Below are 72,089 nucleotides of genomic sequence, written 5' to 3' on the forward strand. Positions count from 1 at the left end.
TTTTAAAAAATTCATTTATGGGACATGGCTGTCACAGGCTGGCAAGCACTTATTGCCCATCCCTCGTTATCATTGAACTGAGTGGCTTGCAAGGCCGTTTCAGAGGGCAGGTGAGTGTCAACCACTTTGCTGAAGCTCTGGAGTCATATATAGGTCAGACCGGGTAAGGATGTCCATCCCTAAAGGACATGGGTGAACCAGATAGGTTTTTACAACAATCGATAATGGTTTCATGGTCATCAGTAGGTTCTTAATTCCAGATATTTTTTACTGAATTCAAATTCCGCCATCTGCTGTGACAGGATTTGAATGCAGGTCCCCAGAACTTTAGCTGAGTTTCTGAATTAATAGTCTAGCACTAATATCACTAGGCCATTGCCTCCCCTTTCATATGATTCACACAAAATGCTCACACAAGGATAAGGATGGAAGATTTCTCATCTATATGCTGGCCCTTGGTGACATCATCTGAAAACCTAGCTGACAGTACTCAATTCTACCTCACGACCACCTTTCTTGACTCCTTCATTCTTGCTGCATTATCAGTTTGCTTGCTGACATCCAGTGCTGGATGAGCAGAAATTTCCTCCAATTAAATCTTGGGAAGATGGAAGCAATTGTTTTCAGTCTCTGCTAAAAGCTCTGTTCTTCAGTTTCTAATTTCATCCCTCTCTTCGACAAATGTCTGGACCGAACCAAACTGTTCGCAAACTTGGTGTCATATTTGATCCTGAGGTGAGCTATTGAGAACATATCCATGCCATCACTAAGACTGGCTGGCTCCAGTCTCACTCCTGCTAATGTACTGCCAAACCCTTCATGCATTTATTTATTATTTCTAGACTTGATTATTCTAACACACTCTTGGATGGTTTCTAGCATTTTACCCTCAATAAACTTGTCATCCAAAGCTCTGTTGGCCGTGCCTGAACTTGCATCATCTCCCATTCAGCTTTCATTCCTGTGCTCACCAACTTCCATTTCTTCCCTGTCATACATCATCTTGATTTTAAGATTCTCATCTTTATTTTCAAATCTCTGAATGACCTCGCCTCTCCTAATCTCTGTAATTTCCTTTAGAACCTCAACCCTTCAATATATCTGTTAACTCCTCTAATTCTGGCCATTTGAGAATTCCCAATTTTAATTGCCCCACCATTGGTGGCTGTACCTTAGTTGACTAGGCTCTGGAATTCCTTCAGTAAAACTCTGTGCTTCTCTAAGTTTATTTCCTTATAAGAGAGAGACTAAAAAGTTCCAATGAGATTGATCAACCAGTGTTTGCTGATGACTGGGTAGATCGTTGAGAAATCCATGGAATCGATCTTGTTTGCACCTGCCATTTATTGTTCAGCATGGTGCATTCAACTAGTTTGCCTGTTAAGTCACATATTCTTCATTTTAACCCTTAATGTTAGAGTATGAGATAGATATTGTAAATTGTTTTATCTCTCTGGCCTTGTGTAGTAAAGATTATTTTTGCTTGGTATCATATGGTTTTATTCTCTTATCAAATGTCGTGAGTCTAAAAGTTTGTCCACTAAAGCAAAAAGTTATTTCTCCTGAACATAATAGTACCAAAGAGGTGGGGGTCTGGTCTTGGGTAATAACAATAGTCATATGTGGCTCAGTATCAAATTTTGTTTTATTATGTTCTAGTGAAGCACCTTAAGATTTTTTTAATATTAAAAGCACTATATAAATAAATTGGTTCTGATGGACATACGCCAGCTTCATGGTCATTTTTACTAATTCCAGCTTTTAAAAAGATTACCTGATGTTTATTTCCAGATTCAATTTCTCAAACTGCCTTTGTAGAACTCATTATCTGAGTATTAGTTCATGCCATGGAGTGAAACCGGTGGATGGAAGCCACCAGTTGAATTATACTCAGCAGCCAATCTGGCAAGGTGAGAAGGACAAGAGGAGAAAATCAGCAGGAGAATTAGAAGAGTAAAAAATAAATTTGGCTCCCAGAAGGATTCGTTACTTGTTTTCTGGAATTCTTTTCATAGAGATTTGAAATGCAGGAAAGACTGGATTAAATCAATCTCACTATCATTCTCAATGGTGAAAGGAATATTGGCACAAAATGGAAATTTCTCAATAAACAAAATAAGATCAATATTTTACTTAGACATAAGAGGGATCTTTTCTTAACATTGTCCGACTGTGAGGGGGCTTTGCGCATTAGAGCAGCTTTCTAATTAAGGGGAGGGGTCCTACTTTCAGAGCTGCCGGCCCAATCAGATTGTTCGCAGTTCTGCATCCTCCGCAGCAAAAACTATAGAGTTGGCTGCTATGAAGGTTGTAAGACAAAGTTGAGGCTTCCTTGAAGGGCAGATAAGATTTATTTTTTATTTTTAACATAAAGACCCTGGTCTATCAGAGGTGGCATTGAGATGTAAGAGTGGCCTTTGCTGTCAAGAGACCCATCCGTGGACCATGTAGTGATTACAAAGGGAAGGAACCCACACAGAATGGGCCCATCCTGATGCTGGTAAAATTTCAGTGGGGGACAAATGTGGCCTTGAACGGGCCAATTAATTGAAATAATTGGCCATCGCCTCCAATTGGCAGGCAGCCACACTGAAGCTGTTCCCTGATTTTAGCACATGTGCTGGCAGCAGGAAAATGTATGGCTCCCCACGCCCTCTGCTGCCATTTTACTATCCCTCCACCCAGACCACCTCCAGATTGCTTGTAAAGTCCCATAAATACTTGGATATGCTGCTAAAACTCCAAAATGTCAAGGCAGTGAAAGTGCCTGGCAGGAAGTTTGCAAACATTGTTGGCTGGAAGGGCACCATCTGGCTTATTGAGAAAGGAAGCAAAAAAAAGTCATAAAGTGTCAACCTCTGCGTTAGCACTTTCATCCTTTACACATACAAATTACCAGATTGAGGCCATCACTACGAAACTGGTTTGCCTTCAAGCAGATTTTCAGAAGGCGTTTGACAAAGTACCTCACAAGAGGTTATTGCAGAAGGTCGAGGGACATGGAGTTGGGGGTAGGGTGTTAGCGTGGATAGAGGATTGGTTGTCAAGTAGGAGGCAGAGAGTGGGGGTCAACGGGTGCTATTCGGATTGGCGGATGGTGACTAGTGGAGTGCCCCAGGGGTCGGTGCTGGGGCCTCAGCTTTTTACCATTTATATAGATGATCTGGAGGAGGGAACCGAGTGTAGGGTGTCGAAATTTGCTGATGACACCAAGATTGGGGGAACGGCAAATTGCGCGGAGGGTGTGGAGAGTCTGCAGAAGGATCTAGATAGGCTGGGCGAATGGGCCAGGAAATGGCAAATGGAATTTAATGTTGGCAAGTGTGAGGTGGTCCACTTTGGTAGGAATAATGGTAGGAAGGACTATTACTTACGTGGCGAAAAACTGCAGCAGGCGACGGTGCAGAGGGACCTCGGGGTCCTTGTGCATGAGTCGCAAAAACCCAGCTTGCAGGTGCAGCAGGTGGTCAGGAAGGCGAATGGGATGCTGGCCTTCATAGCGAGGGGGATTGAATATAAAAGTAGGGAGGTCTTGCTGCAGCTGTAAAGGGCATTGGTGAGGCTGCAGCTGGAGTACTGTGTGCAGTTTTGGGCGCCGCACCTGCACAAAGATATTTTGGCCTTGGAGGGAGTGCAGAGGAGGTTTACTAGGCTGATACCAGAGTTGAGGGGGTTGAGCTATGAGGAGAGGCTGAATAAACTAGGCTTGTACTCGTTAGAGTTTAGAAGAATGAGGGGAGATCTCATTGAGACGTATAAGATGATGAATGGGATGGATAGGATAGAGGTGGAGAGACTCTTCCCGCTCAAAAAAGACAGTAGGACTAGGGGGCACAGCCTCAAGATAAAGGGGGGGCAGTTTAGAACGGAGTTGAGGAGGAACTTCTTCACTCAAAGGGTGGTGAATATCTGGAATTCTCTGCCTGTTGAAGTGGTGGAGGCTGCCTCGCTAAATATTTTTAAGACGCGGGTTGATGGGTTTTTGATAAGAGAGGGGATTAAGGGTTATGGGGAGAGGGCGGGAAAGTGGAACTGAGCCACGACAGATCAGCCATGATCTTATTGAATGGCGGGGCAGGCTTGAAGGGCTAGATGGCCTACTCCTGCTCCTATTTCTTATGTTCTTATTATGTTCTTATGTTCTTATTAAAAAGCCGGGGAAGGAAAATCAGAGGCCAAGTGGGAAACAAAGTTCAAATTCTTAATGTGTGTGGTTGGGAGGTTCTCTCTGCCTCCTGCCAAGTTAACATTCTGTAGACTGATTTCAAAAACATGCAGCGCACAGTCTGACGATAATGCGTTATTTTTCCAAAGAACATGAAATATTAGATTCTTGGACCGGATAAAGATATTATTTTTTAAAAAGTCTCATAATGAACCTTAGCTTGTTCAGTAACATTTGCCAGTAAGGGCAGCATGATGTGAATGAGTGATCCTTCCATAATTTGTTTCTAACAGTGCTTTAATTTGCTTAACGTACAGAAATTGCTTGATGGTGAAAATTATCCAGTAGCTTCTTTGAACAGTGGATACTTCCATCTGGCTACACGTTTAGATAAGTTGAAGGATAGCCTGTAGTTCCATTCAATCCAATTAATATCCTTTCCCCTCCCAATCAGCCAGGAGAGACTCCCAAATGAAAGGCAAACTCACGGTCAATCTATAAGTCATTATAAATGCCCAATTATCTCTTTCAAAAACTGAATTATTATATGAAACAAGGGTCATTTTGTAAAATATTGAAAATATATTAACTAGACCAGTCATTTCTTCATGAATAAGTAACAAGAAGACAGATTTTTTTCACTGCCATGTAGCAAAATCATAAATTGATTCTTTATACATGAGTTTCTGATTTTGTTACAAGTTGCAAGCAGAAAATTGGTGCAACGACAATAATCTCTCCCTCAATGTCAGTAAAACAAAGGAGACAGTCATCAATTTCAGGAAGCGCAGTAGGGCACATGCCCCTGTCTATATGAACGAGGATGACGTGGAAATGGCTGAGAGCTTGGGTTTCTAGGTTTCCAGATCTCCAATAAACTGTTCTGGTCCCTCCATGCCAATGCTATAATTACGAAAACCCATCAACGTCTCTTCTTTCTCAAGGGGCTAAGGAAATTTGGCATGTCCACTATGACTCTCAGCAACTTTTACAGATGCGTCATAGAAAGCATCCTTTCTGGGTGTATCACAACTTGGTATGGCTCCTATTTTGTTCAAGACCACAAGAAACTACAAAGAATTGTGTACGCAGACCCGTCCATCGCGCAAACCAGCCTCCTGTCCATTATCTCCATCTACACTTCCTCCTACCTCGGGAAAGCAGCCAGCATAATTAAAAACCCTAGGCATACTCTCTTCCATCAGGAAAAAGATACAAAAGTCTGAGGTCATGTACCAATTGACTCAAGTTTCTTCCTTGTTGCTAGCAGAATTTTGAATGGACCTACCATATATTAAATTGACCTTTCTCTACACCCTAGCTATGACAGTAACATTACATTCTGCACATTTTTCTTTCCTTCTTCCCTATGTACTCTATGAACAGTATGCTTTGTCTGTATGGCGTGCAAGAAACAAAACTTTTCACTGTATACTAATACATGTGACAATAATAAATCAAATCAAATCAATAATCATTTCCCCTCAAGTTTGCTTAGTTTAAAATAACAGAAAACGGCCACAAAAGAATGCGAAGTATCAGCATCACTTATGGCAGGTATCATCCTCAGATGCCTCCAAACAAAATCCAGCTTTCTCTTTATCGGCAATTATCCCCAGCTAATGCCACCTTTGAAAATCATATAAAAAATCTTCAATCCAAATCAAATAATCAATGACAACACAGTGAAAAATATTGGTACCCTACTCCGGAGAGGTTTTCAGGGAGATAGTTTAGTTTATCCTACAGGGATAACAGAAGCAAATTTCCTTCTGACAGATGCTGACTTCTAGGTTTTTGGAAAATAGCATCAAATGTAATTCAGATGCCAGGAGACCCAACAGTTCTGAAATATCCACAGAGTAAAAATGTTACATTAGCAAAACAATGTAGAAAGCAATAAGATAAATCCTCATTTCGACAAACTTTATACATTGCTGGAACTTTTACTTGGACAGAAACAATATCACTTTTTGGATGATCCCAATGGAGTAACATGGAATAACAGAATGACATCAGTGTATAGGGAATCGATAAGACTGGGAGCTGCTTTGCCACCTGATTTAGTTGTGTTGGCAGCAGCTAAAGACTCCAAAAGATATAAAAAACAATAAAATGGGAACTGGGCGAACGTTGTGGTTTGATTCCTTTCAAAGCATGTGAAGAAGTACTGTGAAAACAGCACCACCTCGCTAACCATCAGAAAGCATTGTCCCCAAAGTCCAATTTTTCTCACATCTCAAAAGACAAGGTCACTCGTTGCTGTCAAGGGCACAGTTGGTATTGAGGAAGATGGTACCTGATGGACATCAATATCCTGAAACAAAATTTTAAAACTGCATTTCCAATCATCAGTATTATAATTACCCCTCATAAAGCTGAGCTGGTGACGATTGATCACGTTTGTACTCATTCAAGGCAATTCACTGAGCAAAACCCAATAACAGAATCTATCTCCAGAATCTTACTATTGTTCACGCACGTGGGATTTTCCCATGCCACTACAGTGAACACAAATTTGCCTGGCCATCAAATTTTCCTGGCCATCAAATTTTCCAACCTCGCTGCAGCAGAAGCGTGGCATGAATGGAGGTAAGATTGCACCCTGGTGGGGAGGGGGGGTGTTGGGGGGGTGGGGGGGGGGTGTTGTGTAATTCTCCCAGTCTGCTGCACTGTTCTAGTAGCACAATGAGCTGGGAGGAATCAGCGGCATGTGTTTTGGGGGATTCATGCTGGGCTTCACGGTCTCCTCACGTCTTCCAAGGTAAGTTTCTTGGCGTCATCAGCTCCTCGCCAGAAATCAAAAATTGACATTTCCATATGGTTAGCGGGCCCGGGATGGAACTCCCCAGGAGTGGTTCCCTTCAGTGGCATTTATGACTGTTCCCCACAAACAGGGAACTGGCATCTGACCACACCAGAGGGAACAGAGGTCATTGAGGCCCCCTGAGGAGATAAGGGGCAAGGGGGTTGCCTCTTGGGCAGGTCCAGCCTGGCAGTGCCAGTCTGGCACCCTGGCACTGCCCAAGAGGCAAACTGCCATTGTCTTAGGGGCTGCCCAGGGTGCTGGCCATCGGTGGGATGGGTAGGATGGAAATCGGAGCAACCAAGGTTGGCCATTGGGGGGGGTGCGGGTAGATATCAAGGCTGGTTATTGGATGGGGGGGGTGATCGTGACTGTCGGGGAGGAAGGGGAAATCCAGGAATGGCCATGAGTGAGGGGACATAGTGGCTGGCTAGGGTAAGGGGACATAGTGGCTGACCTAGAGAAGTCCAGGAGGCCAGCGATTGGGGGTTGGGGGTTTAGAAAGCCAGCGATGGGGCTTTGCAGGTTGGCCAGTAATTAGAAGGCCAGCAACCTCCGTGTTGACAGATTGGTGTATACGCAGTGACTCGCTCAACATTATGTTGCCAGCCTCTCGGCAGGGATATAGGCCCCACTACCTACTTACCAGAGTGAATCCTGCCGAGGCACTCTACAGTGCTCTGAATGTTGGAGATTCGCTCTGGGAAGTACACTAAAAAAACTGGTGGCATTTACTCCCATTTTTGCACACGTTGGGAACTTAGAATTTTTTGGGGAGAATCCCATTTTGGGGAGAATATCTTTTTATATAAACGGATCTTAATTACACCGCATATGATTGCCATCTTTTTGAGGATCACAGGAAGAAGGGCTGTACACAGTGAATGAAAAAAATTACCTTTTTTTTTAGCTTAATTAAATTGGTGTCAAACTAAATTAGAAGAATTACAATAAACACAGCTGAATTTTTTAAAAATTCTTTTGAAAGCCCATCATTACCTGACATCAAATTCATTACATCTTTTATTCTACACGTTTAAGTAAATTTGGCTTTGTCTCACTCAAGTGAATCAGGATATATTAAAGACTAAAGAACTATACAAATGCTACTTTTGCAAGAGCTCAATTAAGGACCCTCTGTTTGCTAAAAGAGCAGTAATTTGGTTATGATTGTTAATATCCGGAATTCAAGAAAGATTAATGAGTGAGAACCTTTCTTGTAAAAGAAATTAGCCTTTTGTCACATAGCTTTTCAGTGCATCCTAAAGAATCACCACCGAGAATTTCGGTGGCCATTAAATTCAAAATAAATCTTCATTTTACTTTTCCAGCCCTTTGATACACCCAGAATCCTGCACCAACCACCTATTTAGTCTCAGTAATTGTTATTTTGGGTGTAAGAATTCATTATATTTAATAATATAAGGATGTAACAATGGCTCTTTATTCTACTTGATAATAGATCTTGAAATAATTAATAAAAATGCGCTATTCGGGAGATAGAAACTGGTGCTGTTACTTCAATGGTGTGTTAATATGAAAATAAGGGTCAGCTTTCGTAACAAAGTATGTTAAAGCCCCATCACACGTTTGACCATCTCAAATGCTGTCCTGAGGAAATGTTGAAAAGGGATTCCCTGCAGAAGGCTGTGGAGTAACTATATGCCTGACAGCAATCTGCAGGACTGTAAATCCATCCAAACTCAGCGTATTTCACACCTGAATATTGTTTGACAATTTGTGCAGGCCGCTGTGAATAATCTCAGAAAGAATTAAATACTTCAGCTGATCTGTGAATTAAGTCTCCATGATTCTTGCAGCTGAGGAGAATCTGGAAGGTTGTGAGAAATAAGAGCAGGAATATGTCATCTAGCCCATCAAGCAAGCTCCAACGTCCAATGATACCATGGGGCATGGTGACACAGTGGTTAGCACTGTTGCTTCACAGCTCCAGGGACCTGGGTTCGATTCCCAGCTTGGGTCACTGTCAGTGTGGAATTTGTATATTCTCCTCACGTCTGTGTGGGTTTCCTCCGGGTGTTCCGGTTTCCTCCCACAGTCCACAGATGTGTGGTTGATTGGCCATGCTAAAATTGCCCCTTAGTGTCCGGAGATGCATAGGTTAGAGGGATTAGCGGGTAAATATGTGGGGCTGGGGCCTAGGTAGGGTTGTGATCAGTGCAGACTTGATGGGCCAAATGGCCTCTTTCTGCACTGTAGGGTTTCTATGATTCTATGATTGTAGTCATAACTGCACTTTCCTGCCTAATCCCCATTATCCTTGATTCCCTTGCAGATCAAAAATCTGTCTAACTTGGCCTTAAATATATTCAATGACCCAGCTTCCACAACTCCTTTGGAAAGTGACAAATGACCATCTAGGAGAAGAAATTCTTCCTCATTACCATTATAAATGGGAAATTACTTATTTTTGAAATTCCCCCTGAGGGGAAACATCAATTGGGATGTTTTTGGGCTCATAGAATCATAGAATTTGGCCCACCAAATCCCACGGTCCACGCCGACCACAATCCCATCCAGGCCCGATCCCCATAACCCCATACATTTATTCCAGCTAGTCCCCTGACACCAAGAGGCAATTTATCATGTCACTCCACGTAACCTGCACATCTTTATACTGAGGGAGGAAAAGAGATATCTGGAGAAATTCAAAATATTTAACGCTGATTTAGATTATTTTTTGTCTCTTAGGGAATTAAGGGATTTTGGGAGCAGGCAGGGAAGTGGAGTTGAAGCCTAAGGTCAACCATAATCATATTGAATGGTGTAGCAGGTTCAATGGGCTATATGGACTTCTGCTTTTATTTCTTACGTTCTTTTGATGCAGACCATTTGTTCCAGGGGATCCAACAACCTGTAGTCCCATTAATGTTTCCAAATACTCTTCTTGAGTGATAATGATTGTTTTAAGTTTCTCTTTGCCCTCTGCGTTTTTCTTTTACTACTCTTGGGATTTTTTTTGTGTCTTCTACTGCGAATATAGATTACAAAATATTTGTTCAAAACTTCTGTCCTTTCCTCATCTCCCATTATAAATTCCCCATTCTCAGTTTCTATGGTGGCACAATGGCTAGTGCTGCTCTCTCACAGCATCAGGGATACAGGTTCAATTCCCAGCTTGAGTCACTGTCTGTGTGGAGTTTGCACATTCTCCCTGTGTCTGCTTGGGTTTCCTCTGGTTTCCTCCTACAGTCTGAAAGATGTGCTGGTTAGGTGCATTGACCCAAACAGGTTCTGGAGTGTGGCGAGTAGGGGAATTTCATAGTAACTTCATTGCAATGTTAATGCCAGACTTACTTGACACTAACAAATAAACTTTTAAGGAGCAACCTGTTTTTCCATTCCACAGCAGCCCACCTGATATATATGCCATATATAAACAGAAAATGCTGGATAAACTATGCAAGTTGGCCCATGTCTGTGGAGAGAAATAGAGTTAATGTTTCGGATTTAAATGACCCTCCTACAGAGCTGTTCTGTTCCTTCCTATCACACTCTGGTTACCATTATCCACTTCACTATCCTGCACTATTGTACCCTTCATCTTCAACTTTCCAAATCTTCCCATGAACGTAACCGCCCCCCCCCCCATCCCCCACTCACTGCCCAACCAACCCTCCATTCAACCATTTAATTTAAAACACTGTCTACTGGTCCTGCAGCCAGTTAGTTTGGATTTCCCCACTGCCATCTCTTTCTCCTCTTCCTCGTGTATACATATATGTCAACCAAGTCTTTTTCTTGATCCTTACTCTGGCAGCACGGTGACGCAGTGCTTAGCACTGTTCACTCACAGCGTCAGGGATCCGAGTTTGATTCCCGGCTTGGGTGACTGTCTGCATGGAGTCTGCACACTTTCCCCATGTCTGTGTGTGGGTTTCCTGCAGGTGCTCCGGTTTCCTCCCACTGTCCAAAAGACGAGCTGGTTAGGTGTATGGGTCATATTAAATTCTCCCTCAGTGTACCCTAACAGGCACCGGGGTGTGGCATCTATGTGATTTTCACAGTAACTTCATTGCGGTGTTACTGTAAGCCTACTTGTGACATTAATAAATAAACTTAAAAATATACCTTAAATTGCAAGTCCTCAGCAGAGTGTCTATGAGTTGGTGCTGATGTAAGGTTATTAGGAAGCAGTGGGATCTTGTTCATCCCTCATTTTGCAAGACCTCTGTAGATAGAATAAATAAATGGGTTCCAACATTTACAACATGAAATGGCCTTTGATGCGGACAACATGCCAGTTATTGTGGCTAGAATTTTTACATGTAGCGAGGAGATATATTTGTTCACATGATTCACTGACACTGATTCTGACAGAGTTTCTAGGATTATTTAATTTTTTCTATCAGCCTCCTCTGTGTTTGGGAGCTCATTACTACAGGGCTAGGTTCTCCGTGAAATAGTCACTGCAGTAGCACTCCAACGCCAGCAGCAGGTTGAAGAGACAGGGAACCATGAAAACCCAAGAATCCTTGGAGCTTTTGATTTTGACCAAAAGATTTTAGATATGTTTCACTGATTGTCATGCCTTTGCTGCCTACTCAGTTGAAATTCTGATTGATCAACTCCAGGGAGGTGTAAATAATCTGCCAACCTGCCTGGTATTCACTGGATGGGAAGGGTTAAAATCACCCTCTACATTTGTGCTGTAACTACAAATGATGGGTTGGCACCACATTTGGCCTGGTACAATTAGGTATTTTACAGAATGTGGGCATCACTGGCTGGGCCAACATTTATTGCCCATCCCTAGCTGCCGTCCATTTTAGTGGGCATTCGAGAGTCAACGACTGTGGGTCCGGAGTCACATGTTGGCCTGACCAGATAAGGTTTCCTTCCCCAAAAAGCATTAGTGAACTAGATCGGTTTTTACTGTGATTGACAATGATTTCAAGGCCATCATCACAATTTTAATTTCAGATTGTTATTGAGTTCAAATTTAATCACCTGTCATGGTGGGTTTCAAATCTGGGTACCCAGAGCATTACCCTGGGTCTCTGGATTGCCAGTCCAATGATAATTCCACTGGGTCACTGCCTCCCCATGTCCTTTCGGAAGTTAAATATTCAGTTTTAATAAATAAAGACAAAAGGAGATGGGTAGCCCTTCCAAATTAAAGGACATGTGTCTTTCATATCATGCATTATTTTACTTAAATTATTTCAACATAAAAGAAGAATGACACTGGGTCCAGATACCTAACTGATTTCAATGTTTCTTCCTGTTATAATGGTTTATTGGACAATCTTTGCTTTGCTGACTAATATAATCTATAATAACTGCCCGAATATGTTTCCCTGCAGTGTGGGTGGTTTGCTTTTAGCCCATGGGCTCAGAAATACCAAACGCCACACTATATTTACATCATTCATGGTAGTGACAGAACTTCTACACTGCAAGTAACTTTTCAGAGATAGTTTCATAATCCACTTTGGTCCTTTGACCTCTCATTTAGATATTAGCACTGATTCATCTTTGTACCTGAACTTTCTGCTGACCTCATCTGGAGTCAGGTGAACAACTTCTTGCAACCAGGCAAAATGGCACCTGATCCTGTTGGTATTAGCACCTGCTGAGCTGAAAAGGGCCCCTTTCCTCTTCAGGGCCACATCTGCAAATTGAGACAGAGAGCAGTCTATGAATCAGGCTTTTCATTTGAGCAGCTGAGATGTTGTACGTTTGGAATTATTTGCAGCTGGCTACCTCTTGTTGGATGCTGCACATGTTCATTAAATGGCTGTAAAGTCCATTCAGAAATGCAAACCAAAACTCAGGGGAGGGATCTGGAGGTACAGGGGAAGGCTCATTAAAATTGCCCCTGCTGTGCACAACACCAGCAAAGGAGGCAAACAAGGCCTGCTGTGTGACAGCAGAGAAATAAAGCATTTTCTTATATTTATGCAGTTACTTTAATATACATCATGTCTCAGGTAATTAACATTGGAAAACTGGACACCAAATAGTGGGAGAATGGTCAGATGTGCACCACTCCTCTACTATGTACCATATAGGCTAACTCTCCTCTCATCAGACACATTCACATCTGGTGTACCCCAAGGCTCATTCCTTGCCTCCTTATGTTATTCATGAATGCATTATGCATTGGTGACATTATCCATAAGCATAGGAGTCAGTTTCCACATGTATGCTGATGACATCCAGGTTTACCTCTCCAGTGATCCCCTTGACTCCACAACTGAGGAAGAAGTCCAGCAATAACGCATTAATATGGGAACTACATAACCTTTTTTTTGGCAATTTTTCAAGGATAGTCTTTTCCAGTTATGTAAATTGCTGCATTCTTGCTGACAGCAAAGTTTTGAAAATCTGCTATCGGTGGAAAAATTGTGTGAATCTATGTGGAGGAATGTCACTGTTAATCCAAAAGCAGAGAACATATCTGACATAGCACATGAGGCAAGAACCTTGTGATCACTTAAAGGCCTTAATTGACATCCAAATGATAAGGCTGTTTTCAATGCTTTCCATGCTGGACTCAGTTAAGGCAATTCAGGATGGCGATGGGCCCTCCTCCCCTTAAATTCCATCCTCTGTTTTTCATCTATTTTTTGAGTTTACTCTCATATTCCATTTTCTATCACTGACAACATTGTAAGCCTCCTCTTTTAATCTAATATTATCTCTAACTTTCTAGTTAGTTATGGCTATATCACTTTTTCCAGTGGTATTGTTATTGCTCAGGTCAATGTCTATTTGTTGAGAGTTAACTCTTTAAATGTTTGCCATTACTTACTAACATCAACAGGAAGTATCCCTTCTAGTCACTCACTGTCCTGATTTGGAAATGTGGTACCATTCCTTCATTGTTTCTGGGTCAAAATCCTGGAATTTCCTCACTAACAGCACTGATATAGGTATAGGTACACCACATAGTCTGAAGACAACAGCTCACCACAATCTTCTCAAGGACAATTAGGGATGGACAATAAATGCTGGCCTAGCCAACGATGTCCACATCCCAGATATTAATAAGAAAAGCACTTCTTTTATTCTAATTTCCCAATCTCTCTCAGCCATTCTTACCTTCACAATTTGCTTTACTTAAATTTGAAATCTTAGTTTTGAACTTAATTACATCACTTTCAACATATTAAGGGAGAGAAGAATGGGCCCAAAACTAATACATTAAACTTAAATAAGGACTATTAAGGGGACATGAAAGTAGAGGTGGCTAAAGTGAATTGGCAAATTAAATTAAGAGATAGGTCAATGGAAATACATTTAGAGGGGTATTTTAGAATATATAGAATAGATACATTCCAATGAGAGAGAAAAATTTGAAGTGGAGGTCCCACCATCCGTGGTTAATTAATAAAGTTAAAGATAGTATCAAACTTAAAGGAAAAATATATAATTGCACAAGGATGGGTGGTAGGTCTGAAGATTGGAAAGAATATTAAAAAAAAGACTGACTGAAAGATTAAGAAAAAAGTAAACATTTGAGTATGAGAAAAGCTAGCTAGATATACAAAAACAGATAGGATGACTTTCTATGAATATTTTAAAAAGACAGTAGTTAACAAAATGATAACGTTATATATAAAGTGAGTCTGGGGAATTAATAGTGGAAAATAAGGAGGTTGCAGATGAATTGAACAGGATCTTTGCATTGATCTTCACTATGGGGGTTGTAAGTAATACCCCACAAATAGCTATAAATCAGAAAATGAAGGGAGGGAAGAATTCAAGAAAACCAGAATCACCAGAGAAGTGATAATGAGTAAATTGTTGGAGATGTGGGTAGACAAATCCTCAGGTCCTGATGGACTTCATCCTAGGATCTTAAAAGAAATGGCTAATAAGATAGATGATATGTTGGTTTTAATTTTCCAAAATTCCCTAGATTCAGAGATATTCCCCTAGATTGGAAAATGTAAGTCCTTTGTTCAAAATGGGAAAGGGACACAAAACAGGAAACTACAGGTCAGTTACCTTCATCTGTCATAAAGAAATTGTAGGAGCTATTCTTAAGGATGTTATAGCAGGCCACTTAGCTAAATGCATGGTAATCATTCAGAGTCAACATGGTTTTGTGACAGGGAAATCACTTCAACCAACTTATTAGAGTTCTGAGCTATGGATCAAGAGGAACCAGTGGATATACTGTACCTAGATTTCAGGAAAGTATTTGGCATGGTGCCACATCAAAAGTTGTTGTGGAAAATAGAAGCTCATGATGCAAAGGTTAACATATTGGCAATGGATAGAAAAGTGGCTTGCTTGCAAAAAACAAACATTATTCACGAATGGCTCATTCTTTAGATTGGCAAGATTAAACAAGTAGTGTACCACAGGGATCAGTGCTTGGTCCTCAATTTTTTACAGTTGATAAAAAAAACACTTTGATGAAGAGACCAAAAGTATGGTTACTAAATTTGCTGATGTTACAAAGATGGATAGTAAAGTAAGTGTGAAGAGAACATAAAGAGGCTACAAAGGGATATAGGTTGGTTAAGTGAATTGGTACAGATCTAGCAAATGGAGTATAATGTGGGAAAATGTGAAATTGTCCATTTTTGCAGGAAGAATAAAGAAAAGGCTTATTATCTAAATGGTGAGAGATTGAAGAGCTCTGAGATGCAAAGGATCTGGGTGTCCTGGTCCATGAATCACAAACAATTAGCATGCAAGTAGAGCAAGTATGGTGACACAGTGGTTAGTTTGCTGTCTCACTACACCAGCAACCTGGATTAAATTCCAGCCTTGGATGACTGTGTATAATGTTTACACATTCTCCCCATGTCTGCGTGGCTTTCCTCTGGGTGCTCTGGTTTCCTCCCATAGTGCAAAGATGTGCAGGTTAGATGGATTGGCCATGGTAAATTGCCCCTTAGTGTCCAAGATGTGTAGGTTAGGGTGATTAGCCGGGTAAACACGTGGGGATAGAGTCTGGGTAAAGGTGCCCTATCAGCGAGTTGGTGCAAGCTTGATATGCCGAATGGCTTCCTTCTAAACTGTAGGGATTCTATGACATTCTATAAAATAATTACGAATGCTAATAGAATGTTATTGTTCATTGTATCGGTAATTGAATACAGAAGTAAAAAAGTAATCTTCAGTTATACAGAGCAATGGCGAGACCACTTCTGGAGTACTGTGTACAGTATTGGTCTCCTTATTTAAGGAAGGATGTAAATGGGTTGGGAGCAGTTCAGAGAAGGTTTACTAATCTGATACCTGGAATGGTGGATGGTCTTGTGAGGAAAGGTTGGACAGACTTGGTTTGTAATTGCTGGAGTTTAAAAAAGTGAGAGGCAAATTGTTTGAAAGTTATACAATGCTAAGGATTCCTGGCAGGGCGGATGTGGAGTAGATGTTTCCTCTTTTGGGAGAATCTAGAAATAGGTGTCACTTTTTAAAAATAAGGTGTTGCTCACTTAAGACAGAGACGAGGAGAAATTATTTTTTTCAGAAAGTCGTGAGTCTTTGGAGCTCTCTTCCTCAAAAGGTGGTAGAAGCAGAGCCTTTGAATATTTTTAAGGCAGTGCTAGACAGATTCTTGACAAGCAATGAATTGAAAGATTATTGGTGTTTGGTGAAAATGTAGAGTTGAGGTTACAATCAGATTAGCCATGATTTCATAAGAACATAAGAAATAGGAGCAGGAGTAGACCATCTAGCCCTTCGAGCCTGCCCCGCCATTCAATAAGATCATGGCTGATCTGTCGTGGCTCAGTTCCACTTTCCCGCCCTCTCCCCATAACCCTTAATCCCCTCTCTTATCAAAAACCCATCAACCCGCGTCTTAAAAATATTTAGCGAGGCAGCCTCCACCACTTCAACAGGCAGAGAATTCCAGAGATTCACCACCCTTTGAGTGAAGGAGTTCCTCCTCAACTCCGTTCTAAACTGCCCCCCCTTTATCTTGAGGCTGTGCCCCCTAGTCCTACTGTCTTTTTTGAGCGGGAAGAGTCTCTCCACCTCTATCCTATCCATCCCATTCATCATCTTATACGTCTCAATGAGATCTCCCCTCATTCTTCTAAACTCTAACGAGTACAAGCCTAGTTTATTCAGCCTCTCCTCATAGCTCAACCCCCTCAACTCCGGTATCAGCCTAGTAAACCTCCTCTGCACTCCCTCCAAGGCCAAAATATCTTTGCACAGGTGCGGCGCCCAAAACTGCACACAGTACTCCAGCTGCAGCCTCACCAATGCCCTATACAGCTGCAGCAAGACCTCCCTACTTTTATATTCAATCCCCCTCGCTATGAAGGCCAGCATCCCATTCGCCTTCCTGACCACCTGCTGCACCTGCAAGCTGGGTTTTTGCGACTCATGCACAAGGACCCCGAGGTCCCTCTGCACCGTCGCCTGCTGCAGTTTTTCGCCATGTAAATAATAGTCCTTCCTACCATTATTCCTATCAAAGTGGACCACCTCACACTTGCCAACATTAAATTCCATTTGTCATTTCCTGGCCCATTCGCCCAGCCTATCTAGATCCTTCTGCAGACTCTCCACACCCTCCGCACAATTTGCCTTTCCCCCAATCTTGGTGTCATCAGCAAATTTCGACACCCTACACTCGGTTCCCCCCTCCAGAGCAGGCTCGAGGGGCCGAGTGGCCTGCTCCTAATTTGTATGTCCATATGTATATTCATATGCATGTTTCAATCTAGTCACAACCAGCCCATATTTTCTATACATCTAACAGCTTGAAGAAAACACTTTTAATAATAGATTCACAATCCCACCCAGCATCTAGCGCTCTCTTCCATTGTAAATATGATGAAGAGCTTCTTGTGTTTGACCAAGCTTGGTTATGAGTATTATATTTATACGCTAACCAACCACTTGGATGTCTTTTCATTGCCCAATCATCACTAATGATTCATTAGATTTGAAATTCAATTGATTAATGCCATTGATTTTGATTTTCTAATTTCTATTTTCTATTTTTACTTCGACACCAGAATTCTGCCAAGTTTCGAAGTTTTTGAAGATGGGACTCAGTAGTACTTGGCCATGTACATGAAATGCTGTAACCTACAAGATTACAGTCCAAGAGCTGGATTGTGAGATTTGGTTGGATAACTCTTTTTCTGCTAGCACAGACACAATGGGCCAAATGGCCTCCTTCTGTGATTCAATAATTCACAAGATGAGGCTGATGCTGAATATAAACTGTTCTGTACAACATTAGTCTTTTTTGGATTAAATTTTTTACAGCACAAAATGATAGCATTTATATCGTGCTATTCACGTTCTCAAGACATCCCAATGCTTTGCAACCAGTTTTTGACATGTAATCACTGCTGCAGTATGGAAAATATGAAGGAATTCTATACTATAGAGGAAGTCATACTGTCTGCAAGCCTTCAGACAATTTCAGTACTTCACAGAAGACATCCAGGCAAAATATTATTAGCAGCTAACACAGTAAGCTAATAATGAGCATACCTCGGCTCACTGAAGATTGAGTATAGCTAAAACTCTATTAGGCATTGAGAAGGCGTCTTACTCAGAGTTCAAAATACTTGACAATCAGTGTCTTGCCAGGGGATGATAACTTCTTCAAAAGCAGAATATTGCTTATTATGTTCAACAAGATTTATATTCTGCGTGTTGTCTAGATTTTCACATGCTTGATGCCTTAAAAAAGACAAAACCATGACACTTGGATGTGCTAAAGATTTACTATTATTATGCCATATCCAAAATCTGATTAGACTTTCTTCATGCTTGTTCATGGAGAGAACCAAGCTGGTTCAAACATTTGTGCAAATGTATGAGTCTGATAGACATTTTTTCCAGTGGTAAAGTCTATCCTCTGATGAGCCAGTCTAATTTTTTAACTCTAAAGGACGTACTACGGAAAACTCCAACAAGTGGTCAAAATGTCAGTTCTGAATATCATTAAATTCCCGTTGAACTCATTGATCAAAGAGGGACCCCAAACTTCCTCACATCAAGGTTCCAATGAGTCCTAGTTGTCAAAGAAGCTGGGTTGGGCACTGATCTGTTAAATATCCTTTTTGCAACCGGCTGATACTGGTGGCCTTCAGTGAGATTACATTATCACTTTGTCAGAGCAGCTGTCAAATACTTTTAGCATCTAAATTCAGATAGTCATTTACCACTGCATTCATTGGAGGAAAAAGAGTTAACATAAATGTTTCATCAGATACATTATTTCTCGCAGAACACAATGATGATTTATCAGTACTTCCAGCCATTCTATGGTCATGCTCATTCTAAGAGGAACACATCTTTTCCAGCAGGTAAGTACTGTATATTGATTGCTCTGAAATAATTCTACATTTCCAATTATAGTAAATATTATTGACCTAAGAGCAACATCTGCAATGATAGCTTAGATTTTGCTCTTCCTCTGCCCCCAGACTTACCCAAGTCACACTGAACTGTTGATCATAAAGAAAATGGGAGCGGAAGGAGAACTTTTTGACCTTCCAACTGCTTTGCCATTCATTACGATCATGCCTGATCATTCAGCTCAATAGCTTAATCCCTCATATCATTTGATCCCCTTTACCCCTAGTGTTATCTCTAACTGTTTCTTGAAAACATAGTGTTTTGCCCTCAACTATTTTCTGTGGTAGCGAATTCCACAGGATTACCACTCTCTGAGTGAAGCAAATTCTCCTCATTTCTGTCCTAAATAGTTTACCCTGGATCTTCAGATTGTGGTTCTGGAAAACCCGACCATGAGGAATATCTTTCTTGCATTTACCCTGTCTAGTCTGTTAGAATTTTGTAGATTTCTATGAGAACCCCCTTATTTTATTTTAAACTCCAGTGAATACAATCTGAATCAACTCAATCTCTGCTCATATGTCAGTCCTGCCATTCCAAGAATTAGTCTGATAAACCTTCGCTGCACATCTTCCAGAGCAAGAACATCCTTCTTCAGATAAGGAGACCAAAACTGCACACTTGGAATGTGTGGCCTCACCAAAACCCTGTATAATTACAACAACACATCTCTGCTCCTGTACTCAAATTTTCTCACTATGAAGGCCAACATACCATTTGCCTTTTTTAATGCCTGTTGCAACTGCATGCTTACCTTCAGTGACTGGTGTATGAGGACACCTAGGTCTCGTTGAACATTCCCCTCCCCTAATTTATGGCCAAAGAGTAATCTGCCTTCCTGTTTTTGCTACCAAAGTGGATAACCTCACACGTATCCAAATTATATGCATCTGCCTTTCATTTGTCCATTCACTCAACTTGACCAAATCATACCAAAGGATCTCTGCATCCTTCTCGCAGCTCACCCTCCCACCTAGATTTGTGTCATGTCTGGAGTCCCTGCAGCTCATATTGAGCCTCCAAGCCACATCATTTCCTGCCAGATCACATCCAGATCTGTGCACCCCTAATCATGTTCTGAGCCCATCATTGCTTGTAACCAGCCTTAATTGCATCCATTGATCATGTACTGAGGCCTCTGAACCATTTCCAGAGACTCCTTAATTACATCCTGAGTGCCCCCTCCCTCCCATTCAACCATGACTGATGAAAATGGAAATGAGACTTAACAGTTAAGATCTAATGAACATTCACATTTTATTTGTTCATGGGATGTGGGACTCACTGGCTGGCCAGCATTTATTGTCCTTCCCTAATTGCCCTCCATTTCAGGGGTCAGTTAAGAGCCAACCACATTGCTATGGCTCTGGAGTCACAGGTAGGTCAAAGCAGGTAAAGTCACCAGATTTCCTTCCCTAAAGGACATTAGTGAACCAGTTGGGTTTTTACAGCAATCAGCAATGGTTTCATTTGAAGACATAGAAACACAGAACAGTACAGCACAGTACAGGCCCTTGATGTTGAGCTATGTCTGAACCCAAGATCAAACTATTCCACTCTCTACCATTCTGCTATGCTCCATGTGCCTATCCAATAACCGCTTGAAAGTTCCTAAAGCGTCCGACTCCACTATCACAGCAGGCAGTCCATTCCACACCCCAACCACTCTCTGAATAAAGAACCTACCTCGGACATTCCTCCTACATCTCCAATCATGAGCCTCACAGTAATGCCCCCTAGTAACAGCTACATCTACCTGAGGAAATAGTCTCTGAACATCCACTCTATCTATCCCCCTCATCATCTTATAAAGTTCTATTAGGTCACTTCTCATCCTCCTCTGCTCTAAAGAGAAAAGCCACAGCTCCCTCAACCTTTCCTCATAAGACCTACTGTCCAAACCAGGCAGCATCCTGGTAAATCTCCTCTGCACTCTCTCCAATGCTTTCACATCCTTCTTATAGTGAGGTGACCAGAACTGCACACAATATTTCAAATGTGGTCTCACCAAGGTCCAGTATAGTTGCAGCGTAGCCTCACGACTCTTAAATTCAACCCCCCTGTTAATAAATGCTAACACACTATAAGCCTTCCTCATGGCTCTATCCACTTCAGTGGCAACCTTCAGAGATCTGTGGATATGAACCCCAAGACCTCTCTGTTCCTCCACATTCTTCAGAACCCTGCCATTGACCCTGTAATCTGCATTCAAATTTGTCCTACCAGCATGAATCACCTCACACTTATCAGGGTTAAACTCCATCTACCACTTTCTGGCCCAGCTCTGCATCCTATCAATGTCTCTTTACAGTCTACAAGAGCCCTCCATCCCATCCACTAGTCCAACAATCTTGGTGTCATCAGCAAATTTACTGACCCACCCTTCAGCCTCCTCTTCCAAGTCATTGATAAATTCAGGGAAGAGATAGTTCAGTGTAAGTTAGGTATATTCCTTTGAAGGAAAAAGATAGGACATCCAAAGCTAATGCACCCTGGATAACAAAGGGAAAAAAAATTAAAATAAAAAGGAGAAAGGAGGATTGTGACAAACATCAGATGCAAGATTCAGTTTTTAGGTGGAAAATTATGTGAAGTTCAGGAGAAAGTTGAAAAAGTTAATACTGGAAGCAAAGAAAGGTTATGAAAAAAGATGAGTTAGAGACATTACATTCACCCCTAAACCATTTAATAACGAGGTAATTAATAGTTAGGGAAAAAGCTTTGCTGATTAAGAGCTCAAAGGGATATCTTTATGGGAAGACTGAATTATTAAATTGTATCAGCCTTCATGAAGGAAGCTGATGATGTGAGGATTATACTGAAGAAGGATTGGGAAGTTATGGATATAGATCTTGATCTGTATATAAAGAATGTCTTCTCAATCTACACTAATACAAATAGAAGATACACTAAAAAGATTTAGGGCAGAATCTTCCATTTTGGAGTATACATTGGGTGTTGGGATCTGAAATGACAGTGATTTCTGTTCTGGATGGGATGGCTGGCAATGTACAATTTTGTGCTGGTTAGTTCATTAGGTATGCACACACGAGGATTTCAGTGAATCTCAAGCTGGGCAGGCAGGAAGTCCTCATTCATGACCATAACTCAGGTACTCAAAGGTTTGGGCATTATATTTAAAAGGCACCTAACAAGTATTCACTCACTTCAAGCCAGGAAATTAGTCTGGCTCTCGTTCAAGATGGGGTGACCACTGCAGAATTGGCAGAGCAGATAATGTGTGGGACCATAGTTCATCAATGCCTTGTCACTGGTGCTCTCCTGACCATCTGGTAAGTCCCACTCCAGAAGTTGGCAGCTGGAGGCCCTCCCATCTGACGAAGGGAGCCTGGATGAAGTTAGTAGCATATGGCAGAGGCAGTAGGGTCCATTAATGAACCTGGATGCATTGCTGATACAGGATGAACAATGTATTGTGCTCAGCAAGGGTAAGTGGCACTGCCGATCAAATGCGCCTCTGTCAGTGACCCTCATCATCTCCAGCAAACTGAGAAAGGGTCACCTGCAGCTAATAGATTGTTAGCTTTATAGCCAAAGACCCAGGACTTTCGAGGATATAAACTGGCACATTATTCTATTCTCCTCCCCAGGGAGGTAAGACCCCATCTCCCTTCATCTGTCCCACTTAGGTCAAGTGGGTTGCCTTTAGCATAGGCTTTACTTCAGCTCCCTATGTTGCTGAGATTGTCATATAATGAGACCAAAGTGTCAGGGAGCTAACCTGCTGTCATGTAGGTTTCACCATAGGGAGGAGAACACAACTGAGTATGTTTCTGATGCAGTTGCCTCATGATGTCTCTTTAGTCACCAGTTGTGCTCCCTAGTGACTCCACCGATCCAAAGTGTTTGTTCTCCCACTTCAAAGAATTTCACTTTCAGACAATTGTATCTTGTCAAACACATTTTAAAATTTGTGTGTGGTACATAGCAGACCGCTCTCGTCATCCACCAACCTGTCCCCTGTCCCAATTACCCTTGACTTACCCAATAAACCATTCCTCTCTCCTCTGTTACCCTTGACCCTCTAACCATCACACCCCACATACCTTCTGTCCCCACTGAGCCTACACCCATTACAGCCCTATTCTCACCCTTACCCTCCTATTATCCATGCCAATTGTTTTATCCATTTCTTTAACCCACCTCCCAGGAGATGATCCGCTGCCCACCTATGAGACTGGATCTGCCATCATCTCTGCACCCCCACAACCAGCATTACTGTGACTGTTCTTTTCCTTGCCCAGGACAATGAATTGTGAAATGATGTACTTCAAGAGGACTAATCATCTGGAGTTTCTATTCAATTGCACCTTTTTGGGTAAATTCACCCAAAATCAACAAAACCAGCGTTAAAGACTGCAGAATTTTAAATGAAAATTGTATTCAGCATAAATCAAATTTTGCTGGTTTTCTTGCACAAAAATGTCTGGACTTTCATGGTGTATTAATTACCATTGCAATTTTGTGCTAATTACACTCATATATTGATCTTCATTGGAGCCTCTAAACATTAAACTGGAACTTTTTTGTGCAAGGACACTACTAGGCATCATTCAAAGCATTTGAATGCATTTTGTTTAAGAAACTGACTTTTGTGTCCAATATAGCTAGCAAATTGCTCTGTATATTTTTCAAAAGTTATTTTGAATAATTTAAAATTCGGGTACTCACAGACGTTGAATCGAAAAATCCACTTTTAGCTCCAATAATCAATCTTCACCAAATTACCACTCTTAATACATCAAGGAATATCTTAAGGCAATTTTTAGAAAGAATGAACATGTGACCTAAAACCTTGCCTATTTGCATTGATTCATGGCAAACTGCACATTTAGCAGTAGTCACCTTGTCAAGGGCAGTTAGGAATGGGCAATAAATGCTGATCTTGTCAGTAGTGCTCACACCCTACAAATGAAAGATAAAAAAATGAATTTGAGCAGCAACACAAAGAGGGGGAAAAAATCAAAAGAAATGCAATTTTAAGACAAATTTGTGCCCATTCATTGATTGTGGCCAAAGCAAAAATTCTATATCAGTATAAATAACACAATTTTGAGATACGCAGATGAGTAGAGAGAATTCGGTGGCCAGATAAACAAATCCCTAAAAATTTCACTGTGAATTGAAAATATGGTTACAATACATACGAGTTACTTGGGTCTATATTGAGGATCAGAATACATATGAAAAGAGACCATGGTGAAATTTATAAAGCATTGATTAGACCTCAGCTGGAGTTTTGTGGACAATTTTGGCCACCATGCTTCAAGAACCTTAAAGAGATCACAGAGGAGATGTACCCAGCATGTCACCAGACATGAGGAAACATTGGAAAAGTTCTGGCTGTCCTCTTTGGAATGAAGAGGGTCAGGAGGTGACCTGATCGAACTTTTCAAGATGGTGAGACATTTTGATAGACGAGATGGAGAAAAATTATTCCCTCAGGTGAGTGATCAATAACTGGAGGTCGCAGATTGAAAATCACCGGCACAAGAGCGAGAGAGAAGTTGAGGATTTTTTTTTCCCCATTCAGAGAATTGTCAGAATCTGGAATGCTGTACTTGCAAAGGTGTTGGAAGCTGATTTCATAAATAATTTCAAAAGAGAATTGGACGGGTATTTCCAGATGAGGAACTTCCAGGGTTAGAAACAAAAAGCCGGGTTGTAGGAGACTAAGAACCAGGACATGCACAATAGGATGAATGGGCTCCTTCTGTGCTGTATGTTTCCATGATTCTATGGATTGATTTCATTCAGATTGTGTTACTGTTCAACAATCTGAGCATTTACATAAACCCTTATTTACGGAAGCTCTGACAGGAAGCAAAATAGAGGTATCAATTCCAGAAGGTTCCTACTGTTATAATACTAGTTTGATGCCAAGTCTAGGCAGGCTGTGAGCTTCATAATAAATTATTAACAACATTATATTTGGCAAAAAGTTTAACAAAAAGTTTTATCTGTAAACATGGGAAAAGGAGTATGGATTTGAAAAAGGCAACAAAGAGTAGTTTGAAGGCAAATGCACCACAGCGTAACTGCAAATTGCAACTTTACATATTTCAAACCTATTCACAAACCACAAGCTGCAAGGTTGATTTGATATGCCACGTTAACAGAAGGTGGTAAAGTTCTGATATTGCAGCAAACTAAAAGCAAACATATTAATGGAGAGCCAAATATCAAACTAACAATGGCGAGGTACTTTATTTAGGATTTGTATTATAGTCCTTATTGGTTCTTTGAGTGTAAGACCTGTTGGTACTGACTCATTTTTAAATGAATAAAATTATTACGTTTTAATATTGGCTGAATTATCAGGATTTCAATTGTTGAAGATCTGGCATTGACCTGCCACACAGCAACAGAGGAACGCTCTCCAAGACATGTCGCAAATGAAAAACAATTACAATGAAACATCAAGGTTGGTTAGGCATTGCAGGTGTGGAAAAACCTCTAAAAGAATCATCCAATTAGGAAAGAACTGGTGCAAAAGTGTGTACAAAATTTTACAGATTGTTATTGAGACATGGTGAACCCTGAAATGAAAAGGAAGAAGGAAATCAATATAGGGCATTGAGAGGTTAATACTGACTTTGAGCTTTTATACAAATGTGTTTAGGATTTTTGTACTTGAAGAAGTAATGGCAGAACTAAAGGAATGAATCAAGACTGCTGATTTGAAAATGCTTTAACCAGAAACTGCTCTAAACAAATCACCTGTAATATTATTTATTTTATGAGTTGTAATCATTTTACTTGTCAAATCATGCACTTAGACTTGCCAAATAAAAATTATGGTTATGGTGGTTATGTTGCACCCACCAAAGGATCATTTTCTGCAATATATTTATAGACACAATGGCTTGAATGGTCTCGTTCTCTGCTTTAACTATTCTATAATTCTGGGACCTCAAAATGTTAATTTCAGTGGCCTACAATCTCAGCAGGAAGACATGGTTGAAGGGAGAGCACAATAACACTCTCTGGTCCAAACATGTTGCCAGACTTTTGAATGGACCTACCTCACATTAAGTTGATCTTTCTCTACACTCTAGCTATGACTACATAACACTACATTCTGTGCTCTCTCCTTTCCTTTCCTATGTATGGTAGATATGCTTTGTCTGTAAAGCATGCAAGAAACAGTACATTTCACTATATACTAATACATGTGACGATAATAAATTAAATTAAATGCTCCTTTACTATAACTCACTGCTAACAGTGCGGGCCTGCTAGACAACCAACCAGGAATGGGTACCCTTGTAAGGGTAGCAGTTTCTGTCCCTAATCTAGTCCTAAATATTGTACTCCCACTAGTGATACAACTGAAATGAACTAGGTTGACACACACCCGAGACTGACCCTGGTAAATTGCTTGTCTGTATGGGTAACGTTCTGGGGCAGAATTTGATGGTTTTCTGCAGGTGGCTGTGAGGGCAAGAATAACTTGTAAAATTCTTTGGGCAGGATTTCATGGGTGGCAGTGTTTACCATCCCATCTCTGATAAAGTCGCCATGGAAATTATTCCTGCTTCTGTGGATGGTCCTGTTGCCATTTCGGACTCAGAGAAGCATTAAGTGGCTAAGAAAGAAAATTCTACCCCCACCTGGGAGTAAGTCTTACTTCCAAGGGTTGCTGATCAATCAAATGGCTGCCAGCTGTCTGATCCCAGTAGTGCCACCAGGAGCAGTGGCCACTTCTGGGACTACATCCAATTCTACTGAAGAAGAGGTAGGAGTTGGTTGACAGGTAATCTAAGGGGATTCTCAGCAGGGCAAGGAGACTAGGCCCAGACTGGAAGGAGAGAGGATCTATCAGGGAGGCACTATCCACCCTCCTACCTGAGGCCCAAGCAACCTTAGTTGCCCCGTTTTCCACCTGTTTCTGATCTCTCTCCATCCAGGCAAAATATTGCAGCTAGGCAGGACGGGGCCTTTAAGTGGCCATTAATTTGCTTCTTAAGGGCTTCAATTAGTGCAAGAGCAAGCAGGTCACCTGAAGTCTTACCCATTATCAGTTAAATTGCAGCTGGGTCAGGGGTAGATGGGTAGGCAGCAAGAAAGGCACACAGAAATCCTAGTGAACTGGTAAAAATTTGTCCCGTGACTGTTTTTTCCACATGGCCTCACAACAATTGAGGCCATTAAGTGGACAATTAATGACCACTTTCCATCCAGCACAACTTTTCAGCAAATGGGTAGAGGTCGGCATGGTTAGGAAGCCCAACAGATAAGTCTGATTGGCCTTAAACAGGAAAAGGGGGTATGGTGCTTTATTCATGAGCCTGTTTCTTTGGTCAGAATTCCCCTGCAAACATCTGCACGCCCCCATTCCCCAAACCGCCCCCTCCACCTTGCTGCACTCCAACCCTCAGCCCTCTCATGTTAATCCCCTCTTCCACTGAACCTCTTCATTTCTCCATGCCTCACCTCAGTGTAGTGCGGAGGGTGGTACTGTCGGAGGTGCTTGTTTTTGGATGAAACATTAGACCAAAGTTCTGTCTGCCTCCTTATGCAACAACAGCATTTTTTACTAATCTATTGAAAAGCAAGCAGTGAGTGAAATTACAAATGTTAAGGCTAATGGTATTAGTGCTGGTTCCTAATTTACACTGTGGGTTAATGCTATGGCTGTAATGAGTCCTGAAGTTCAGGATAGTATTTAAAGAGCAGGATATTCTCCCCAGTGTCCTGGCTAATATTTATGCTTCAGCCAGCACCACTAAAACAAATTATCTGGTCATTATCAATGTGCTGTCTGTGGGACCTTGCTGTGCACAAATTGGCTGCTTTTTTTTATATTAGATCAATAACTCCAATTCAAAATGTACTTCATGGGCTGTAAAGCCAACGGGGATGTTCTGACGTCATGAAAGAGACTGGGATCAATGCAAGAACTTTCCTGAACAACAAAGTTAAATCCTTAATGGAATTTGAAAACCAGCATGCAAGTCATCCAGATTTGTTTTTGATTTCATTCAGTGCTTGTTTGCAAATGGATGTAAATACTGCTGAATGTTCAAACTGAGACCTCTAATTTTCAGCTTTAAATCTTATCCTTGATTGTTTTCAGCTTTTGTGTCCCAGATTACCCTGAGAGTGAATCCCAACTTCACAAACCTTTGGGCATGAGGATCTTTGCCATATGATCTAGAAAAGCTTTTGGGGGCGAACAGCAAAACCTGGTTGAAAAGTGGAACAGGACAGTGTCGGATTTTCACATGGACAATGGCTGCTGAAGTATTTTATAGTGCCTGTGGCACGTGCACTTTCTTTCCATGTTGCACCACAGGCCAAATTAGTTAAGTTATTGTCCAGGGCAGCCACCACCACACCACCGCACCACCCCCCCCACCACCACCACCTACAAACAAGCAACAATTATAGGCAAAAGCAAATACTGCGGATGCTGGAATCTGAAACAAAAAACATAAAATGTTGGAAAGTTTCAGCAGGTCTGATAGCATTTGTAGGGAGACAATCGAGCCAACATTTCGAGGCACATTGCCTTTGCAAATCTGGACCCTCATGCCTAATTAGTTCATGCCTTACCACACCAAATAATAAATAAGTGAATAATCTAATAGTGATATGATAGATATATATACAATAGAAATGATTTTGTCTAATTCCTCGAGTGGATAAAATATTGAACGGCTATAGGCCTCAAATTTTGATTGCGTCCTAATCGGATGCCCTACCTCAAAGACGTAACTAGACTCCAGCTTAATACAGCCATATAAGGCCTCAGCAGAATTCTCGCCAGCTGAGAGCTGGTAAGAATTCCATCAAGGCTCTTCGAAGGATCCCAGAAACTTTCCAGACGTAAATAATCAATCCTGGAGGGGATCAATTACTTTTGTTATGCTGGCAAATGGCTCCCTTAGGAGCAGAGATTTAAAAAAAAAATTCCTCCATCTTCAGCCCAAGAAGGGCCTTGGGGTTATTTGAGTGAGTGGCCGCAGGCTGCAACGAGATACAACAATAGTTCACAGCCACAACTCTTCGAGCTGGATCGTTCTCCTTTCAGCAGTTGTTATTTCTGTAGCGCTGTGTTGTCTAGAAGCCTAGTTACCCATTGGGTGTAGTAGGTTGATTAGATATTTTTCTGTTGCCATGGTAGAGGCTGGAAGAGGCGGTGTGGCGCATCAGGTTTTAATGAGTCTCATGGTAGTAATTCTCATAATTGGTGTGGAAGTATTGCAGTGTGGTGAAAAAATCATATCCAATGAGTGTTATACAGCTGGTGGAAAGATCAAAACTTCTGTATGAAAGAGAATACTACTTGGTTTTAATGTTTTAATGACTGCAGAGAAGTCATGAGATTTTATTCAATATAGACACCAATTAAGCATAAAATACAATTGATACATGTTATAAAAAATAAATTGTGATCTTTCATCCCATTTCCCCTCACTGTGCATGTTATTTATGACATATTCGGCTGACAAGTTAATCTTAGTTTATCTGTCACTCTAGCTGTTTACTCTGATTTTCATCATCTTCTCAGGTACCAGATCTCAATTACTCCTGATTTTCCTGGTATTGTATGTTTTCTGCTGGCTAAATACAAAACAAGGGCGGGGATTTTCTGGCCATGCTCACCCCAAAGACTGGAAAATCCCGCCTAAGGGACCTTTGCATGGTCCCCCAACTGCCGCCCCCCCCCCACCCCCCCCCCGCCCTTTCGCTCTGATTCCCATGGCAGGTGGGACAGGAAAAATTCCCCCCTCCGCCCTTCCCAAAAGACTTTTTTGCAGCTATGACAATATTTGTTTTCAGGTTTCCTTGAGAAACGTGTCATGGACAACAATGATATTAAGACTTCTCAGAAAATTACACCCTGTTCAGAAAGATTCCAGCTAGGCAAACCTATTTATTTAACCGGCAGAACTAAATATCAACGGGAAAGCAACAGCTATTGAAAAGTTCAGCGATGCATCGTTAGTGGCCTTGGATAACATTTTAATCACAATTTCCTTCTCCAATTAAAACCAATTGCTCACACAGCCACCTGTTTACAGTTGAAGAAAATGTTTGCATGGCCAGACAATTTATTTATGCTTTTTCTAATTACATGATGTGTCAAATCTGGTGTTTTATTGTGGCAATGTATATGGCAAATATAGAATCTATCGGATGCTAAAAGCCTCTCATTGTTCTCACTGTGTTGCATGATATGCTGTTTTAGAACACTGCCATTATCTAAGGCATGCAAAAGATTTTTTTATGTCATGCGGCACATATCCTGTGGTGTTGTTCACAGTTAAACTGGAGCATAGTTATTAGGTTCAGCTGCTCACCTTTCCCTTTCTCTTTAAGGTCGCTGCTCGTGTATTCCCGACAGAGAAATGGTCTAAGTAGGTCCATTAGAGACTAATCGTTGTTGTTGTTATATGTTTCTGTAGATTGTCAGCTGTTCAGTTCCTCCCCCTGTTATCTCAACAACTTCCCCAGGTTATCTCAAGGTCAGAAAAAAAAGCAGGAAAAATAACTTGCTCACATTCTGTTTTTGTGCATTTTTTTTAAGGATTGCCCAGCCATGATTCGTTATCTTCACCAAGTATCCTATGAACATAGGAAATAGGAGCAGAAATGGGCTATTTGCCCTTCGAGCCTGCTCCACCATTCGATAAGATCAGAGCTGATCCGTTTGTATTTCAAGTTCTACATTCCCATCTACCCCGATAATCTTTAATTTCCTTGTCCAACAAAAATTCACCTGCCCTAAAATTATGCAATGACCCCGCCTCCTCCACCTTCTGCAGCAGGACTTTCTTCATTTTTGGTGGAATTGAGGTTGGAACAGAATAAAATGAATTCTTGGTGTCATGAACCTGACTGATGTTAACTGCAAGGGCAAGCCAATGCAGAAACTCCCATTCATGGTGGTATCTAGTTTTGTCTACAGGAAGGGTCATGTGTGATACCCAGTGAGAACAGTTACCAGCCCAATCAGCATATGACACTTACTAAAGACTACTTACAATAAAGAAAAGACATATACACACTAATAGGATTATAATAATCTTAGACCACATATAAGATTGCTATACACACCATCACAGTTTAAGTAAGAAGTACCCTTCCAATCCTAAGTACATTTACAAGATCTGAACTCTCTCAGGACTTTCTCTTCCCAAACAACATCCAATCCAATAGATCTATAAGTAAAGGCCAGCTTATAGTTATTACACTGTATGTGATTGAATAGTTCATCTGGGGAATGTCTCCTCTTAGTTCAGCGAAGATAGGGATTTTAATTGCCTCCACGGAAGGTACTCTGCACCCTTGCTTCTGGTCTGCTAACCAGGACCATCTTACAGACTGCTAGCTGGACTCTGCGCCTCAGGCTGCTAGATGAATATTGCCTCCTGCTTTCATAAAAAGGTTGCCAATTATCTCATTGTTTATCCTTGAAGGTGCTCTCTGCATATTTGGCTGTCTGTCCCCTCGGCTTCTGTTAGTTTGACCATTAGCAGTATGTCTTCCCTGAATGGTACCATTGCCTACCTCAAAGTATTTCCTATTAACAGGATGATGTCTTTCTTTTCAGTCTACCTACAACTGCTAAGTTCATTATTGGGATTCACATCCAGTGAAATACCTTCAGAAATGCTGGTGGTTTTGATTTTTTTTTATACATTCGTGGGACATGGGCATTGCTGGCTGGCCAGCATTCACTGGCTATCCCTAGTTGCCATTGAGAAGGTGGTGGTGAGCTGCCTTCTTGAATCACTGCAGTCCATGTTCTATGGGTTGACCCACAATGCCATTAGGGAGGAAGTTCCAGGACTTTAACCCAGTGACTGAAAAGGAATGGTGATATATTTCCAAGTCAGGAATGCGACTGGCTTAGAGGGGAACTTGCGGGTGGTGGTGTTCCCATGTGTCTGCTGCCCTTGTCCTTCTAGATGGAAGTGGCCATGAGTTTGGAAGGTGCTGTCTGAGGATCTTTGGTGAATTGCTGCATTGAATCCTATAGACAGCACACACTGCTGCTACTGAGCATCGGTAACTAAGGGAGTCAACGTCTGCAGGTGGTGCTAATCAAGTGGGCTGCTTTGTCCTCAAGTGTTGTTGGAGCTGCATCCATCCAGGCTAGTGGGGAGTATTCCATCACACACCTGACTTGTATCTTGTAGATGTTGGATATGCTTTGGGGAGTCAGGAGTGAGTTACTTGCTCCAGTATTCCTAGTCTCCGACTTGCTCTTGTAGCCACTGTGTTTATGTGGTGAGTCAGGTTGAGTTTCTGGTCAATAGTAACCCCAAGGATGTTGAAAGTGTGGGATTCAGTGATAGTTACACTATTGAATATCAAGAGGCAGTGGTTAGAGTATCTCTGATTGGTGCTGGTCATTGTCTGGGATTTGTGTGTTGTGACTGTTACTTGCCACTTGTCAGTTTAAGCCTGGATATTGTCCAGATCTTGTTGCATTTGAATGTGGACTGCTTCATTATCTGAGGAGTCGCAAATGCTGCTGAACATTGCACAATCATTGGCGAACATCCCCACTTCTGATGGAGGGAAGGTCATTGATGAAGCAGCTGAAGATTGTTGGGCCTCGGACGCCTGCTGGCACATTCATGACTTTGGCAGTTATCATCACAAATTTGCTGCAGAAAACCCCCAAAGCAATTTTCCTCTTTAAGGTAGGAAGTGGAAGTGTGAAGATTACCTAACATGATGATCCTGCCTCCTGCCCAACAATGCCTACCTATGTTATTTTCATGGTGGATGGTGAGGAGGGGCTGGAGTCAGAATTGCTGCCTCCTGAAACAGGCCAGAAGTGGAAACACAAGTGAGCATTTGCCAAGGCAGTTAGGTTAAAAGCCCTGGCTCTGTTTCCTAGAAGATCGGTCTAATCCTGTAGGTGACTGTTAAGCCCCCTAATCTTCACCCCTACTTCTAAAAGACATTCTTATTAAGAGATTATAAAGCTGTCAAAATAATAGTTAATCAAAAACTACACAAAAAAAATGACGAGCTCAGAAAACCATCAATATAAATAAAATCTCGATCCCCTTCACAGTTGTATGACCAATCCTTGCTAAGCTGAATCCATTAATCGGTTTACAGCTTAGCTAAGCATCAATAATGAGATTCCATTTTACAACTGTGCCAACAAAACCTCCCGAGCTAAATGTATTAATGCCTTTGAAGCCATCCAAAGAGCACAATCATCTGTTCAAGCATTGAAATAGTGGAGTAATTGTCTGAGTTGTCAATCAAAGAGTTCAGATATTGTTTAATCTTTCATACACTAATAGAAGTGTCAGAGCTTTAGGTATCTGTTCAGGCTGTGATGCAGTGGAGCAGATGTCTGAGCTGTCATTCAATGAAAAGGATAAAGCACACAGATATCTTTCTCTCTACAAGGATTGTGCGGTGGTCACTCCTACTGATACAATCATTGACAGATGCATGCAGGTTGGTGAGGATGGGGTCAAATGTGTTCTCCCCTCTTGTTGGTTCCCTCAACACCTGCCATAGACCTGTCTAATAACAGTGTCCTTTAGGACCTAGCCAGATCGGTCTGTGGTGGTACTACCAAGTCACGCTTGGTGATGGACACTGAAGTCTCCCACTCAGAGTACTTTCTGCACCCTTGCCACCCTCAGTGCTTCCTCCAAGTGGTGTTCAACATGGAGCAGTATGGATTCACCAGCTGGGGGAGTGGTGGGGAGGGGGGTGTTCCCTTGTCTATGTTTGATCTGGTACCAAGAGACTTCATAGGGTCCCAAAGTCCTTCCAGCAAATCTTTCCAGGCAGCAACAAGTGACTTTGCCATATTATTCAGGTAGATATTCATCTTTGCATCAAAAAGTCATTTTTACTCTATTCATGAGGATGCATAATTCCTACCCTTCCCAATTTATGCAGAAAAATAAAACAAGATCTCTGCAATCCTGAGGATGAGCTGGATTCTCAAAAGTTCAACAAATAATTTCTGGAACGCACATACCCCTGAAATTCTCCTTGTGGCACCCCCTCAATGTTATAAATAGGAAAGGTTTTCATTTTATTAATTCCCAGCAATGCCAGAAATCTTAGCCTACACCTCAGTACCACAGGCACGAATAGCTGCCTTGGTGCACATGAGTGCAAAAAACAAGGTTAAAGACAATTAACTTCAGCCAGAATTACTGAGTGGATGATCCATCTTGGCCTCCTCCAGAGGTCCCCATCACCACAGATGCCAGTCTTCAGCCAATTCGACTCACTCCACAGGATGTGAAGAAACAGCTGAGTGCACTGGATACAGCAAAGCCCAGAGACCCCAACAGCATCCCTGCTGTAGTGCTGAACACCTGTGCTCCAAAACTAGCCGCACTCCTAGCCAAGTTGTTACAGTACAGCTACAACACTGACATCTACTGGATCATGTAGAAACTTGCCCAGGTACGTACCATTCACAAAATTAGGACAAATCTACTAAGGTGGCCATTACCACCTTAGTAGCTGCCTCTTAGTTGTGGGAAGGAATCAACAATGAAAGCAAGTGTCATTTACTCACTGATGAATCTGCTCACCAATACACAATCTGGATGAAGCCAGAACCACTTGGCTTCACATTTCATTACAGATTTGGTCCAAAAATGGACTCTGGAGCTGAATTCAAGAGCTGAGGTGACAGTGAATGCTCTTGACAGGATCCTGAATGCTCTTGAATTTGACTGAATGGCAGTAAAACTGAACTCAATGGGAAACAAGGGGAAATGTCTCAAGTGGCTGGAGTAATACATAGCACAAAGAAAGACAGATGTGGTTGTTGGAAACCAGTCATGTTAGCCCCAGGCACCTCTGTTGGAGTTCCTTAGGGTGGCACACAAGGCCCAATTATCTTTCGGTTATTTCATCAATTATCTTTCCTTAATCATGCGCTAGAAGTGAGAATATTCACTATTGATTCACTGTCTTCAACACCATTCACAGTTACTCAGATAATGATAAAAGCAAAATACTATGGATGTTGGAAATCTGAAATGGAAACAAAAAATGCTGGAAATACTCAGCAGTTTGGTACCACCTGCAGTGGCAAGAGATTAAATGATAAAAGTTTTCATGGTACAAGGTCAAATGAAGAGAAAATAGCAATGGTGAAAAAAACAAAGGATGTGCACCATCTCTATTTATTTATTTCAGATGACAGCTACTCAGGATCCTACTATTCACACCCCCTCTCGACCCATCTCTTGTTTATTTACTTGTCCCATTACCATTTCCTTTGGCAATTCACCATGAAGCCTTTTATTATTTTTCTGCCTACCATCATGTCACAGACTTTCCCTTTCATCCTATCTCTTACTTTCCCTCACCCCCTTCACTTGGTCTGAATTTATTATATCTTAACCTTCCCCTGTTTCGCTGAAATGTTACTGTCTTGAAACGTTAACTTTCTTTCTCTCGCCAGGGTTGCTGCCAGACATACTGAGTATTTCCAGCATTTTATTTTTTGCTCGGGTAATGAAGCAGTCATGTCTGCAAGAAGCAAAACCTGTCTAGCACAATACACTGCATCAATTTTCCTCTTGCTTCTTAAAATCGTAGATTCCACACAGTACAGAAAGAGGCTCCTTGCCCATCGAGCCTGCATCGATAACAATCCCACCCAGGCCCTATCTCCATAACCCCATGTATTTACACTCCTAATCTCCCTGACAATAAGAGACAATTGAGCATGGCCAATCAACCTAAGCCATACATCTTTGGATTGTGGGAAGAAACTGGAGCACCCAGAGGAAACCCACGCAGAGATAGGGAGAATGAGCAAACCCCACACAGTTACCCTCAGCCGGATTTGAACCTAGGTCTCTGACACTGTAAGGCAGCAGTGCTGACCATTATGCCACCATGCCTTCCATTATACAGTAGTTTCCAAATCCACAACATCTACTGGCTGGTAGCATAAGGGCAGTAGGAGCATAGGAACACCACCACTTGCAAGCTCTCCCCCCTTCAAGTCACCACACCATCCTGATTTGGAACTATATCGCCCTCCTTAATCGATGCCAGGTCAAAACCCTGGAACTCTCTGCCTAACAGCACTATGAGAGTGCTTTCACCACAAAGGCTGCAGCAGTTCAAGAAGGTGGCTCGCCACCACCTTCTCAAGGGCATTCTGGGATGGTAATAGATGCTGGTCTTTCAAGCAATGCCCACATCCCATGAATAAGTAAAAAAAAACTGATACTACATAAAAGAAGATCATTGGCATGACTAGCAGCACCTGCCAAGATATCACCCACCATATGTGCACCTATCTGGCATGTGGCACCTAGCTGGCAGTGGCTATGGGTAAATGTCTTCACAGAGTCCAGGGTCAGCAGTGAGTCAGATGCAGAGATCTGCCATCTGCTATAAAAGCACCTGCTGGCATGCACCATAGGGCTGGCAAAGCAAGTGACAGAATCGGTCTGCTGGAGCCCCAAGGCTGCACAGAAGCATTCCTTTCCTTCATTTTTATGCAGTGCTTCATAATCTCCTGTTCCTCAGCCTTGGCAAAGCTGCTAATGATTTGAGATGCTTTATTGAGCTTTTCTGAAAGGTTTCAGAATTTTTGACACTCTCCTTTTTCTCAATCTTTTTTAAGCTTCGTGAATATGTGATTTTCTACTCTCATCATAGTTTTTCTCCTTTATTTGTTCACAGAATGGGCAGCACAGTGGCAAGCACTACTGCCTCACAGCGCCAGGAACCTGGGTTCGATTCCTGCCTTGGGTGACTATGTGTGTGGAATTTGTACTTTCTCCTCTTGTCTGCGTGGGTTTCCTCCGGGAGCTGCAATTTCCTCCCACACTCCAAAGAAATGCGGGTTAGGTGGATTGGCTATGTTAAATTGCCCCATAGTGTCAGGAAGATTAGCTAGTGTAAATGCATGGGGTTACGGGGATAGGGCCTGGGTGGGATTGTGGTTGGTGCAGACTCGATGAGCTGAATGGCCTCCTTCTACACTGTAGGATTCTATGGATTCTAATGTGGGTGTCACTAGCAAGACCAGCATTTTTTGCCCATCCCTAATTGCCCTTGAGAAGGTGATGGTGAGCCACCTTCTCGCACCCCTCCTGACCATGGGATGTAAATACACCCACAGTGCTGTTAGGGAGGCATTGCGTGTTTTCCCTTGGTCTGGACATAGCCTGATGAATAACTATGCTAATATCCATGCTAATGAAGCAGCTCATGAGATGTGATTGCTGTTCGCAAATTATCATTCAGGTCAGATTAGCACCTTTTCCTAACCTTTTAGACATGAGTCTACCAGCAGACAAAAGTCAGCCCTGGAGAGTGGCTATTCAATGTGTGATTTTGAAAGTTTGAAGTGATGTGCTATGTCTTTGGTCAAAAGAACAGCAAGGTGCACAACGAAGGGTAATAGAACTGGAGAGGACTGACAGTTCAACAGTGCAGTCACAAAATCTAAAACTTCTGAATTGCACATTCCCTTAAACTTTTCAATAGTATTTGGTTACATTGTTTTCCCAGGCAGTCTGTTCCAAACATTTTGTGTGTAAAATACTTAAATCTAAAAGAACAGACGATACGTCCAGAGGAGACGTGAACAGCAGAATCTTGAAGAGTTATCATCCGAAAGGGAAAGAAAGGAAATTGAGGAAGCGCAGATCTTTCCTTTATTTATTTATTCTATTACCACTCCATTTGGCTTTGCACTACACCTCTTGAACTTATTACGTACATCTTCCTCTATGGTTTTTGAATGCTGGAATAATATTTCCCGAGCCTTACTTTTTTTTCCAAAGTAAATCGCGGACGCTTATCTGGAAGAGTTTTTTTTCTCTAACAGACGGATGGCGGATTCTTATTTGTTCCTGTACTTTCCGCATTCTTATGCCGAGCATTAGTGTTATTTTCAATGAAAACATAACAGGGGTCATTTTAACAGAGCCATGTTATAAAATGGGTGACATGGAATGAGCATCCTATTTTACACAGTGTCCAAATTTATTTTCCACTGCTGTCGATGGAAGGAAAGGTCAGGCAGGGACATTAGGACTATCAATTCAATATCATCCATTTTACATAATCCGATGGATATAAAATTGCTCGCAGCATGTCACCTTACACTTCTTATTGCTTAATAAAAATCTAATACTACTTAGGAATGGTTATTGCAAAAATTACAATAAAACATAAAACAAGCCTCCAGAAAAAAAAGTACTTAATCTAGGTATCAGTTTGATTGCCTTTTCTTGCTCTGACTTTAATGACTGAACGTCATATTGTGGTAGATCAGTGGCCAAAATTGTAGACAGTATTCCAGCTGTGGCCATACCAGTGTCCTGTATAATCCTGGGTTTTGCACACTCTGGTTTGGATTATACCTTTAAAGAACCAGTTAACATTTGCTGCTGCTGTGCACCACACTGTTGATTTCAGTCGCTATTCACAAAATTCCACGTCCCCCTCCTGTGTTGTGTCCTTTAGCCTGATCCATTTAGTTTATATTACCACTATTTTTCCCCCCTTCCCTAGTCTCATTAACTTGCATTTGTTGGAATTAAATGCCATCTGCCACTCATCAGCTTACCTTCCCAACCTATCCAGATCTCCGTGCATTTCATTTGCCAGTTCTCTGTTGCTTGAACTCTCTTCCCTAATTTGGCATCCTTCACAAGCAGAAACAGCTTTGTTTCTGCCCTTCGCTCAAAGCTGTAAATAGGACTGGGTCCAGCGCTGATCACCATCACACTTCCCCAGTGACCCTTTCTATCTCAATGTTGCTCCAATTGCAACCATCCTTTACCTTCTTCTGTTTAACTAATTTGGAGGCCACTTTAGAAACTTGTTCCTTATTCCATTCATGCAATTCATTTTTGCACACTTAAATGGGCCTCAGGCCTCCAAAATTCACCACATGATACCGTTGTGCCTCATTTGTCTGAAAAAAAAAGTGGGCACCCTTTATTGGCTTCTGTGCCTTTTTAGTTGCCGAGGGTGACTGCCTGAAATAGGCTTTAGGTTATTTAAATATGTAAATCAACTTCATATGCTGGCTCCCCATGACTACTGGCTGATTCCCACAATCCTCAATTGGTGAGCTGCAGTGGGACAATCGTTTGGCACCTGTAGCTTGTTGTAAGCTTTTAAGTGAGGCACAGACAAGGAACAGTTTTTTTTCTCTGACTCTGTGCCTGTTTTGGGTTCAAACAGAATTTCTCCACTGCCATTTCAATAGTAAACTCCACACAGTAGGTTAAGCAAAACCCCTTCTCCCATGCTGACTCTCTCGTGCCACCCCTGTTTAGATGGCTCATTATTAGAACACAGAAACAGGCTATTCAGCCCAATTAGCCCATGTCTGCTTCACGAAGCTTCCTCTCAAATCTCACCTCATCAGCGTACTCTTTTAATATTTTCTGCATCGTGTTCTTGTCCAGTTTCCTCCTAAATGCACTTATGCTGTCTGCCTTCACTACTATACTCTGGGAAAGTAAGTTTGTCATGAATTCCTAATTGGATTTATTAGTGACTGTGGTATACCACATTTTACAAGCCCAATCACCTTCAGTTGCTTTATCAATGATCTCCCTTCCATTATAAGGTCAGAGCTGGGGAGGTTTATTGATGTTCACACAGTGTTCAGTCCCTTTTGCAACTCCTCAAACGATAAGATATAGTAAATGCAGCCATATCTGGACAATATCTCCACTTGGGCTGAAGTAACCACACAAGTGTCAGGCAGTGATTATCTCCAACAAGAGAGATTATAACATTAGTCCTTTGGCATTCAATGGCATTACCATTGCTGAACTCCTCCACTATCAACATCCTGGGCATTGCCATTGACCCAAAACTGAACTGGACTAGCCATATAAATACTGTGTCTACAAGACCAACTCAGAGGCTAGGAACCCTGCAGCAAGTAACACAAATCCTGACTTCCCAAAATCTGTTCATAATCTACAAGGCATAAGTCAGCAGTGCAATGGAATACTCCCCACTTGCCTAGCTTCAAAGACACTTAAGAAGTTTAACACTCTCCAAGACAAAGCAGTCCATTTGACTGGTACACCTTCCACAAATTTTCACTCCCTCCGCTTGTAAAGCATAGTAGCAGCAACAGTTCCTGCAAGATGAATTGCAGGAACTCACCAAGGCGCTTGAGACAGCACCTTCCAAATTCGTGACCATTACTATCTAGGACAGGGGCAGTAAATACATGGGACACCTTGAAGTTTCTCTCCAAGCCACTAACTCACCTGACTTGGAAATAAATATATCACTGTTCCTGGGTCAAAATCTTGGAACTCCCTCCCTTACAGGACTATGGGTCTACCTATACCACATGGTCGGCAGTGGTTTAAGTGGTTCATCACCATCTTTTTCAAGGGAAATTAGGGATGGACGATCAATGCTGGCCTAGCCAGAAATCTTCTCATCCTGTGAATGAATACTTAAAAAATTGTAAGCCCTAGTTTTTGATTCCTCCACAAGAGGAAAACAACTTCCCTGCTCTATCAAGAATTTCCATCCTTCTCAAGATTTCACAGCCCTCTCATTTCTGAAGAAAGGAAGTCCAGCCTACTCAGCATTTCCTGATCATACACCCTTTGATTTCTAGTATTATCCTTGTAAATCCTTATTGTACTTAATATTTATCTTTCTAATAAAATGAAAACTAGAACTGTGCAGTGTAGACCAAACCTTTGTATCTCCTATGTGATGTATTCTTCTACGTTACTCACAACAGAAATTAGGCTCTCTGGCCTGTCTAGTGTCCAATGGTTTGATTGAACTATATTTCATTATGACAGTTGTCTTTGCTTTATGTTGACTGTACTAGATTTCTTAAGTTTATGAGTGGAACTCGTGAATGAAGTAACTGATACTATATAGAAAGTTGCAGAAAAATCTGGGCGAGTGTATATTTAGTCATGTGTTATTGCTCCATTGCTCTGAAAGAAACTAGAGATATAAAATATATGGCAAACTGGCGAATACACAAAAAAGTGAGGGCAAAGATGGTTGAGAAAACTTTACCTTTACCAGCTCCAGGAGCAATTGTTTAAGCACCGGTAGATCCTCTCATGTCCTGGGAGTGATAGATTTTGGGAATCAAGACCAATTTACATGCTACAGGAATGGACAGTGAGGATATAGCAGTGATCTGTATGAAAGCACTACTCATACAGTCTAGGAACAAGGGCAGGTGAATATTTAAGCAGCTCACAGATAATATGTATAAGTTTGATAAAATAGTAATTATTTTCAAAAAATACTTTGGGCCAAAGAAAAGTGTGATGATTGAGTGGCATGCATTCCATCAGAAATCTTAAGGAATTTGTGAGCACATAAAACAATACATGGCAGCATGGTGGCAAGTGGCAATTGGCTTCTAAATGTGGCACACCACCAAACTAATTTAGTTAACCACTCAATTGCAGAGACATATTTCCTTGATTTAGGAAACATCTTCTTGTTGAGGATGATGACTTAGAAAAAGCCACAACATTGGCAGTCCAAATTGAAGCTGCCATGTTAGATTCAGAGCGGTTACAGAGCAATACGCTTTTGCAGACATAAGTTTGTTCAACTAACTCAAGTGCAAGGGTTATGGACATGGAGATTTCAACAATCTCATCAACACTTTCCCCAGCAGTGTTGGTTAGAAGAGGGAAAATAAGTAGTTTTCGCTGAGATTATTGATCTGTGTTTTAATATGCTAGCCTGTTCTCTGATCTATTTGAGTTATTCTTGATTGCGTAAGTGAGAGAGTTAAGTATCTGAAAGCATACAGAAAGTTCAGAAAGATTAGGCTGAGACTGTGTGTAGGAAATCCTGTAAGTTCTGAGATATCTTTAAGTACTGTGAATAAATGGTTTTAGATTTAGAACTGGTCTCATCTCTGCACTACTCCGAGATAAATCAGAGATCTATGAAATACAGCAAACTGGAAATACGTAACAGCCAAAAGTTCTTTGGATCATTTGTAGAGAATACTAGCTTTCTGAGACTTCTCCAGCCATCTGATGAGGTATATCTGCTGGCAAGTCTAACCACCTCCCCTTCACATTTAATACTAGTGGCATCGTTGAATCTCCTGCCATCAATGTCCTGGTGGATTATCATTGACCAGAACTTAACTCGACCAGCTACATGGATATTCTGGCTGCAAAAGGCCAGAAATTGGATATCCTGTGCTGGGCACTCACCCTCTGACTCGCCTAAACCATTCTGTCACTGTGATATAATTCTCAACACTTTTCTGGATGAGTGCAGCTTTAATAACAATCAAGAAGCTCTACACTATTCAGGATAAAGTAGCCCACTTGACTGGCACTCCTTCCACCACAATTAACATTCATTCACATCACCCGAAGTACACCATTTTATATCGTATACAAAATGCATCAGGGCAACTTGCCAACGTTGCCCTGCCAAACCCATTACTACTACTTCAAGGGCAGTAGAGGAAAGGGAGTGCCATCAACACCATTTCCTTCCAAGTGACACATTATTCTGATTTAAAAGTATTCATTTATCTGTTCCTTTATTATCACTGGGTCAAAGTCTTGGATCTTCTAAATAGCCCTATGGGAGTGTATTCAGCACATGGGCTGCACCTTCTTCTTAAAGATAGCCAGAGATGGGCAATAAATGCTGGTCTGGGCAGTGATGGCCACATCCATGAATGAGTAAGAAATGAAGTGCCAACCCTGAGAGCTACCTGTCTGTTACTATGCTTTGAACTATATATTCTGCAGGAAATTTATTCCGCTCATCTGTCCCCATGTTTGAAAACTTCCTTGAAACCCACCTCTAAAACTTTTATCTTCTGTTACCTCTCCTAACTCTTCTTTCAACTCCTGTTAAGTGTCCTAGTCCCACCTCTTTGTGTGTGATCCTGGGACAACTTACTACATTACAAATGCTAGATAAGTGTATACTGTTATTATGTTGTGCAAGCCACAATTTATTCCATCTAGTTTGGTAAAATGCATTGAAAATGAACCAAAGTCAACTGATACCTGTGACTTTAACTTATTATCAATGGGCATATACACACACACACACACACACACACACTTGGCATAGTCCATATACTGCAGATTATTTTCATTCATGCTTAATCTCATTTTTCACGATCACATATTTCTTTGAGCCCAATACCTTCTTCCAAAGAATCCTAGTAATGGCTTTATATTGATTTTCTATTGTGATGGCTTTATAATGTCTGCTTCACCTTCAGAACATTGGTAATAGAACAGAAAAGGATCTGGGGATATTCACTGATCAGTTGCTAGGTTTACAGTTAACAAAGGAGAGTTATGGTGAAAACAAATAGCCATCTTCAAAGTAATAAATACAGAAAATTCTGGAAATGCTGATCCACTTAGGCAGCTCAATGAAGAAATTAACCTTTGTTCATGAAAGGTAGAAAAGGTTTGTTTTGGGGGTTAAAAAATGAAAAAAGGTAAAATAATCCTAATCCACCATGCACACACACCAGCCCACCTCAATTGTCGTCCTCTCCATCAATCCCAAATGCTGCCCTCTTCCCAGCCCCATGTGTTGATCTCGCAGGGCTCAACTCGCTCATAATTATGGGCTTCTTCCCACGCCAAGTTGTTGAGTACCATCCCTTGGTCTTGGCTGTGACTTGCCGCTGTCTGTATTCCTTCCCGCCCACCAGCCATCAGTCTGTTCAGTCTACTGGAGGGTGAAAGAAGGATCTACAAAGCATTACTTGCTAGACCTCATCCGCACCTTCCTATCTCCCCATAAATATTGGGGTCAATGCTTCAGATCATGAACTGAAATGTTAACTTGGTTCCTCAGTCCACTGATACTCCCTGATCTGCTGAGAGTTTCCCGAATCTCTGTTTTTATTTCAGATTGTGAGAAGTCTCACAACACCAGGTTTATTTCAGATTCACAGTATCCTATGTATTTTTTTAGGGTTCGCCAATGTATTGCTAGAGACAATCAAGCACAAAACTTAGAGCTGATCATTTGGTTTTACAAATATCATTCCATTTGAATTACTGGCTTGAGTTTTGGTCACCACTTGTGACAGTGGATTCTGAACTTTTAGAAAAAGATACAGGAAATGATGAGAATTACATTTTACTTTTCTTCTCTTAGTTACAAAGCAGGTTATATCTCTTCCGTACAATGCAAGGAAGAATAAACGTGCTTAAGCAGGTTATTTATTGAGGTTCTGTAGGTTAGTAAGTTCGTTCATCTGGTCATAGATCATTGGTAACCATGGTCTCCTGGAGTTATCTTGATTACATCATGCAGTTTTCCTGATTGCCTCACCACTAATATATTAAACAGCAGAGATAGTCTGCCAAATACAGTGCTAAGTGACCCGACAATCAATGGATTAAATCAAAATTCTATAGTTCTGCCATGTATTGTTGCAAATAAGGTAGACATATTTTTTAATATGCGTTCATAGGATGTGAGCACCACTGGCAAGACAAGCATTTATTGCTCATCACTAATTGCACTCAAGAAGGTGGTGGTGAGGCATCCATTTGAACTGCTACAGTCCATGGGTACACCTACATTGCTGTTGGAGAAGGTGTTCCAGGATTATGGCCTAATCACAAGTGAAGGAATGGCAATATTGTTTCAAGTCAAGTTGATGTATGACTTGGTGGGGTAAATTTCAGGTGGTGTTTCCATTTATCTGCTTCTCTTGTTCTTCTGGGTAGTAGAGGTCAAGGTGTTTGGAAGGTGCTGACAAAGGAGCCTTGGTAAGGCATTGCAATGCACCTTGTAGGTGATAGACATTGCTGCCACTAAGCACTGCTGGTGGAGAGAGTGAATATTTAAGGGGCACCAATTTAGTGGGCTGCTTGGTCCAGACTTCTTGAGTGTTTTTGGAGTTGCACTCATCCAGGCGGAGAGTATTCCTGTCTTGTGCCTTGAAAATGGTGGACAGGCTTTGGAAAGTCAGGGAAAGAGCTACTCATCACAGACTGCATAGCTTCTGACCTGCTTTTGCAGCCATAGTACCTGTGGAGGTAATTTTCATTTCCTACCTGTGGCAGGTTTCATGACAGGTGGATGTGGAAAATTCGGAGAAAGGCCAAAAATTGGATTCTCACCAGCAGGAAATCAGTTTGGAATCGTCTCCTCACCACTTTCATGGTGGGCTGATGTTGGGTCGGGTTTCCCACAGATGCATGTCGGGAACATCATTTCTGTAATGGTCAGGTCATGGATGTTTATTAAGAATGCTGCTCGCTGGAATCACATAGTCCCTCCCAATCTAGTAGGAAATTAGACTGGTCTGAATCACATCTGTAAATAAATGGCTTGCAGCCGTTGGCAACTCACTTTGCTCCTGACTTTGAGATGAGTGGAACATTCAGAAACAGTGCCACTCTGGACTCTCACCAATGCCAGTGATGCTACGTTGATTCGTCTACTCACTGGTTTCCTCTGTTATCAGCAAGAGTCTTCTGCGGAGCTCAGGCAGGACTACATATGAGACAGAGAGTAGCACTGCAGTGGGAGGAGGGGGTAGTGGTGGGCCAGATGAAGAAAGATGGAGAAACAACTGCAATTATGGGGTTGTAGGAAGGGAAGGACAAAGGAAACACTAAAGACTAAAGGTACTGATGGGGTTGGAGAGTGGGGGAGATGATGATGGGTAGAGAGCAGACCAAACTGAGGCCTAACATTGAAAATTAGAATGTAGACACAGAAGGGGTTAGATGGAAATGAAACTGTATAAAATTGGATGGCGGGACGGCAGAATGCATGTTCCGGAACAGAAGTCTGGGGGGAGGGGGTGGGGAAGAGGGGGTATCGGAGGGGGGTGGTAGTAACAAATGTGCTGTTTAAATATGGCACCTAGATCTTCAACCCTATTAGATGGCTATGAGGTGAGGCCAAATAAACTAGGATTGTTTTCACTTTAAAGACGGAGGCTGAGGGAAGGCCTGATTGAGATCTACAAAATTGTGGAAAGCATGAACAGGTTGGATAGTCAGAGACTTTTTCCAGGGGTGGAAGTGTCAATTACAAGGGGACACAGGTTCAAGGTGAGAGGGGGAAAGTTTAAGGGAAATGCATAGAGGAAGTTTTTCACGCAGAGAGAGGTGGTTGCCTGGAACATGCTGCCAGAGGAGGTTGTGGAACCTGGCATATTAGCAACATTTAAAAGGCATCTGGATGGGTGAGTAGGGAGGGAATAGAGGGATATGGACCCAGTAAGGGCAGGAGGTTTTTTTTCAGTTTAGTTGGGACATCATGATCAGCATAGGCTTTGAGGACTGAAGTGTCTGTTCCTGAGATGTACTTTTCTTTATTCTTGGTTCTCAATGTCAGCTGGACAGGTTAATAAGTTCCCCACCTTCCATGTTTTTCAGAAGAATAGTTGTCTATGCTTAATTAATTAATTCACTTACCGGTGCAAGATTGAGTGCAATTTTCCTGTTATGCCACCCCGCAAGAAATATGGGTGCCATGGGATCCAACCACTATGGGACTTAGCGTCAAAAATGGAAAATTTCTGGTCCAGTTCAGTTTCTGGTCAATAGTAACTCCCAGATTGCTGATGGTGGAGAATTCAGCAGTGGTATTGCTGTTGATTGTGAACAAGACGTGATTAGATTCTCTTTTGATAAGATGGTGAATGCCTGATACCTGTGTGGAACAAACTTTATTTCCCGCTTATCAGTCCAGGTCTGATGTTGTCCAGGTATTGCCACAGACAGACATTGACTGTTTCAGTGTCTGAAGTGGGACATTCGTTGATGATTGCACAATACTCAGTACCATTCACAAGTCCTCAGATACTGAAGCAGTCAGTGAATGTCCCCACATCTGATTTTGTAATGATGGAGAGAGAAGGCCATTGGTGAAGCAGCTGAAGATGTTTGGGCCAAAGACAATACCCTGAAGAACGCCTGCAGCAATGTCCTGGAGTTGAGTTGGTTGGCATGCAACAACCAGAACCACCTTTCAGTGGAGTGGTTTCCCCTTGATTCCCACTGATTTTAATTTTGCATGGATGAGTGCAGCAATCAAACACTCAAGAAGCTTGACAGCACGCAAGACAGAGCAGTCCACTTGGGCGACATCCCATACATTGCTTTAAACGTTCACTCCTTCTGTTGGCGGCACAGTGGCACAGTGATTAGCACTGCTGCCTCACAGCGCCAAGGACCTGTATTCGATTCCTGGCTTGGATCACTGTCGTGTGGAATTTGCACATTCTTCCTGTGCCTTCCACAGTCCAAAGATGTGCAGGTAAGATTGATTGGCCATGCTAAAATGCCACTTACTATCAGGGGGACTAACAGAATAAAAGCATAGGGTTACGGGGATAGGAGCTGGGTGGGATTGTGATCGGTGCAGACTTGATGGGCCGAATTACCTCCTTCTGTACTTTAGGGGTTCTATGATTCTATGTAGCCAGAGTGTTCTAGCTGCAGTGTGTACTTCAGCAATTGGCCAAGGATTCTTTGGAAGCACCTCCTTAGCCTGCAAGCTTTTTATCACCTCAATGAAAAAGGGCAGCTGGCTCACGGGAATGCCACCATATCACTTCTCTGCCTTTTAGTTGAGATCAAGTGTCAGATCAAGTCCAAGATGGGACGCAGTGCTTTATCTCGTCAGCTTGGAGCTTGTTTGCCTCTCTTCTGGAGATCATGAATTGGAGTCAATTGGATCTTGAATCTGGGGTAGGAGCAGGAAGGGTCTGGATAAGATGTTCTTCCAGAGAGTCAGCGCAGACTTGATGGGCTGAATGATCTCCTTCTACACTGTAGCGATTTTATGGCTTATGTTCTTTCCTCATTTATATTTCTGGATTTTGATTGATAAGTTTTGTGTACCGTCACCATTTTTACCAGATGTCATGCATTCCACAGCCAGATTGGCTCAATGTAACTTTAGGCAATCCTTATGCTGAAGTGTCTGCTCTGCTAAAATAGGAAGAATCCTGAAGTGTTCTAAAGAGGACTCGAAACATTTACCTTGTTTCTATCTCCGTGGATACTGCCAGACCTGCTGAGCACTTGCAGCACTTTCTGTTTCTGCTTTCAGTCTGCTCAGCTAGTTAGACTGCATTCTTTTAGGCTGGTCGCTCAGCCGAGTTCTATTCTTATTTGAACACCTTCCGCAAAGCTCTGTGCAACTGTACAGGCAAAAATTTTGCATGCCCTGTGTACACATTAAAGAAGAGGGAGGGGTGTTGGAAATAACTCCCATTCCATGCACTGTGTGGCCACAAACAATAATTTTATCCTCCAGTTAATTTCATGAGGGAAGAAAGGACATAAAGATGTTGGATAGATGGTGAAGCACTTGTATCACACTTCTCTAAATGATCTGTCAAACAATCAATTGAAAGGTGACATTAAGTATCACAAGTGGAAGTTTGCTCAGCCAAACCCACTTAACTGCACAAAGAATGAATGACTTCAGTTTATTGCCTGCTGGGTACATTCGTTCTTCTTAATCTATGGTAGCACCTACACTGATAGGCAATATAATTGGATAAACATCTCAGATATATATATATAAGCTATTCACAGACACCATTCATATGTCATGCTAAACTGTAGTATTATGAGAACTGTAATTGAGTGACATTAGCTGCCTGTTTAACTGTACTAGAGCAAAAGCACTATTATGCAACTTTATTTTTTAAAGAAATTAATTCCACAGAAGAATTTTTTAATGATTCAAAGTAGCTAATAAATTTTGTTTCATTCAATTATACTAACAAAGGCATTCTATCATCTTATAGACAGTAACCCCGGGGTTATATGCATGTCAGCTATTAGAGCCTTTCATGAAAGAATTATTCACGGAAGATGAACAATGCATGAAAATCTGGACCTTGGAAAGCTTCAATTTCCATGGAGCAGTCCTGGCAATCGTAGCAAGCCAGTCATAATGGAGCCATGATTATCAGTTTCAGTTCCTAACAAGTAGCAAATGAGCCCCTTTAATTCTTTCCAATTCCCTGCCCACCCCTTTTGTTTCTGAAGGCATTGGGTACGGGCTAAAAACAGTCCCGCGTTTGCCATGCATAATTAACCTGCACCCATATGTTCCAATGCAGGCAGCAGGCAATCTTTGACAGCTAGACAAGTTTATGCAGTGTTAAGCTGGGCCTTCTGGGCCCAGCTTATCCAGCAAACTCTGGAGTTTGCCCTTCTGGAATTCAGCAGCTTTTCACCACTGTCGCAGCAGGGCTTCATCGTATTATGACGAGTTGAGAAGGGGTGAACTGTTTTCCCGACATTCAACCTCCTCAGTTAGTCACAGCAAAAGTTTGAATTTCTTTTTCACAAGGGTATGCTTTTTCTGAATCCAAATGTGTTTTATTATTTAAGCCGTGAGAAATAAGGAGTCATCAAACATGGTTTTCTTGAGGTAAAGAAAGAATAAATAAACAAAATAAAAAATGTTGACCATCTACTGGCCACCATGCTAGATGATATTGTAAATGGTTCCCCCTCCTCAGCAAATTGTTCCTCTTCCTTTTAAATTCTCTGTACGTTCTCCTCCATAAAATCCTCTCTTAAACCTCCTTGACTGCAAACATTCACAGTATTCTCAAGCTTTGTTTCCTCTTCAATGTTCACGTATGTGTTAATACCTCCCAAACCTGTGCCCTTGTTTCTAGTATACTTGAGTCACCCCAATCTGCTTTCCGTTCCCACGAGAATGGGACCAAAGTAGTCTAAACCAAAGTCATAGATAACTGTGATCCACAGCCTTTGACAAAGTTGACTAATGAATGCCTCTCCAACATTGTCCAGTTCAGTGGGATCACCCTCGTTCTTTCTTATCTGACCATAGCTTGAGCACTTCCGGCAATGGCACCTCATCCTATTCCCAGACTGTGATGCCCAGGCTCCCTTAAGGGTCTATCCTTGACCTTCTACTCTTCAAAATCTAATGCTGCTTCTCGATCATATCAGCCACAATAATGGAGTTTGCAAATGTTTTTGCATCCTGTTTTTTTTAGTGATCCACAGCCCCTTAAAATGCACCTATCCTCCAGCTCCCCTTTGAACCTAGTTCCCTGCAACAGGACTAAGCTAGAGCCCTGAATAATGATGCAAATTAGTTAATCTGCAGTAATTATCTGCAGTGAAGTGAGCATGTTACACTTCTGGGTGACTCTGAACAAGCTATTTCAATGAATTGATTACTAACCTCTTTGTTCTATGAGGAACGGTCCTGTTGCAATAAAGGTCACAGAAGCCCTGGCTACACATCTGGCTATCCAATGATACCAGTCAATAGGTGGTACATGATAGTATCATATAGATGACTAATACTACAAACTCCTTTATTACCTTCTCCCAGAATATCTGTAAGCAGCAGAATAGGATTCTAGAATTTGCAGAGATTGCAAGAATCTGCAAACATCACAGATTGTGTGTTCTGCCTACAACAATGCATCCTTCATGAACCACAAGTGGAACCATACAGCCCTGTGCAGCTATTCTTGTTTTGATCTATCAATGCAACTTAACCTTCCTTAAACCTTCCTATCTTACATTCATTAATCTTTCCTGAATTTTGTCGACTTGCTTGAGCAGCCTGACCGCCTAATCATCTTCAAAAGCTCTGCAAAATGTCCCTTCACCTTCTGAAAACTTCTGCTTTAGTGAACAAAACCTGACCTTAAGTGTCGTTAAATACCTTAAAATATCACAAAGATATTCCCACTTCATGTAACATGTTGACCAAGGTGACGTGGATCATTTTCAAAGGTAGCATTCACAGACATATGTCAAAAACTATAATGCCAGATTTTAATTAGATTGACAAAAAAACACACTTCCAACTATTTCTTCTCTGATTTTTCTTCCCGCTGTCTAAATCACTGGAAGGAGACAACACTTGCGATAATAACTCTGTCAAGGCCTTGTTAAAGGTTATCTGTCTAGGAACTATGATACATCAATCTGTCTTTTGTTCTTCAATTTTTTTTAAAAAAAACCTTTTGGTTTGAACAAACACGAGGGTAGTGATTAGCTGGACCTGGCTGTACCAGAATATGCGTATGTTTGACAGAGATTAACTCTTTCACTTGAGCATCTCTTAATATGGCCTAGGGGAGAATTTCAGCAACAATACTGCTGCAATTTAGGCCAGCATTATGCCTGATGTTAGAAAGCTTGGCTGTACAACTACATATGTTCCATTTAGGTGGATACGTGTTCTTAAATGACATTTTCATGTACTTTTTTCAACAGTATATAAAAATGTGCCACTGATCTAGAGTATACGTGTATAAGAGGGGGAGCAGGGAACATTTTAAAGTTAATTCAAAAGAATGTATCAAGTTGCTTCAGCTAATCATCTTTGCATGTAATTAGTGCGCATTGCTTATGATAGCAAATTCAGATACCAGAAAACAAGGCCCAGTGTGATAAAAAGAAAAATAGTTCAAACACTGCTAATACCTTACTGCCTCATGCTTTCACTGTACTGGCAGTTTCAGGTGAGTGTTAAAATCTTCAGAGCCCAGACTTACAAGGTTGGGATAGTTTTCCACCTGCCTTGATCTCTGCCCACACAATAAATGCTACAAGTTAAAAACAGGGCTTTCCGAGACCACCTACCCATTTATTGAATGGAAGTCTTTGTGGCTAATATAGAATTGATCAAGGGCAATTGTCTCTTGAGTGAAATCAATGACAGTCAAACCTTGAACTTGGTAATAATATAAACTTGCTCCCATGGTTGCTTGGCACTTAATAGTAACTGTCACACCTTGAAGACAAATAGACAGCATTTTCTGGTTAATTTGTGCCAGATCTCTGAAGATGTTTCAAATAAGGCGATGCAAAAGGTTTATGGATACTTGTGGGGCTGAGTTCCCCTCCTCTCCAAAAGAAAATCTAAGTGTCATTACGGCAAGAATACTGGAGTGAACCCTACCCATCTGTCAGGCATCCTCCGGACCACAACTGTTCCTCACTCAGTAACTTTTTTGGAGAGTGGTGAGCGGCATGCCAGTACTGAGGGGGTGGGTGGAAGTGGGGGGGAGGGGGAAACGGAGCCTAAACATAGCGGTAAGCCTGGCTGCAGAAAGCTTGGGAGCCATTTTGCAAGGGCACCCTGATCTCTCAGTGCACTGGGAGAACCCCCTCCCTTCCCTATGTCCCTTCGCCCCCATCAACTGCATATTCCCCCACCCACTCTCTGACACAAGTTGCCGGCAGTGGGGCCATCCCTGCATCACCTCTAACATGTCTGCCCCCACATCATGATCCACCCCAGCATGAAGACTAATATAGAATTGGCTAATATAGAATTGATCAAGGGCAATTGTCTCTTGAGTGAAATCAATGACAGTCAAACCTTGAACTTGGTAATAATATAAACTTGCTCCCATGGTTGCTTGGCACTTAATAGTAACTGTCACACCTTGAAGACAAATAGACAGCATTTTCTGGTTAATTTGTGCCAGATCTCTGAAGATGTTTCAAATAAGGCGATGCATGGCCCCTGCATGGCCCCATGTCATAGCTCCCACTCAAGCCCACTCCCTTGGCACTGCCCCAGCACATAGGCAGTGCCCAACTGGAGCTCTCAGTGTGAATAGTGGGCACTGACAGTGTGTTAGATGGGTACTGCAAGGTGGTGACTGCCTGTTGGGCACTGCCCTTCACACCTGGTCGATTAGTTGAGGCCAGTACTGACTTGCACTGGTGTGACATCCCACCGGGGAGGTGGGAACATTCCGAAATTTGGGAGAAATGCCAAATTTGCTAATGAGATAGAAATCAAGTCATATTAAGCCACTTCAAGCCTTTCTGAGCATGATCCAGTTTGTGCCTGTAGAAAGGGGCTGGGATGATTGCAAACCATTTGGCATCGGGCACAGAACCAATTTTTGGACGTTATGCTATTTTCCAGGATTGGCACATTCTGTGCCAGGTGCAGCAAGGTCAGAAAATCTCTTCCATGATCTTCGCAACTGAAGACAAAGCACTTCTGGTTATAAAGCAAACCCTCAGGTCATCCACTAGTCTTTTTTTTTAAACAAAATTTCATGGGACGTGGGCATCACTGGCTAGGCCAGGATTTGCTCAGCCCTAATTACCTTTGAGAGGTGTTGGTAATGAGCCACCTTCTTGAACTGTGGCAGTCCATGTGGTGTAGACGTACCCACAGTGCTATTAGGGAGGGAGTTCCAGGATTTTGACGCATCGACAATGAAGAATCGATGATATAATTCCAAGTCTTTGAACTGAAACTTCATTAATTGCTTCTACAAAGAACCTCAACTTCTTTAGGAAGTTTCACAAAACACGGTTAAAGTCCAACATGTTTATTTGGAATTATGAACTTTCAGAGCGCTGCTCCTTCCTCAGATGAGTGGAGGGTTGTGTTCACAAATATGGCATATATAGAAAGACAAGCAATTGCAAGATAATGGCTGGAATGCAAGGCTTTACAAGTAATCAGTCTTTACAGGTACAGACAGTGCGAGTGGAGAGAGGGATAATGACAGGTTAAAGAGGTGTGAATTGTCGCGAGCCTGGATAGTTAGTGAGATTTTGCAAGCCCAGGCAAAATGATGGTGATTACAGATAGTGTGATATGAACCCAAGATCCTGGTTGAGGCCGTCCTCATGTGTGTGGATCTTGGCTATCAGTTTCTGTTGAGCTATTCTGCATTGTCTTGAAAGCCGCCTTGGAGAATACTTACCCGAAGATCAGAGACTAAATGCCCGTGACTGCTGAAGTGTTCCACAACAGGAAGGGAACACTCCTGCCTGGTGACTGTCGCATGGTGTCTGTTCATCCATTGTTATAGCGTATGCATGGTCTCGCCAATGTACCACGCCCCAAGACATTCTTTCCTGCAGCGTATCAGGTAAACAATGTTGACCCAGTCGTATGAGTATGCACCGTGTACATGGTGGGTGGTGTTCTCACGTGTGATGGTAATATCCATGTCGATGATCCAGCACGTCTTGCAGAGATTGCCATGGCAGGGTTGTGTGATATTGTGGTCACTGTTTTCCTGAAGGCTAGGTATGGTCTGTTTGAGGTTGCATGATTGTTTGAAGGCAAGTAGTGGGGGTGTCAGGATGACCTTGGCAAGATGTTCATCTTCATCGATGACATGTTGAAGTCTCCAAAGAAGATGTTGTAGTTTCTCCGCTCCAGGGAAGTACTAGACAACAAAGGGTACTCTGTTCATCATATCCCATATTTGTCTTCTGAGGAGGTTGGTACAGTTTTTCGTTGTGGCACGTCGGAACTGACAATTGATGAGTCCAGCGCCATATTCCGTCCTCACAAGGGTGTTTTTCAGCGTCTGTAGGGGGTGGCTGGTGCGCTTAATTTGTTGTTGTGAGACTTCTACTGAGCCCACAGCCGTCATAAGATGGCATCTCCACATCATCAATTTCTTTAGACATGGTTCTTGTGATAGTCACAGTTCAACATTGTAGCAATCTTCCACAGATCTTCACTGCTGAGTAGTGTCCCTGCATACCCTCGCCTCATCTTCTGTTTCTTCCATCCCTCAGCTGAAAATAAGATGACAGCCACAAAAAGAGCAAAAGCCATTTTGCTGCCTTAGTGACAAGCTTATTCCAATAGTACAAACTCTGAACTGAACTTAAAAGTGACATTTGTGTCATCTTTTCAAGTGATCCCAAAGTTCAATGTGGTCGACTTTAATTGGACCCATCCCATACTTCAAGAGAGTAATCAGTATTTTCACAGTAGCTTCACAAATGTCAGAAACTGGTAACTTCCATTCACAAAGAGTTGACTGATCTGATTTTCACCAATGCTGCTGGGTGTTTTTAGATAAGAGAAACATCGCTGATTTCCAGAAGCACAGCCCCTCCCTGCTGTCTGATCGAAAGCAGTAAAATATGAAGCTAAAGATTAAATGTACTAAACACGCTACTGAACAAAGATCAAACTTCTCATCAATTTTTTTTAAAAGAAAACTAATTAATTGAAATGGCAATAGTCATTAATGATTAAGAAAGGCATTGGTGAGATCAGGAAATTTAAGCTGAATTTACAATAAACCAATGTTTTCAAAATATTGTCATATGTTAATGGCACCCCTGCGTGTCACTCACCGATAATCCTTTAATCTCCCTGTGACCTCCCAGTGCTTATATTTTTGATGACAGTTGGACAGCTGATTTTGTTTAATTCTTTTATGGTTCCCTGTACTAAAGCACTTTCACAAACTTCATTTATGAATACAAAACGAATTTATTAATAAGAAAACAGCAGCCTCATGGCTGCACCTAGCTCCCTAAATGTCTCTTGCCTAAGAGGACTCCACCCCCGATTACCCATTCTGAGTTCCAATTGTTCCCTCAAGCCAGATGACCCTTACTCTGTTGTGTTTCTCTTATATAATAAATGGCTTGCTTTCTAGGATCCTAAAAATCATGTATCCAGACTTTGAGAAATTATACAGGATTCCTGGGAAATTACAGTCAGTTAATTTCAATAAAACCTTTTTAACTGCTATTGAAATTGCCATTAGAGTATTGGACACCAGTAATAACTAAGGTAAATACATTCCTTTGTTGTTTCATGTTTAAAGTTGAACTGTTCAAAGTACTATGACAAAATAATGAAATAATTTGGTTATGAAGTTTCTAAAATAAGAGTGGAAAGGGGAGTGAAGTGATTTGTGATGATTGTTCCTTTAAGGGCAATACAGCAGAGTAAGTGTCATAGAATCATAGAAACCCTACAGTGCAGAAAGGGGCCATTTGGCCCATCGAGTCTGCATCGACCACAATCCCAACCAGGTCCTATCCCTGTATCCCTACATATTTACCCGCTAGTCCCTCTAACCTATGCATCACAGGACACTAAGGGGCAATTTTAGCATAGCCAATCAACCTAACCTGCGCATCCTTGGACTGTGGGAGGAAACCAGTGTCACCTGGTTTCGCCACAAATTACCACCGTATAATACTGTGATACAATTTTCAATAACTAAGTTACTCAGTCCTAATTCTAACTAAACATTATATACATGGGTTGGACAAACTTGAGCCTTTGAATACTAAGTCTACTAAATTGAATCTTTGAGGGGTTTTACTGTTTCTTAAAGAGAGGCATAATTTTGTAGTCTGAGATGCTTCCACAGGAACTGCAAATAACAGGTACCTCTTCTGGCAGAGGCAGTTTATTGCACTTGCTTCCACAGAGACATCAATATATCCTATAACAGGTGATCAGGTACTTTACTACTTTCTGGTTTGAAAACATTTCCTGATAGTAACACTGACCACTGGAGCATCTCTCTACTCTGTCAGTGATCCACATGTTTACAAACGATTTGCGCCCCCCCCCCCCCCCTCCCCCCGCCCCGCCAAATGTACACTGGTTACAATAGGAGTCCAGTCACAGAGACAATAATTTAACCTGACCCACCACCTAAGTTTCACATTATATCACTATGTCATATTATGTATTCAATTTGTTGTTTTTTATTGTTGCAGTGGTGTTGGCTCATTGATGCGATCTTGAGGCTTGTGTTTAAACATAAAAACTTGTATTGGTAGGCTTTAATATGCACAGTTCCAAATCTAGTCTTGCATGGAGCTATTCCCTGCAGGCATAGCGTTTACCAAATTCTGTCCCAGAGTATTCTCTGACCGTGTGACTACATACATTATTCTGCGGGTGGTGTCACTCTGCAGTCCCACATTAACCCTTGCTCTGCTGAGAACTTAACATTATAATGCATATTGGTGCACATCATCTCAGTACAACAAGGTTTTGTGTCTTGACAGTTCTTGATCTGTCACATATGAAGGAATGGTCGTAATACTTTGTCTCTGGTATTTAGATCATGTGGTAAAGTTTTGTTCTTTCCAGCATTCAATTCAGCATCTTTTTAATTAACCATCTTATCATATTGGTTTTTATGATTTTCTATCAGTGTGACCATATCAGCAGTCTTGATTGGCATATAATCACAATTTCTTTCTGTCTGAATTGCTGATTCTGCTGTCAATTTCAATGTTTTTAACTCTTTAGTTAATTTCTCATTGACAAGCTTCCCCTCTTCAAGCTCTTATTCTCCTGATTCAATTCTTCACTGGACTTGTTCTTATTTTCTAGTTGCTTTTGCCTGGCGTTCAGCTTATTCTCCATTGTCTCATTAATTTCTCCTTCTTAACTTCATTTTGTAACTTTTGCAAATTCTTTATTCTCCAAGTTTGCTGTCAGTCATTTCATCTTGTTGTTTTAATGTCTTCTCTGGCGTTTTAATTGCTTTTGCAGATTCCTCTTTATGTTCAATATTTCCTAGTTTCTTCACAAGTCTTTAATTTCTACATTTCTTCTGAGGATAATCTATTATATTCTTACTGGACACAAACATTTCATTAATGGAACCTTCATTTCTACTTGTTTTAACTTTAGCTAAACCCTTTTTGGCTTCACAGTTGATCACTGTTGTCTCCAATGAAGTGTTGACTTACTTCCATTCTGCAATTCTCACATTTCCTTCTTCTGGGATCTTTCAGTGCCCTCCTTCTGGGTCTTCTTTTGCCCAGTTTCTGGACTCTTCTATTCCTTTTTGAGGTTTTTGTTGCCTGTTCCTTGAGATCTTCATTGCCTCTTCTCAGTTCTGACATTATCTCTTCCCTGAGATTTGCATTGCCTCCTCTGAAGTTTTCCATTGCCTCGTTCTTGAGGTCTTTGTTGCTCATTCTGAATTCTTGCATTACCTTTTCTGTGAGATCTTCATTGCTTATGGACCAATTTTGAGAGCAGCCCTCTATCTGGGATAATTTCCAATTTTCCTGTGCATAGCCATTTGCTCCTACTTTTCATTGCTGTTTTAAATGTGTTACCTGTTCAAATGCATTACCTCTTTAAGGGTATTACTGCTTTAAGACTATCAGCTTTTTCCACTCAGCTGTCAGTAGCTGCCACCTTTCTCTCTATGTTTTCCCTGTACTTTTAGAATTTTGGGGTGAACTTGGCTGTTCTTTTTTGAAATTTAAAACTTTCACTTCTACTGAAAGAAAACTCTTTCAGTAATTCCTGGAGATTTTTTTCTTTTGGCCATTTAGAGTCTGTTTATTCAATTGTTTTCTCTTCTCTGAAGGTGCTGATATTTTGTTTATTTCACTCAGAAACCCAATATGGTCCAATCAGAATCATTGTTTTCTTTTGAACTTGCTAAATTCCCTTTTAAAAGGTTGAGTGTTTTCCTTTCTTTGCTTGAAGCCCATCATTGTGGCGATTGTTGCCATGGAATCTCCCATTGGCTGTCCCCCGACCCTGCACATTGGGAGCCTGTCAGTTTCAGCATTTTCCCCTGTGTTTTGGGACACCTTGCCCAGCTCACTTAGGGCATTTTCATTTCCTTAAGTTTTAAAAACTTTGCAGCAACTTTTTTTATTTAAACTTAAGTTTTTTTTAAACTTAAAGCCACAGGTCTTGCTTCAATAGGTTATTTTCTCTTGTTATTTCTCTATTTGTTTCTGAACTTTTGAGTCTACCAGCCAATTCAGAATTGTTCTGCATCTGTCCGTCAGCCTCTCCAATACACTGAGCCTCCTGGACGGCCCCTTAGTCTATAATGCAATCCACTTCTTGAGGATTCTGACCCAGGGGTCTTGCCATGTTGTCTCTTCCTTGAGAGCCCATTCATCTTTTCTGATTGTACTTTACGCAGCATCTTGCAATATCTCAGCATCTCAAATGGGTCTATCACCCAAAGAGGGACATTCTGGTGAGTTTTTTTTGAAGACTTTGATTAAAATAGGATTACTCACAGGTCTAGAGGTAGTGTCATGGTGATTGTTATCCTCGTTGCAAACGTAATGATGCACTTCCACAGACTTCATTCATGAATACAAAAAAAAGCAGCCTTGTAGCTGCATCAGCTCCCTACGTGCCTTTTGCCTAAGAGGACTCCACTTACTGAGGTGATAACCCACTCTGAGTCCCAACCAGGTGACACTTACACTGCTGTGTTACGCTTAAAGGGACAATCATTACAAATCACCTCACTCACCTTTCCACTCTTGTTTTAGAAACTTCATAATCAAAACAGTACTTTGAACAGTTCAACTTTAAACATGAAGCGACAAAGGGATGCATTTACCTTGGTTATTACTGGTGTCTGGTACTCTTTTGACAATTTCAATCACATTAGAAAAGATTTTACAGGAATTAACATTGACTGTAATTTCCCAGGAATCATGTATGATTTCTCTAAGTTTGGATATATGATTTTTAGGATCCTAGAAAACAAACAATTTTTGATGTGATTCACTCCAGCAATGCTACGATTCTATATGATTTACTTTTACTGAGGAAGAACAGATCCAAAGATGAGCTTCTGAAAACCCAATATAGCATTCTGTCTTGTGTACAAATGATCTTTGCCACCTCATGTACACAATGTTTAGTGCAATCTACCACATCATCTTCTATTCCTGACACTATTTTCTTCGGTGACTTCTTAGATTTTACACAGCTCAACATTTGACCTCAATGTTTGGTCCAGTATTGGCTCAACCAAGCCAACACAATTCGGTTGTATTTGGCAAGTTGATCTGCTCTGAGCTCATCCCTGTCACTTACCCTCTGTTCTGTTTGCCCAGCTCCTTTGCATCACTTCAGCACAAACAATCTGCTCATGAAGTGCAGTGTCAACAAAAAGCAGCAGTGACATTTCTCTTTCCACAGCAAGAACAGTATCATTGCCAATATAAAATATATATTTGCAGATAAATTGCTGCCTCGCGGATAGCTGAAGCTTTATTGTTCCTCTTGCCTTACAGAGGTTGGCATGACAATTGCAAATCTTAAGGCAGTACATGTGTGAGACAAACCAACATAAAGAAGCAGAAGATGAGATTAACATCTCAACATGGTTCTGCTCAAAATACTAGAACAATCCGTTCCAACAATCTCTGTCAGTTTTATAAACTTACTATGAACAAATTATTGATTATGTGTAATTTAAGCTTAGATATATCATCCAAATAAGTTCTGCAATAAGATGACAGCCCACACTCTTCGGCTGCATTCACCTTTTTAGTTGGGAGATTGTAGGCGGGAAACTCCAGAACTCTCATTTTCCATCATTTATCATCTCATAAATCTTGGGATACTGGCCAGCAGGATATCCCATTCACTTCCCATAGAATCCCAACCGTGCAGAAGAGGTCATTCGGCCCATCGAGCCTGCAGCTACGACAATCCCATCTAGGTCCTATTTCCGTAACCCTACGTAATCAACCTGATAACCCGCCTAACATGGGGCAATTAACCGTGGCCAATCAACCTAACCCACAAATCTTTGGATTTGTGGGAGTACATGCATGCAGACACAGGGAGAATGTGACAGCTCCAAACAGACACTCACATGAGACCAGAATTTAACTTGGATTCCTGGCACTGAGAGGCAGCAGTGCTAACCACTATACCACCGTATTGCATTTCCCACCCCACAGTTTTTGTTTTATGCCTTCTACAACATACTAAGCAACATAGCTGATTGAATGTATAACCTTCCACTCAGGTTACACATTAATCATGCAAAACTACAGTTGGGAAAAGGCAAGATAGCCTATTTACTTATGTTGCAATTTAGCATCATCAACCTCCAGTGCTCCTACCCATCAGCAACCATGTTATCTGTTGGTGGATGCAATAAACTAGATTTACAACATTAGTGCTTAGCACTCCACCCTTAACTATCAGAAAGAAATTAAATTTAAGTGACTACAAAGCAATCTTCCTATTTTACACAGGATAATTGTACTGGAGTTTAAATGCCAAATTTATTACTTGGTTTAATAACACTGTAGCCAAGAGCACATCTCTCTCCTCCATCAGCCCTGTTACAAAGAACAGAACAAAGATCAGTACAGCACAGGGTCAGGCCCTTCAGCTCTTCAAACCTGCACCAATCATGTTGTCCTATCTAAACCAACTGCTTATATCCCTCTATTTCCCATCTGTTCATGTATCTACTCAGATAAGTCTTAAATATTGCTAACGTATCTGCCTCAACAACCTAACTTAGACCATCGACCGTAAGATGTAGGAGCTGAATTGGGCCACTCAGCCCATTGAGTCTGCTCTGCCATTCAATCATGGCTGATCTTTCTCTCATCCCCATTCTCCTACCTTTTCCACATAACCCCTGATCCTCTTATTAATCAAGAATCTATCTATCTCTGTCTTAAAGACACTCAATGGTCTGGCCTCCACAGCCTTCTTAGCAAGCTCTCTCTGACTGGAGGAATTCCTCCTCATCTCAGTTTTAAAGGATTGTCCCTTTCGCCTGAGGTTGTACCCTCTGGTTCTAGTTTTCCTACTAGTGGAAATATCCTCTCCATGTCCACTCTATTCAGGCATCACAGTATCCTGTGAGTTTCAATAAGATCCCCCTCATCCTTCTAAGCTCCAACGAGTACAGATCCAGAGTCCTCAACCATTCCTCATACGACAAGCCCTTCATTCCAGGGGTCATTCTTGTGAACCTGCCTGGCCCCTTTCCAAGGCCAGCATATCCTTCCTTAGGCATGGGATCCAAAACTCACAATACTCCAAATGGGGTCTGACTTGGCAGTGCATTCCAGACTACTACCATACTCTTTGTAAAAAAAACTGCCCCACACATCTCCACAGAACCATTCCACCCTTATCTTGAACTTGTGCCCCTTGTAATTGTAATTTCTGCCCTGGGAAAAAGTTTCCAACTGTTCACCCTATCCATATCCCACATAATTTTATAAACTTGCCCCTTAGTCTCCATCTTTCCAGGTGAACAATCCCAGTTTATTCAATCTTTCCTCAAAGCTAATACCCTCCATGTCAGGAAACATCTTGGTAATCCTTTTCTATACTCTCTCCAAAGCCTCCACATCCTTCTGGCAATGTGGTGACCAGAATTGAACATAGTATTCCAAATGTGGCCTAACCAACGTTTTATATAACTGTATCATAATTTGCCAACTTCTATACTTGATGCCCCATCCGATGAAGACAAGCATGCCATATTCCTTCTACATCACCTTTTCCATCTGTGCTGCCATTTTTAAGGATCTGTGGGCCTGTACTCCCAGATCTCTCTGTGTGTCTATGCTCCTGATTGTTCTGCCATTTATTTTATAACTCCCACCCAAAATGGATCTATCAAAATGCATCATCTCGCATTTGTCCGGATTAAATTCCAACTGCCATTTCTCCGCCCAATTTTCCAGCCTGTCTATATCCTGCTGTATTCTCTGACAATCATCACTATCTGCAACTCCGCCAATCTTAGTATCATCCGCAAACTAGCTAATCAGACCAGCTGTGTTTTCTTTCAAATCATTTACGTATGTTATTATCAGCAGAGGTCCCAGCACTGATCCCTGCAGAACAGCACTGGTTACAGACCTCCGTTCAGAAAAACACCCTTCCATTGCTACTCTCTATCTTCTATGGCCAAGCCATAGTCAGTCATATACGAATGTTTCATATCAGCATTACAATTATAATGGTCTCTTGGCAGAATTCAAATGAAAAGAATGATCTCTTTTTTCTAAACGGAGACAAACTGTGAAATTTAAAAGGTATCTAAGTACTTCCACTGAATTATGAAGCAAATTATTCATGTAAGTGTTCTGATTTACAAGTGAAATGAGGAGCGAGTAAGATTACCAATAAATTCTGTTGAAGATGTCTGGAAGTTGTCACCTAGACATGCCTGCTGAAGTAAAGTCAAATGGCACAATGGATAATATTACACCCTACTTAAACTCAATAAAATGTAATTATTTGAACCACAACACAATGATCTTCAGAGGTGTTTTATAAACAGAATACTTATTGAGAAACAACATTAGTTGATTTGTAAAGACTATCTTAAGTCACTTGTGGCTTTGTTATTTGTATCTTATTGGATATTTCAGCTTGAGAAATAAATTGGGGTTCTCACCATTTGTCATTATACATTCCACACATCCACTTGCACACACATATACACACACACACACACACACACAACAGCCTTGGTGAAGGGATATTGTAATTTCTTTAGACTTTAGAAAATATTCCAAAATAATAATCATGGAAGGAATCAGTTCTCCAAGGAAAAACATTCAGCTTCATACAGTATACATTTTAAAGAATAAATTGTGCTTACTTGAATATCTTTCCTCTAAAACGAAAATGTACTCACTGTTTTCATACATAATTAACCACTCACATGCACAATTTCTGTCAAAAATCCAGTGTAGCAATCTGTCAAAACATTGTCAAATACTAGGTCTCCTAATCCACTTGAAATTTTACCATTGATATCATTGATTGCACGAAATATATCCTGTTATAATTCTGACCAAACTCATATTTTTCCATCATTTAATCCTTCTCAGTGTCAAATTTTTCAGAGATTAAAATGCTTTTAAGAATGAACATTTAAAATTCAGCCCTCATCAGTAGCAAAAGGAAGCATGCCATTACCATTTTAAATGAAAAGTAATATCTGAATTATAGAATAGCAGCCCTGACCTACATACACTTGGGTATATTTTACTCTTAGTGTCAAATATATAGATGTGACTAACTGGTGAGCAAAGGCAGTAACAGACTTTACTTCCATTACTACCATCATGTTCATACTTAGTTGCAATTTAAAATGGGCGCAAAGTAATGGAAACAATAAAAAAAATGATTTTGATGACTGTGAAAAACTTTGTCAATATCAATGCTACAAGGCTGATTCCAGTGATGGCAGAACTCATGTATGAGGAGAGATTGACTAGATTAGGATTGTTTGCGTTGGAGTTCAGATAAATTAGGGGGGATGTCATAGAGACTTATAAAATTCTAACAATATTAGACAGAGTAGATGCAAGGAGATGTTCCAGATGGTGGATGTATCCAGAATCAGGGGGTCACAGGCTAAGGATTTAGGGTGGACCACTTAGGACAGAGAGCAGGATACATTTCTTCACCCAAAGATTGGTGAGCCTGTGGAATTCATTACCACAGGAAGTAGCTGATGCCAAAATATTGAATGTCTTCAAGAGGTGGCTAGATATAACATTTGGGGCAAATGGAATCAAAGATTCTGGGGAGAAAGCAGGGTTAGGCTATTGAGTTGGACGATCAGCATTCATAGTGATGAATGGCGGAGCAGGCTCAAAGGGCCAAATAGTCTCCTCCTGCTCTGAGCTTCTATGTTTACAAAGCAGTCTGGCATATAGAGGAATATAATTTGAAGTATCTCTGGAACCCACATAAGAGCAATGATAAAATGCAACAAAAATAGAAAATGCTGGAAAATTTCAGCAGTTCTGACAGCATCTGTGGAGGGAGAATAGCGCTGACTTTGAGTCTGGATGGCATTTGTTTTCAGTTTTGTTTCAGATTTTATGTTTTTGTTTCAGATCCCAACATCTGCAGTATTTTTATAATGACTAAATGCATTTGTACAGCACCTGAATATGGGAAAGTATTCCAGGGGATTCAAGCAGAGTTAAACAAATTGGGTGCTGAGCCTCCAGAAGAGGGTTAGGCAAGATGACCGAAAGCTTGGTTGAATAAGCGTGTTTTAAGAAGGCAGAAGGGTAAGAGGGTTTGGGTAGGAAGTTTGAAAGAGCATGAGCAAGGCCCAGGGCAAACCTTGCTTTTGAAGTTGGCCAGACAGCAAAAGGGAACAGGAACTTTGGCCTGACCCCCACCTGGTGTGTTGCATTCAGTTTTGGCCTTGCAAGGGGAATACAGATTCATCAGAATGACACTAGAGCTTAGAGGTTACATTATGAGGACAGTTGCATAAACATTGCCTTGCACTCAGAAAGGTGAGAGGAATTCAATCAGGTAGTTTCAGATGAACTAAATCCTCTGATACTGAAATCCAGAATAAGAAGGTATAACCTTCAAAATAGAGCTTGGCAATTCAGGAGAAAAGTCAGGGAGTGCTCTTCATATAAAGAGCTGTGGAAATCCACAAATCGTTCCCCTAAAGAGTAGTGGATTGTGGGACAATTAACATTTACAAGACTGAAATCAATAGATTTTTGTTAACAAACGTGTGTTTCTTCTCCCCTTGTGCTTACTTAGTAGATAAACATCAACCACACAGGGGGGTTGGTTAACACAAAAACAGGTAGGTGCATTTATTAAGGATCTGAGAAGTCGGCAGCTTTATTACACAGTTGGAGAACTTGTACACATGTTTCAGTTGGTAACTTCTTCAGAACAAACTGAGACTGAGAATCACAGGTGTAATTTTCTCTCTAATGCTATACACAAAAAAAAATGGCCACTTAAGGGTGCACCATAACAGGTAACGAGGAATAGAACAAAGGCAAATAAACTGAATTGATATGCAAATCAACTGTGATTCAACTGGATGGAGAATAGACTCAAGCAGCTAAATGGCTCACTCCTGTTCCGATGAAATAGACGAGAGGCTGGAATCAAATGAACAGAAGATGCAGGAAGAGACATGAGACTAGAATAGGTAGTAAGAGAGAGTCTGGTTGAGACAATAGGGAGATGTGGTCCACTGTCCATTAAGGGTAGTGTGCAGGCCCCTGACGTAGTTGGTCCAAACATAGGCCAATGAGGAGTTATCCTTGTAGAGGTTAGCACAATTGAAAATTGTGCAGTTAAGGGTGGTAATCCCTACTGACTGCAGGGCAAACCCATCTGGAGAGATTATTAGGACCATAGAAGCTGTTTTTCCTGCCACAGCCCCCCTTTATGGGGCATGGAGTCTCAGGCTGTGTTGGCCTTCTGGACTACTTCCAGGATGCTGCCTCCATGAAACTGGCAGCCTCCTCACATGGCAGGGGGTTGTGTCATCGCCAATGTGCCTGCAGCTCCCGTCTCCTTGGAGCAGGCAGCCAATACAACTTACAACTCACCACTGGGAAACTGTATGCTGGGCAGCTGGCTATTTTACTGGCCCTCTCTGCTGCTATTCCTGCCACTCAGGAGCCTTTAAAAATCTGGCCAAGGTGAGAGCTTAATTAAGGTGAATGCTGAGAATGGAAGATCTAAGTTATCTGGTGGGGGTGAGGATGTCAAATGCAAAACCTTTTAACAGTGGCATCAGTGCGACAATGCATTAAAGATCAGGGATTGAATTAGCGAGAGGGGTGTTGGGTGGGGGAGTGGGGGGGTGGGGGGCCAACATCTGGGGTCTTGTGCCAAAATTGGGAAAGCTGTCTCACAGACTAGTCAAGCAACAGCTTGATGTAATCATATGTAAAGTAAATGTCCCCAACCCCTCTGGATCTTCCTGTGAACGAACTTCAAAAAACAAAGAACCATACAGCACAGAAACAGGCCATTTGGCCCACCAAGTCTGTGTTGACACAGATGCCTTTCTAAATTTTTTTTTGCCTCTAAGTTGTCCATATCTCTCTATTCCCTGCCTATTCACAATCTATCTAGAGGCCTCTTGAACATTGTTATAGAATACAGCTGTTTGGTGCAGCTCACCCTCCTCTTGATCAGACTTGTCATCAGAAGAGTGAGCTGTCTCCATCAATTCCTCCTCTGACTGGGGTTCCTTTCTATCGAGGGCCAGGTTGTACAATGCAGAGTGAACAATGAGCAGAGTCAATATTCTCTCGGTTTATACTAGAGAGTACCATCTGGTCTGTCCAAACATCTGAAACACATGATAGCCCTGGTCGATGTGTGGTTATCATTATATCTACACTCAGGCTCCATCTGTGGATTCATTACTGGAGTCATTCGTCACCTTTTTAAAGTGTGTTCCTTTATCACCGAGTAGCCAGTCATCCAAATCTTCCGAATTGGTGAACATCCTGGTACCTGGGAACGTCTTAGGATATCTGCGTCTTGGTAAATTCCTGTATAATGTGCCCATACCTGCCTTGCTTCTGGATTGTGATCACACACAATTTGAACATTTATCCTTTTATGTATATGAATGTTCTTGGCTGTCCAGTTGGTACATCTGTGGGTATATGGGCGCCCTTGAATCCATGGGAACCCAGCCAGGACAGCATAGCCTCGGGATGTTTCCACTTGACTTGCATTGTAACATGTAAAGGAGATATCATGATTGAAAAACAGAAAATGCTACAGGTCTAACAGCATCTATGGAAAGAGAATAGAGCCAACATTGAGTCATGGTGACACTTCATCATTTAAAAATATTGGCTGTGCTCCCTCTCCACAAATGCTGTCAGACATGTTGAGTTTTTCCAGCATTGTGTGTTTTTGTTTCAGATTCCAGCATCTGCAGTACTTTGCCTTTATCTAGATATGGTGATGGACACAGCTAAACATAGCTTCCGTGAATACCTCAATGCAGTGATGGGCTGCAGGCTGGATGATCCCACTTTGGTCTCCACGTGATACCTGGAATGACCCAGTGGCAAAGGGGTTCAAGGCTACAGGCATCAGATGGGCACTCACACAATTTGAGGCTATCTCCCTGGAAAGCATGTCACAAAGGCCAGAGTGAAGTCAAATAGTTTCTTGTGAAAGATATAGGGCGACTCTTGATGAAGTTTCAACGATAATAGCTTTATCGTCAACATTACCAGATTCCCAGGCTCCAACTGCCAGTCCTCTCCTACCCGTGGTCCGTGACCTGCCAATTAGCTTAGAGCCTCACCAGAGCGATCCATAGGGTGCTCGCCAGTCATGTGGTCCTTGGAACCACATGGGTCATGCTACTATACTCCTTCCCGCTAAAATCTGAAGTACTCCTCAGCAGAAACAAGATCAACAGTAGCAGGCACATGACAGGCTCTCAAACAAAAATGGTATCTGAAAAAACCTCTGGAAAACTCATCAAAGGAACGAACAGCCCAGGCCCTTCCTGGTTCTGATAGTGCCTCTCAGTTTAGTGGCAGGCTCATCTATATTTATTGAGCAAGATGGGCCAGATGAGAATCGCAAGCTTATTATCCTGGGTCCAGTGATTGTTCCACAGCTCTAGGCTCTACCACCTGATCATCCATTGGTTGCTCAGGCTCCACATTCTCCACTGAAAGCCCACTAGCCAGACTTGGCAATCTCAAACTAACTGCAGGGATTGGCTGGGTATCTCCTGTGTCCAATACTATTCTGCTCCTCAGGTTTAAAATTTCCAGCCAGTTTGGCCATATCTGTTTTAACCAGTCTTGTTCCATTAAAGAAGGTCTATGATCCTTGATTACCAAGCCTTGTTTTTTACTTCTGATATGCCACTGTTACTCAACCTAAAGTTGACAATGTCTCTCCAGGATATGTGGACGACATGGCACCTGATTCGCTTATCTTAATGGTTGGAGTCCCTTCTGTAGATAACAAAATGCCTATTCCACTATGAATGTGGCAGCTGCCCTGTATACTCTTCTGTTTTTAATGCTTTGTCATTTCCCTGCAAAGTTATCTTTGCTGGGCACTTTGCTTAGCTGGACCTGGTTTAGGATGAATTACCCGAATCCCTTGCCAGGCTCTCATCCATATGATTTACAGGAGTTAAGCCAGCAGTCGCTGTCTATATTTCTACATTGTTTGCTTCAGGTATATTGAAAGCTCATTTAAAGTCATGGTGCAGAGCAAGTCATAGTTCTTGAATCAACAAACTTCTTGGGAGCGTTCTCCCCCACATTCAGCCTCCAATGTTACAGCCTGCTGTTGGGCTGTTTTGTACCACAGCCATTTCCTACCACAAACGATTTACCTCATTCAAACCTTAACAATTCTGTTACACCATGCATTCAGTCACCAGGACCAGCTCCACACCTTTGTCGAAGGGAATTTTGGTCTTCCTCCTAAACTTTTTTGTTTTATTAAGCTGTTTATACCACAGACCATCCTGTCCTTTAAATTCCAGCTAATGTTGGGCCGAATTCGCAACATTCTGTCAATCCCTAATTCTTTCCACAAAACCTGAGACTATCTCCCCAGCTCACGGATTGTTGTATGAAATTTGTATCTCAGACTAATGATCAAGGGGCAGTGGTTAAAATGATTCCTGACCAGCTCCACAATGTGGTCAGATGACTTCATGTCTGGAGCATCTGGTGAGGTTAATGTCCTTACTAAGCAATAACTCTGTGAGCCACAGACTGTTAGCAAAATAACCATCCTCTTGTCTTCCACGATTATTTCATTTGCAACAAAGTAATGTCGCAGCCTTTCTATGTAGGCAGCATGGTGGCACAATGGTAGCACTGTTGCCTCACAGCTCCCGGGCCCCATGTTCAATTCTGGCCTTGGGCCACTGTGTGGAGTTTGCACATTCTCCCAGCATCTGTGTGGGTTTCCTCCGAATGCTCCGGTTTCCTCCCAAAGATGTGCAGGTTAGATGGATTGGCCATGCCTAATTGCCCCTTGGTGTCCCAAGATGTATAGGTTAAATGAATTAGCCGTGGGAAATGCGTGGGGTTACAGGGATAGGGTGGGGCAAAGGGCCTGAGTAAGATGCTCTATCAGAGAGTCGATGCGGAGCCGACAGGCCGAATGGCCTCTTCTGCACTGTAGGGATTCTATGATTCTATATTTTGTTCCCAGTCATTGACCAATGGGTCAAATGGCTTGATCTTTCCTAATAATAGGCATTGCTAAATGAGTGTACCTTACATCTTACTCTCGATGCTCAAATCTCCTTCCCTTTGAGATGAACACTGTGAACCCCAATGTTTTTAATGTTTTGCCTCCTCACTGATGTAATAGAATGAGGGCAACTTGACAAAGTTTCAACTATGAAAGCTTTAATGCCAGAGTAATTGTGTACAAGAGCATTAAAATGAGATGAAACTACAATGCAACTGCTCCTCAGGATTTCTGGGTTCCAACTGCCAGTCCTTCCTTGACCCGTGGTCCATGCCCTCCTGCCAATTGGCTCAGCTTCCTGCCGAATGATCCACAGGGTCACCGCTGGTCACATGTCCTCCGAACACGCTCCCTGCTACTACATTTCTCTTTCTTTTATTTGCACATTGTGACTAGACCACGGTGTAATACCAAATTGGATAAACATCTGAAGGTATGGCAATCTGACTCTATACAATGTTAGCAGGATAGAGTCTCCGTCTCCCTCTGCCTGTTACTGTCTCCTCTCTGCAGCCTCTTGCTCAGCAGCAGGTTGTCCACTTTTCTGAACTTCATGGTTTTCTTGTCCCTGGCCAGCTGGCCCCCTCCTCCCCTCCTCACTGGAGGAACTGCCTCCTCCAAAATGGATAATTTCCAGATCAGACATTGATTTAGAGCACAACTGATGCAGTGCTCAATGTTATTGAGAATGCTTCCTGTTACTCTCCTTCCCTCAGGAAGAGCCCTAATGTAGGTGTATACATTATCAAAGCAACACTGGCTAAATCTCTCAGCTGCAGCAGCAGACTCTTCCACAAAAGTCAGCCATTGTCCCATGAGAAGCCTTTATTTCCACTTTTTCAACAAAAACATACCTCCCACCATGTACCCGCTGCATGATGGCACGGCCAAGGTTTTACTTTTTAATTCTTTTAAATTCATTTGTGGGACATGGGCGTCACTGGCTGGGCCGGCATTTATTGCCCATCCCTAGTTGCCCCTGAAGGGCAGTTAAGAGTCAACCATATTGCTGTGGATCTGGAGTCCCACGAATTGCATCAATTGATTTCCAAACAAGCTCAAAAGCTGGCTGACATGGTATTTAAAAATGGCAGGGGGATTGCTAATTTTGGTATCAGCCAGACCATATAATGGTGAATCAGTGTGATGCCACCAGGTTTGTGACCTGACGTCATGATGTCAGATGGTACGCATGCGGGGGACTGTGGCAACCCCACTTTGCAAATGTAAAACTCAGTCCCATCTCTTTAGTCTGCACTCAACATTCAATAAAGTGATGGAAGGTATCGTCAACAATTATATCAAGCAACACTTCCTTAACATTAACCTTCTCACTGATGCTCAGTTTGGGTTCCACCAGGATCACTCGGCTGTAAATCTCATTGCAGCCTTGGGCAAGCATACAAAAAGAAATCAAATTCCTTTCGAGGTTGCATAAAGGTAACATTCGACAGTGTCTGACCTCGAGGAGCTTCAGTAAGATTGAAGCCAATGACAATGGGGGAATCTCCACTCTTTGGAGTCAAAGCTTGAAAGGAAGAAGATGGTTATGGTTGGTGGAGGCAAACCATTTCAATCTCAGGATGTCGCTGAAAGTGCTCCTCAGGGTAGTGTCTTTGTCCAACCAGCTTCAGCAGTTTTATCAATTATCATCCCTCTTTCAGAGGTCAGATTGGGGATATTCATTGACAATTGTACAATGTTTAGCAATATTCACAACTCCTCAGAAAATGAAGCAGTCCATGTTCATATGCTGCAGGACCTAGACAAAATTTAGATCAGAGTGACAAGTGGTAATGGGAAGTAACATTCGTGCTACACAAGTGCCAGGCAACCACCAGCTCCAACAAAAGATATCCTCCTTCACTTGACATTCAATGGTATTATAATTTTTGAATTCACCACTATCAACATCCTGGGGTTACCACTGATCAGAAATGGAACTAGACTAACCGCATAAATTCTATGGTACAAGGGTGGGTCAGAGGCAGAGAACTACTTCCTGGCTTCCCAAAGCCTGTCCACAAGTACAAGACGCAAGTTAGACATATACTCCAATTAGCCCCAATTAAGTGCAGTTACAATAGAAGACTGATTATTTTGCACCCTATCCACATCCTTACATATGTTCTTGGCGGAATTTGCCATTTATGAGACTAGGTTTGGTGACAGGTGTTTCCAGTGGCATCTTCCCACCATCGGCCAGAGTGGTGGGAACTCATGCTTGAAAGTTCACTAATTATGCGC

This window comes from Carcharhinus amblyrhynchos, chromosome 17 (genome assembly GCF_965287045.1).
Source record: "Carcharhinus amblyrhynchos chromosome 17, sCarAmb.v2.hapA, whole genome shotgun sequence".
NCBI classification, from domain to species: domain Eukaryota; kingdom Metazoa; phylum Chordata; class Chondrichthyes; order Carcharhiniformes; family Carcharhinidae; genus Carcharhinus; species Carcharhinus amblyrhynchos.